We start from the raw sequence: 55943 nt of genomic DNA, 5'->3' as shown, positions 1-55943 counted from the left end.
GTGAAAAGGACGAGGTAAAAGGGAGCAAGCACAAAGGAGCAGCAGTAAGGTGGAGATAACACGGGGGTGGGGGGGGGGAGAGAGACACTTTGACACAGAATTTCTGGCCCGCAAATCAAGTTGGGTGTCACTTTCACTGCACGAATTTCAGCCGCAGTTCCTATCACACACACAATGAGCGCCGCCTGCCGAATGAGCTTGAATCGAAAGTGGATTGACCTCAGCTTGGCCGCATTAGCTTCACATCAACTGTGATTACGGGCAGTGTGCCCATAACGCATGGTTCAAGTGTAGAGTGAATTCATATAGCTACAGCAGCACAGAATGGGAGTGCGTTGGCTCATTTACCTCCCCCCCCCCGGTGTTTTAAAATTCTGTTCAGTAACCGCCACATGAGAGGACACGCGGCGTGGACAAAGGCAGACGGATGGACGCTTGACATTGAGATGTTATTAGCTATGGAGAAAATTGAATGTAGACTTGACATTACAGAGGAGGAGTAATGACAGCGAGAGCCAAGACAGAGATAGGGAGGACGTTGATAAGCAGGGGAGGAGCAACAGAAGCAGCAATCACCACAACAGAAAGCCTCTTCATGTACTTCCTGCATTGAGTTTGGGAGGAGATTTATGACTCGCCCCCCCCCCCCCCCTTTTGTTCCTGCATGTTGTCCCCCTCCCCACAGCTCCCCTCACCTCCCCTCCCCGCGCTGGGTTGCAGGGGCGCAGCGAGATGATTGGGAGATACCGCCTTTTCCCCCCAGCCTCCCCGACCAGCCGGGGAGCCAATGACAGCGGATTATGGGAACATCAAGAAGTGAGGCTGCAATAACGAGGAGCTTGGGATTTGGCTCAGGGATACGAGCTCTGGGCCACGCTCACACCAGCTCCCGGGGTAGAAGTGCTAATCTTGGCAGTGATCACGAAGAGCCGGTGTCCTTAATTGTAAAAATTTCAGGTCCGTTGGCGAGTGCGCCACATGGACCCTGTGTGTGGATCAGCCCCTGTTGGCTGTTCACATCCAGGGCATGTGTAATTATTCCCCTCTCCTGAGGTTCCACCGTTATTGATCAAAGCCGAGCCCCCTCCCACCTCGGCTGTTCACACCGTGGAGAAAAGCGTTCTGTTGACTGTTCCACCGCACATTAATCACGCGCCACACGTTAATAAACATCTTGGGCACATTCACTACAACAAATGCTCAGGGGAAACTTTTTAATGGTAAAGATCCGTTTGGACAATGTAAGGGAGGGTGAGTAGCACAACGTAATAGGCTCTTCATTGGTCCTTTAATGGACGCTTCATAGCAATTCATCGAACTGTGGATTATCCTGCAATACGAAGACGCCCGATACAAATAATGAAGCGTTATGTATATTCTGAGCCTGATTTGATATTCATCAATGCAGAGATTTACATATGAAATAAACTGAGCTCTATCTGCCATGTACACTGTGGGTATGTGCTATTCTTGGCATTCTTTCTGTGGCACGTAAACTATGGCAAGAAATAGTAGAGACAGTGCGAAGGGAAACACATGATGTAAATAACTTATACACACATTCTTCTGAAACAGTTCCGATGGGATAACAGTACCAGTGGGTCGGTGTTGACCCTAATGTCATCTCAATTGTTTCTGCAAACCACAGATATGCTGGAATTTCATACCTTGGTGCAACTTTACGTTTCTTTGGGATCGCTTTTAGATTCAATGTCTTGCCAACGCTGTGCTTACACTCCCATTATGTTTTGGAACAAGAAGCACTTGGTTAGGGTAAGGAAAAGATCAGGTTCTGCTTGGAATACTGTTGTGCTTGCCAGAAACACAGTGGGAAATTGCCCCTAGGTCTCCTTAAAGGGTTGAAAAATTGTCTTGAACTGCAGCTACTAGCTGTACTAGCTCCACTGGATACCTGTCGGTTGCGTTCCAGCTCTGGTGCGGTTTTGCGCCGTCGTCTAGCAACCCCCACCGGCTGCGTTTCGAGTGTGTGTAGTTACAGGTATGTGTTATAAACACAACAACACAAAGTTGTGTTCCAACTGAAGGGTTAGAAGAAGAGCTTGTATTTGTCTCTTGAGATTGAGATTCCTGTGCTGCCATCAACTCTGAGTGTTTTATTTTGAAAATTAACCAGATGTCATATTCTTGTTTCGAGGTGTAACTTCCTGTCTGCTCTGCTGTGAATTGGGCTGAAATGCTGCAGATCTGCTACAGAGTAGTTACGCAACGCAGCAGAGCCAGTGGAAGTTAACACTAGAGTGAAACCTAACAAACCCACTCCGTCAGGGCTCCGCCACCGCAGTGTAGCTGGCTTCACTGCGTATCGGACCGGACACATAGCTGGTGGAATCTAGCCATTACTGCCTGTAACTCCACCACTATCACTTATGAAAGTAAAGTCATAAAGTTGCAGTGGTACATAGCCTATTACACATACGATGGTGAACGAATCAGAAATGCAGAAATCTTGACTGCCGATATTTTATCTCTTATATCGGTTCTATCTCTAATAGCTAACCCCAATCCTATCACAGTGTGTTTTCACATTCACATTTGTTTAAGTTTTTGCAAACAATGGATATGTTAAGGTACACAACACCGTTGTCAAGCCAGATGTCACTGTTCAATTCTGTGTTTCAGCATTTGTAAGAGGGAAAAAAAACACATTCTTGACAAGACATCAAGTCGATTTACAGTCATTTTAGTGGCAACAGAAGTAGGTAAACTAAAACATGCTCTTTGCCTCAGCCTAACCAAGTGATCTTTGTACTTGAATCTAACCAGACCATAAGCACAGCACTGTTACAACATACAATTAAGAATTGAACCTAAAGAAATCTGAAGTTGCAGTATATCCATGTTTCATAAAGATACAAAATTGCAAGAATGTAGTCTGGCGATTGGGTTGCCCCACACAGGTCATGGTGTGTGTCAGGCCATGGTCATCAGGTGAAGAAATGATCATTTCAGAGGTCACAGCTGAGGAATGAGGAATTAGTTCTTCCTTCAAGGGGTGAGGAGGTGTGGAGGAAGTGTCATTTTTCTCAATCCTCTCTTTGCTCCCTTGGCTCTCATACTCTTTTTCTTCCAGCAACCCCCTGCATCCCCCCATTCCCTACTGCCCATTCGTGCTCAGCCATTCACTCCCCTATTGGCTCCATCCCTCCTCGCTTTCTCTCACCTCCTCCCAGGCTTCATTAGCTCTGATTGATCCTCTTGTCAGAGCTTATTGCACGGCGATGAACTGCATTGTTACTAGACGCCAGGAACAAGAAGGAGTGGGAATGGAAATCAGAGGACAACCACAGCAAACATATCACTGCAAGGGCATAATAGAGAAAGTTTGGTGCCGCTCGTGTGTGAGTGTGTGCTTTGAGATGCTCCCTACAAAACAGGACAAACGTGTCACATTGTTATTTTCAGTGCTGACCGGTTGGGCAGAAATGCTTTCTGGTGCATTGCTGTATGGTAATATCTAAAATATTTAACAGCTCAACCGAGCGCATGTTAACAGTTGGTGTGACACAGAGCAGAACTGGAGGCCAGCATTTAATAGTATGCAGAACTGGTAAATGCATACTGAGGCAAGGTATGTTTGCAATGGAAAATGTTTAAATTATTAAATTGTCCGAGCAAGCTGGAACAGCTTTATCTTATACACATTCATCAGTGTCAACATGCGACTCCAACACATTGTTACATATTGAAAAACAACACGAGGATTCAGCAGCACAGCAGCAAACATTATGTACTCCTTATTTTTTCGCAGTTACGCTGCTTCGTTTGAAGGGAAAGCTCGACTTTAGTGGATGAGTACATCTATTAGTGTTTAAATTATGAATTATGTGAGTGGGCACTGCGCTGCACTGTGCTTGTTATATGTGAATACATAATTTAGAAATAGTATAGCATGTTTGTATTTTGTGCAGCGAGTGTTCAAGTGTCCATGGTGCGGAGTAAAGCAGATCTGTGCAGGCATGGTATGGGACTTGTATGTAAACACTTTCTAAACATGAAACACATTTGAATGGATTCACTTAGCTTTAAAGTGAACATAAATACTGTATGAATCAAAGTATGTGTATCAACTTCAAAGCTTGGACTATATTCTCATGTTCTCATTGGTTCATCGGAAAAAGTGTTAATTTGCAACCTAATAGTCAGAGATGTGTTTATATATGTTTATAATATGTTGCTGTCACTTCATTGCGACGCACAATCTGATATTGCCATGTTGCCACTGTTCCTGGAACATTCAAATTAATGTTGCTCCTGTCATTGAAACAAACCAATAATGTTTTTGTCAGCTTAGCGACACCGTGGGAAAAGAACGGAAAAATACGCACATGGGAGAAGTTCTACTTAATATGAGGTTAACTTTGTGAAAGGGTCTAGATAAAAACAAACTTTCCGAAACCTTACCAATTAGTTTTGTTGCTGAAACGTAACCAAACAGGGAAAGACAACTGTGAGAAAATAGTAAGTGAAAAGTACAATGACATGTTCCAAACGATATCCAATCCCCAGTTTTATGAGTAAGACTCCCGTGAGTAACCTACTCGACCCCAGCAGCTTGCTCAGGATGCAGTTGCCAATGTTCTTTCACTTAATTTAACTTGAAATGATGGTTCTGGAACAACATTAAAGAAGATCACCCCATAATACTAAACAAACAATCTGTGGAGTACAAACATGGGTACAATAATCCATCATTTCTGTGTATGTAAATGTGTATAGTAAAGTATATCCTTTTTTGTAACAAAGGAATTTCACCGGTGGGGGGATCAATATAGTTTTATCTTATCTTGAGTTACCATAATTATTGTGAATTAGTTCTCAAAAGATGAGAGACGTTTCACAGATACAGGCATCTCTCTATCTGACATGATCTGGAAGTCCATTTTCTGCATGCATGAACCACAGTGGACAGACATTTGGACGCCATTTTTAACCATTTAAGCTACCACATCCCGACCACCATGCAGCGGATCCCCAAAGCCCCATCCACAATTCCAGTTGATATGTTGTTTTTGTATCTCTTTGTCATTTTGAGTTATGACAGTATACATTCAAAATGGCGGAGGAAGGAGATACACCAAATACCTCCAGAATAACGGTTAAATACTCTTTTTCTTAGAAGTCCAGACTGGTAATAAAAACAACAACAACAACAAAAAAAACAACATGATCTACACAATGTGTTTGAGATACTTACATCCAGAATTTGATAAAAGATTTTCTTGAAAATGTTTTACTGTGACTGAATGTCCACTCCAATGGATGTTATGTACCAAATGGTGTATTACACCTATTTAGATTCAGTCTTATTTTGTGGATTTTATTTGAAATTGTGATATAGTTTACACTTGAATAGTTCTATTAAACAGCAACTACAGTGGACATCTACATAACTCCTTTAAAAGAACATATATTGAGAACACTAAATGTATTGTATGGTTTTTAATTTGTTAATGGGGACAAAACATCCACACATTAAAGGGTTAAAGAATCAAGCATACATGATCGGCTTTTATTTCATATTTTGAACTGGGTGAAGAAAACATAACTGATCCCTTCCTGGACACCAGTACACGGTCCAGACACAGTGACACTGTGTGGATAAAAGAGGTACAGCAGTCAGTGATTAAACATCATCATTAACTGGTGCTGCATGCTTGGAAGAAATGTTCTGCCTTGGGGGCATCTTTAGATCTCTACTAATCTGGAATCACGAGTAAACTCCCGTTCCTAGATTTTAGAACTTGTGGAAATCGTCACAATTGTGCACAAGATGTAATAATGAAACAGCCGATTGCTTCTTTTTATCGGTTACAATCCATCAGTTGCAGACAGTGTGAAGCAGCATCTCTCCGCTGGCCTCCTCCTGTAAGAGCTATACCTGTAGTTAAGCGGCTGATACAATTTGGTGACTGCTGACAAAGTCGAGTCGATTTTCAGCCTGATCCTTTTTACTCAAACCAAGGGCTCAAACTTTAAAGCTATAATTGAATTCCTCTTGCCTTGTTTGTCTTAGTCATCTTTTGCAAAATGCACAGCATACTCCCAAGTCATGCGGGAAATTTTGGGCATCGCAGTGGGTTTGATGTGCCCTGCTCGGTGTGGAGCAGACTGACATCGGTGATATTAAATTGATAAATCACAGAGTTTTTAATGGTCAGATGAGAATAAAAGAGATGTTTATTTCATTGGGGGATGTTTATAGTGAGCGAATGTTTATTTGAGTGTAACGCGGAGCCATTTACTGCATGTGTGACTCTGCAAATAGCTTCAGGCCCCAGGGAGTCATAAATATTTGATCTAATTTACTTTTTTTTTCAGAAACAATTCGGGGAAACACCAGACACATATATAGCTTTTGGAAGCCCATTTATACTTTTTCAGTTGGTAGCCCACTGGCCCATTCGTTCCTGTCTATGCTACACTTCAATCAATGTCAAAAAAGCTTTGACATCCATGCCTTGGACTAGAGCAACCTCCTCCTCTAATGACTATGTGTTAAAAATAAAGTCTGAAGGGAACAGCTGTCAGGCTGAGTTCTTACTGAGAGACAAAGTCGTGTACAGTCTGAGAATCCCTGCAGCCCCTAAGAATTTTGAGATCTCTACCTTCCAGCTCAAAGACATGTGAAGGGTTTAATATGCAACTTTAGAGACACTTCTCTTCTAACAGCGCTCTATTTCAATACGCAGGGAAAAGTGCTGTCAGGCCATCCTTAACCACTGCAACGCGGAGATTAGTCTTTGTAACACAGGGATCCATTCTTGTTCCCAGTTGGAGTACCTTTGAGTTACCATGAGTAGCCATAGAAAAGGGGCATGAAAGTTGATATAGTGGCTGTATCCACAACTGAGAAAAATATAATCCTTCGAGTGGAACAATAGGCCAGTGTTCTCTTGTGGATTTTGTCACCAGGTGTCACTTTACATCGTTTATAATTGAATTCGCCCTCATTCCACACATGCCGCTGTGGCTGGGTGAGAAAAAGAGGCGAGTGAGAGAAGGGATTCTAAGCTTCTGAGAGGGGTTTCATATTTTCTTCCCCTTACACTGAGTGACTCACTCGAGCCATGTGGATGACAAGGTCTAAGACAAGGTTAAAGAGAGCTCGAGGTAGTAAGTTGTGGACAAACAAATACATGTGAGCTGTGACCCTCCACATGGGGTTCACACATCTTTAGAGTTACTTACTATCATGTGAAGTCATGCCGTACATTAAAGAAATAATATGTAGCAATTCTGCATTAGAAATGTCAACTGTCAACAACTGAAACTTTGTTATGTAGTTGGTTGAGTTGTGTATTTACGTGATCCCAATCATCTCAAGACCGGAAGAGTCACCTAGGAAACCTAATGCTTGCACAAAAAACTGCATTGTGTTAGGTGGATGGTAAAAAATGGAAATGGGCTGTTTCAGCTATGCAGGGTTTGTTTGTTACAAAATTCCCACAAATAAAATTCACCTCTGCACTTCTGGGGGTATGTGTATATATATATATACATATATATATATATATATATATATATATATATATATATATGTATATATATATATATATATATATATATATATATCTTAAACACCTGGATCGCCTCAGTATAGATTGCCGCTGCAGTCAGGTTGATTAGCATGAGTGAAGAAAAATGCACATTGTAATGCCAGAAGTTAAAAAGTATTTTCTGAGGCTCTCCTCCTGTCGTTAAACAGTTCCGGATCAGAGCAGAATCCAAAATGACTCCAGGTGTTTATTCTCCGGAGGGTTTGGCTCTACTCCAGCCGACCCTAAGCAGCTGAGCAGTCCTGCTTCGTCCAGCCCAGCAGTAAAACTCTCGGCAAACCGCTTTTTTTTTTTTTTTGTTACAGACCCCCCTAATGACCGAAGTTACATATTGTACATCTAAAATGAACTCAAATCGACAACATACACATAAAAGGTGTATTACTTATTTGCTCAATAAAATAAGATTCAGAGCAGCATAAAGAAGATTATATTATATTGTCTTCCCAGTTTTGGAATCTCAAGCTAACCACTCACCTTAACTCTACACAGGGCAAATGGAATAACAATCCGCTCTTCAAGAAACAATACAGACAACTCAAATGCTTTGTCCTGCAGCCCTGCATAACACATCTAACTACTGCTACTGCTATAATTTAAATGTTTATGACACTTTACATCTTACACTTCGTTGCCTGTATGTACTGCCTCACATCCATACCATCTGCTTGTGAAGCTGAAATAGGTTATGCATGTCTCAGAGAACAAATATGGTTATGAGGGGAAGAAGTATGGCATATGATTTCATTAGTTTTGATGGGTCCAATAGATAGTGGGCGAGCAATCAAAGTGTAAGTCCTGCAGTGGAAAATCCCCACAAACCCTGTCGGCCTGGCTTCACGTCTCTTTCGTCCTTCAGGCCAGACAGCCGGAGTCCTCATCTGAGGGTCTCTATTGATATGTACATTACACCCAAAGGCTCTAAAGATCATTATAATCACAACAGCTTTCTTGTTTTCTGCATGTCACAGAAAACGATGGTTTTGCACAAATGCAAGCTGACAATAAGGAAGCAAAGTGCACAGGCATCTTCTGAGAAATGCTTCGCAGCCTATGTTTGTATTATCACAAGGGGCAAATGCTTTACAAGCACATTGCACAGCTTGGGATTTCAATGCTTGGCATTTAGCACTTTGCCATTTTTGCTCTCAGAATGATGGATACGGAATATGAATGCTCAGTGACATGATGACCCAGCAAAATAGCTGTCACCAGTGTACAGCCCCCTCACCCTCCTTTCCGCTCACACACACACATGCACACACACACACACACACACAGACACACACACACAACCATCATCCCCAAAGTATAGACCTATTCAGTTCAACTCAAGCAGATCATAGAATATGAAACCACATGGTGAATGTTAAAACTATGCATTGCCAAGCACGCCTGAATCACAAATCAAAAAGGAGAGAAATTAAGAAAACAAAGCCTTCATTTCTATTCACACCAGAATTAATTAAAAGGTTTCAGTCCAATGCTCAAGGCTACATTTCATGTTTCATTTTGACAGCAATTATTTATTTATTTATTTTTTTCTATGTATTTTTTGTTTTTGTTAAAGAGCCAGATGCGGTTTGCAACTCAACATTCTTTAAAAGAAAAAAAAATGAAAAAGAAGTGAATCAATGGCCCTGAAAGCAGCAGCGAGAACAATGGGTTTCTAGAAACTTGCAAAAAAGAAAAATGAGAAACTTATAATGACTTATAATCAGGGAAGACTTTTCTAATCCTCAGCAGAATCAGTGTTGTTTATAGATAGTGGTGCACTGTTTGAAGTTCATGCATGCTTCCTCTGACCAAATCTTTCTCACCTAATTTTCCCTTACTGAGAAAGTGCAGTCATCTTTGGTCTTGAGCCTCGACTGAAAAAACAACCAACAAGGCCTTGCCTGAGGATCTAAGGCTGTGTTCAGGCTCATAAGGAGTTATGAGGTCACCGATTTCTGTGCTTTAAGATTAAGTAATACGATCTCAAAATCAATTCAAAATCTTATTGGTAGCCAGTGCAAAACACTTGGTTTGCCTTGAAGCTGACCCTTGAAATTGATTTTTCACTAAGACAGGTACAGAAAGAGTTGCACTCGTCTTGCTAAGACGAATTAAAAGCATGAATTACCTTCTCTAAGTAAGCACGAGACAGAAATTACTTTATTTATTTTTTGCTCCTCAAAGGTCAGGGCACTGTCAAAATTCACACCTACTTTTCCTACCACAGGCATATGGTAGATGACAAGTCATTTGAATGCTGTAAGAGAAGATTTAAGCTTTGGTCTCATTTAACTGAAGAAAGTTTTCTGACATCGAACATTTAATTTCGAGAGACTTGAAAAAACTGGGATTGTTAAACTCCAAATGAATGATAATGTTGCTCCATATCTTCTTGATGTGCGATTGAGCAACTATCAGCTATCAAGCGCGCTAACTTTAAAAGCTAGAAAACATATGTCAGTGTTTTTCAGAGCTTGGGTCTGCCGAGTTCATGTTAACTATGATATAAAGAATTTGGTAGAGATATATAAACAACAGCACATATTGTGTAAATCTGGGGCTAAAGAGCTTGTGACTGTGATAGTCACTCCTGTCTGTTTTTAATTCACCTTACCATAACATTTGTTCAACAGTACAAGGGAATGTCATCGCAGTTGTCTGTTTGACACGCAAACACACAATGTAATCTTACGTAAATGTGATCAGCAACATGTAGAGACACGTCTCCTTTGTTGCTTTGCACCTCGTCGGTAGTGAAGGTTAGCAGATATCACTGATTACTGGCGGCTGGCAACCCCCTGGTCGTGAAGTCCATTGACTGAAACTGATACAGAAACCGGTTTTATTCCTTTGGGAGCTGCTACTGGGTGAAACTGCTATTGTTCGCTATCACTTTGGGACATCTGAATATCAATGGTACTTAAGGGTTGATCGCATAACCATGTGTTTCTTATCAGTGAACCCGTCACCAGAGCTTTAATGAGTCAAAACAGGTCTTACCAATGCTCAGTATGGTCTTTGATATCCTTGACGCAGTACAATTCCAATTCTTAATGCCATTATATGTTTTTTTTTAAAGGTGCACTATGTAGTTTTGGAGAAGACATTTTAATCAGAAGATGATATTTTTTTATGCCTAAAAAAACTAAATAAACAAACTGTCTTCCTTTTCTTGACTGAATAAACCGCCTGACCTTAGAGGACAACACACTTTTACTTTGTTTCTATTTGGCAGCCCTGCCACCTTTCTAGTCACAAAAATATTGTCCTGTGAACCTTATCTTCCTCTGAGAACACCTTATTCAGTTATGGAAAAAAATGAATATTTCTGAGTTTGTATTATTTAAAATAAAATTCAGAGTTTGAATGAGTTCTACATAGTGCCCCTTTAGATTAAGAGTTTGACTAATTGGAGCAATTTGACACCATAGATGACATGATTGACAAATAGACAAATAGATTACTTTTGCATATGCTTGTCACGTTCACAGGTACTTAATTAAACAAACAAACCCAAATCCCGTCTTGATTTAAAGCAATTTAATCACAAATTCCTTGTATTAACTGCACTTTATAGTCAACAGGTTCACTTAATTTCAATCTGTGCAATTTGATTAAAAGGTGCTCTTGTAGGTTCTTCATGACCAGTTCTGTTAATAACATTTCTACTCTTAAAGTATGAAAACAGTGTCATCGTATCTGCTGGACTTATCTGGGGTTGTTGTGTCATTGTTATTCAGTAATAGTCTCAGATTGCATTGCTATCAATCAAATGTAGCCTCCATGGCTCTTAAGTTGCTAAACCAGCCCGACAATCAGTGCAGTTATTTGGACTGGTGGCTGCTTGCCGGCAGGATATAAAAGGGATTAAAAAATGAGGGAGCCCGTCAAACAAACCAAATCACCCCTTGAATAAATACAAAACCTTGTTATCCTTATACAATAGCATGTATTTATAAGAAAACAGGCGAGCCTAATCTTGTTGTGTGTCAACAGTAATGTATTGTGGCTGTCAATAGAATACACATTCTGAGGCATGAAAGGTAATACAGCGGCCTTTTCCGTCACTTCTGCGCTGAACAATGGAGCTGAAAAACGACTCCCATCCTGATTCACAACTTTTCTCCCCTCTGCATTCACAACACCTTCCACTCATGAACTGATTTGGTTCGTGGAAGGCCCTGGAGAGAGCTATCTGTTCGGATCTGGAGCATCTTCTTTTTCATCTCTGCGGCCTCTGATGTCTCACTCCATCACCTATTTATGTTCTCTGTCCCCATATTCCATTACAGCGCAGCTTTGTGGTTGGAGAGGAGAAAGTGTTTGTTGCTCGGAGGAAGACGACTGTGAAACACTGATGTTTGATTCAGAGTGACAAGGCAGTGCCTGGGATGTGTTTAACACATTTTTTATGGTCATAATTCTCAGAGAGGTGGAGGAATACATGCATAAACAAATGTGAGTTGGGTACTTATTTTTATTTTTTTTTATCCCACGAGCACACAGTTTTGCTCACATTGTGAGCAAAACATGTTAACTGTGAAAGTCTTGTTATTCCCTCCTATTTGATTCTAGTCATCCTTGCAGCCCACATCTTCAGACTTCCACTCCTGCACCTGCCAAATGCTAACAAGAACTGAAAGTGATTTCCTTGTAACACGCCAATAAAATTGTGTGTGTGCGTGTGTGTATGTCTACAGTAAATAGTAAGTAACAGCCTGTTCGTCATAGAGAAGCAGACAACCAGAACCATAAGCAGATGCAGTCCTGCAGGTTTTGCCACCAAACTGTCCACATTCACTTAATTTCTAGAGTGAGTGCGGTTGTTCAAAGCTCAAATTCAGATTTGACAAATTAGAAACAACCAGCAGTAAATCCAGAGCCTGCAGTGGGCTGGGAGTGTGCCGAGTGCAGAGGATAGAGGTCAGCTTGGCCCTTGGTGCCAGGTGTCTGTGGGGTAAACAACTTATCAGAGCAGGGGGAAGGGTATGCATGTGTGTGTCTGTGTGTGTCTGTGTGTGTGTGTGTGTGTGTGTGTGTGTGTGTTTCTGGGCGGAGGGGTGCTTGATTTGTCTGTGGGCGTAAACATCACCTGTCTGATTCCAGCACACCGAGACAGGACAGTATAAATGCACACAGGTGTCGGTGGACGGGCGTGAGAGTAGGACACACCTAAACGGCCTCAATCAATTGTGACTGAGAGAGACAGACGGAGAGGAGAGAAAAGTGGGGCTTGTCAGTCGTTAACCTCTGGATTTGCATCAAACTACCTTCACTACAAGTCATAGAGGTGAGTGCACTTTAAGGAAAGGTTCACCTTAATGTTTACGTATTTGATTTTCAGCCGGACCACATTATAGCAAGAATATAGTGACCATAATCTCTTAGTGTTAGCAGTTAGAATAGTCATTTCATAGGATATACAGTTGTCGCTATGACTGTTTCGAGTAAACGAGTGAATAAATAAAACAAGCTGGCTGCAAATACATGGATCAATGTTTACATGTCTTCTGTTACCGTATGAATTACCTCATTTAGCTGGTTCGTACCACACCGACAAAAGAAAGCATTTACCACAAATAAGCCATTAAGGCTCATTAGAGACTTATTCCACTAATCTCCCTTTTAAATCAAAAGTATTTGCAAAGTCCCTGCTGCATGTAGCATTATGTAACAGTCACAAGCCACTTCATTGATGCAAATAACAAAAGTAGATATCCATTTTCCTTGTATAAGAATGGGCAGTAAATACGGCAGTCGCAGCATCATGATGAATAGAAAGAAATAGGTAGTCTGAAATAGTAATGTAATGGAAATATGATAAATAAAAGGCAGCACTATCCTTTAATAGACTCTTTTTTTTGTTTTTGTTTCTACTATAATAGATTTTCTTTTAAAAATCAGTTTGCGATAAGAAGACGGGAAAAAACTCAAACGCGTTCAAGGTGAATCTAAATCCGTTAGAGACAGAAGAGCCTCAAACATTAAACCTCACGCTGAAATACATTTATTGTAATGGCTCAGGGCCGGTGCTCTTACTCTGCCATACCTTTATTATAGCAAAAAATTTCTCATTACAGGCAGTCAGTGATTACCAGTGAGGTATAATCAAAATGTCTGCGTAAAGGCAAAACACCAAAAATAAGTCGAGTACAACTCAACAAGTGTATTATCCTCACAAGGACCCTTTGCATGCACAGCAATTGCTGGTCTTTGGTTGAATGATTTATTATATTTTGACTGTGACTCCTCAACAGTTGACGTTTGTCGCATTGGTACATTTCCCTGCATAAAGGTAGTTATTTTCTCATGCAAAGCAATAATTTAGAGTAACTTCTCATACATACAATTAAAATACAAAATACCTGAAATTATGCCAGCGCGTATCTTGTTACGGGATGAAAACACGCTGACCTAATGATTAGGTGTGGTTTGCTTCCAAAAAGATGAAAGCCTGCAAACAAGCTTCACAGTGTGATTATCAGATTTATTTTGGCAAAATGACTGGATGTGAGCTTTGAGGGTTGAAAAACAGAAACATAAACTGTCTGCACTGATCGTTTTGTACTACTTCACACTCACTAACAAGCACGCCATGATCCAAATGGTTACTTTGCATGACTTGGCAAGAACAGAGGCCATACTTATTTGGAAACCTCTGCATAGCCAATACTGCCAGTTACCATCCATCAAGCGCCAATATTATGAGAAGCTAGAGCTTGAATAAAGTCAAAGATTGTTATGCTTGTGAGGCAGCTGGCCCTCTGGCAGGGTTGCGTAAATTATTTTAATGCCACGTTTATTTTTGCAGCATTGAAACCTCGCAAACAAAGCTGATCCTTGTGTTGAGACACTTGCACGGGACCAAAGATCCCAAATTATTTGGTTTATTTAGAGCACTTATGTGCTACACTTCAGTCGAAACTTGTTTCTCATTAACCTCAGGTCTTTACTGTGGTGCTGCATCCACCCAGGATTATAGCCTTTCAGTGAGGATTAAACCTGCAGCGGGACAGAGCTGCATGGAATATGTAAGACTGTACATGAGCAGTCCACAGTGAGGAGCAGCTATGTTGGAAGAGCAGTGGAGCATTCACATTTACATTATCTCTGACATGTTACTGTATGTGGCAGCATATCCTCCTTTTGACATCTCCCTCTCAGCTCCAGACAGGCCGTGCTTCTTGACATTTCGCTGTTTGATCGTGGTGAATTACAGTGTTTAAGGATGATTGACACTTTGAGAGGGCCTGCGACTGGCTGGCTGGTTAAATGACCCGGGCTGTGGTGTAAAACCCTGTCAAGTATAGAACCTTAATGCACATTCATATAAAGACATTATCTGCCATTGTTGGGGCTGTAAAAGCCTACTGGAGTCCACAGTGCAGCGCCTGGCCAAGTTAGTCACCAGAGTTTGTATTCATTATGTTGTTTATGTCTAGGATCATTGATGGGATTCATTATACCTGTTTATACACACAACTGCTGGACGGCTGGTTACCTACAAAGTACTAACACACAGTGTATCTTCTTATTTGATTGTCTTACAGGTCGTGGGCTTGTAGAAAATGTTTGGATTTTTGAACAAACGTATCGAGGAATGTTTGGCGGAGCGAAAAAGCCGCAGGACCAGACTAGTGACCAAAGATGGCCGCTGCAACATCGAATACGGGAACATCAAGTACAGCACACACTTTGCATTCCTGGCTGATTTCTGGACCACCTTTGTGGAGATCCGCTGGCGTTTTGTCCTCCTCCTCTTCATCGCCTCTTTCACCCTCAGCTGGTTCATTTTCGGCCTGCTGTGGTACTGGATCGCCCGCAGCAATGGAGACCTAACCTGGCAAGACCCCCCATCAGACCACACACCATGCGTTGATAATGTTGTAGGACTTACTACAGCGTTCCTCTACTCCCTTGAAACCCAGACAACGATTGGGTACGGTGGCCGAGCACTCACCCCGGTCTGTCCTGGTGCTGTGGCCCTTCTCGTCATCCAGTCTCTCCTCGGAGCCATTATCAACTGCTTCATGTGTGGAGTCATCCTGTCCAAGATCTCTTTGCCCAAAAAGAGAGCTAAAACCATCACATTCAGTGATATGGCTGTCATCAGTCCCAAAAATGGCTCACTTTGCCTGTCGATCAGAGTGGGAAACCTACGCAAGACCCTGATGATCGGAAGCCAGATCTATGGTAAGCTGCTGAGGACAACCAACACACCAGACGGGGAGACAATCATCATGGACCAGGTGAACATTGACTTTGTGGTAGATGCTGGGAAAGACAACCTCTTCTTCATATGTCCTCTCACTCTCTACCACGTCATCGACAAGAACAGCCCCTTCTTTGAGATGGCGGTGGACACGCTCCACAAACAGGACTTTGAGCTGGTCGTCTTCCTCGACGGCACCGCGGAGTCCACCAGCTCCTCCTGCCAAGTCCGGACCTCCTTTATTCCCCAGGAGGTCATGTGGGGCTACAACTTCTTGCCCATCATTTCTAGAAGCAAGGAGGGCAAGTACAGAGTCGATTTCTCCAACTTCTCCAAGGTGGTGCCCGTGGCCACTGCACACTGCGCCTACTGTTTCCACAACATCAAGGGTCACCATCTCCACTCCAGAGAGGGACATGACAATGAGGGCTTTGAGGTGATTGATATCCACGATCCTCCAAATGTCACTAAGATGTGAGAGGATGGATTCATTGCAATGAACATTAGAATCTAAGACTGCTAGAGACAGGTCCTGGAGAAAGGTGGGGTTCACTAATGGCAGCAGCACATTGTGTAGCATTTAAATATAAAGTAAACCTTACTTATTTGTTATTCTATTGTGTTGAACACAGATAAGAAAGCCATCTGTGGGTCAGGTCAGTTATTGTGAACCATTTGTATGTAAAACCACACCTGTCACTGTATGCTGACTAGAAACCTGTTTTCAAATGTCAGGCCAGGTCATGCAAGAAGGCGAAGCTCCAATTCAAGAGCAGAAAAAGAGAGATTTCCCCAGTTACGAACACATGGATTACAAACATGAGCCCTTGCTTCAAATGAAGACAAGGGCTTCTAATTTACCTCCGGCCCTGCACATTTGGGTTCACTGTGTATGGAGAGGCAGAAAAACAAGGCAACATGTATTAAACTGTGTGTATAAATCTACTTGAAGTATTGTCGGGGCATGCTATTGTCATGGGTGAGAAAAAAGATAAAGTGGTTGCTGAATAATTCATGCTACTGTAAGCTGCTGTACACAAAGAGACACTTGGACTTGAACCATTAGGCTATTCGAACACTGAAGCACTAGCAGGAGGTTGGACTCAGGGGCCACTATTTTCAAACAGTGGGTGATGTAGTTATGGTTTTATCTCTGTGAGCTAAGACATTGTGAGAGAACAAAGTTCTCAGGAAACACTTATAACATGGCTGCATACCATACAGCCCTGACTATAGTATAAAAATACAGTCTGTTTGTATGGTCTTTTTTGTATTTGATCTCAGGGGAAAAATACACTGAAATAAAGGCTATTTTTGCATTCAAAAAACGTCTGTGTCATCGTGTTCTCTGCCTAACTGCACCGCATATATGGACGGTGAGTAAAAAGGTCAAAGTGATGTAAAGACAGGTGCCATCCCCTATCGCGGCTTTTCATCTGCAAACAAAGTGAAGTTGTGACAGCAAACAGGGACCCTAACACAACAGAGTGGAAGCGTTTGGGAGATAAGAGCTGTTGCTTATTGCCCACTGATTTGCCTGCAGGTTCTCGACATGACACCCTAACTCTCCATTTACAGAAATAACAGTACACGCTGTGCTAGAATGAAGCTTCAACAGGTGTTGTTTAGATGGACGCGCCACTTTGACCTCTCTAACGAAATGCATATCCTCAGAGTCTAACGTGTGTGTCGGCACCTAGAGATGTTAATCAAGGCTGGGTTAAAGGATTATAAATATTATGGACAAATATGTAAAATCACTCGGCGGCATAAACATGACGCATGCTGCACGAGCATATTTGAATAAAACAAACAAGCCCACAACTGCCCGTCGTCTGTGACACATATTTTTGTCTGCATGGCTCATGCGGACTAACGGAGCACTTTGGAGGCTGTAGCCGTCATTTCACACAGACACCATGCGTGCACACTGGTTGTAAACTCGCCAGCAATGAACATCGGAAGCTGTGTCCGGAGAGGGAATTAAATGATGGAAAAAAATACGCTGAGAGAGCTTTCAAATTGAAGCACTGTCCACCAGCCTAAAGGGTTTTTACACCTACAATTCCCTTGCTTCCACAGCTTCTGTCCGCGTGCGATCTCCCCATTCGCAAGCTGAAATAACTGTAAAGGGTTGCTTGTCAGTGTTTCCGCGATGTCAAAATGTAACTGAAGATGTCACGGTAGAAAGAAAGCCTGTAAAGATGGAGCACTCTCCTCACCCTACCATTAATTCCACCCGTGCTGTACGTCTTTCCCCTGGGAATGATTAATGCTTAAATTAAACACTCAGCTGCTAATTTATCAGGTACAGCCAGCAAGCACTAACACAGTCTAATGTTTATTCTAACATAATTTATATCCTGCGATTAGAGTGGACAAAAAAAATTAAAATGGAGGCACTTCAAAGTAGAATGCCATACAATTCAGCAGCACCGTGAACATCGCACCCTTAATGGAGGTAAGACTCATTGCATTGAGCGTTGTATCGGCCTCAATTAGGTGTACCTTATCATGGTTAGTTTGTGCATGAATTTCATTACATTGCAATCAGATGGCAAGCTTTTCGTTGATGATCGAGATTACGTTGCCTTTATACAGACTGTAACGGCAACGTTATCTCTCTGTGAAACACATGAACATGTGAATGAGATATTAACTGTCAGAATTCTTTTTCGAGTATTGATGCATGCTTTGTTTGAATATACTGCATTGATGCAGATGCAGACATGGCTGGCTTGATAGTTCCCCCAAAAGATTGAAATTCAGTCATTATATACTGAACCCTATGCCGATGGAAAGTCAGGTGAAGTTTCTTAGTGCACAAAACCTTTTCTGGAGCTTCACAGCGAAAGAGCGTTGAAGCATGCTGCTAAACAACTGAGGGAGATGGGGACTAATTCTAAAACATCATGTCTCTAGGTGTCCGGAAGCCCCAAGATCCCAAATCGATTTGAAAATAAGTTATTTACACAATCTTCACTGTAGCTGCTGAGCTGAAAGCTTCCCTGTCTGAAGTGGGTGAAAAAGCCCAGCTGGGTTTTGAAGGTATAACTAACATGTTTTCAAATCCGTTTGGTATACAGAGAATTGAATAATGCCGGACAAGCTGTCTTATGATACCCTTACCAGTTTTTTTTTCACGCTTCAAAACAAGTCACCATCCACTTCAGAAATGTTAAGGCGACTACGAAACATCACCAGACTTTCCATCAACATGGGGATGAGCCGATAATTACTGAAGTTTCATTGTTTGGCAAACTGTTCCTTTACAGGAACAAATAGGAATATCACACAATGATATGTAATGCGTAAGCAGGAAAGTCACAAAATAATAAAAAAAATGTCTTTGCCTAGACATGTATTGTGCAAAAGGGTAAGTGGATATCAACAATGTACTACTTTTGTAGATCTTTAGGAAAAAAAAATGTACTGATGAAAAAACACAGCGACTGTGTTTTCATACATCTAGTCGCTCTAGTGAAGCTACAGACAGGCAATGGAAGAGAGGTAAAAACATTTATTTTGTCACATTTTCCTATACAAAAGCCCTTTTTCAAAAGGTATTACTTCATACATTGCAGGAATGACAATAATAATAATACATTGGTTAATTGTAAAATCATACACATATATATATATATATATATATATTTAATATCCAAAATACATTGCATATACGAAGTAGCACAGATCCCTTTTCATTGATAATGCATGTGAAACATGGAAGTAAAGGGTACATTAGAATAGTTTCTTTATGCTACAAATTACATGTTCCCTTTTTTTTATTTGGTCTTTAAAGCTATAATTTTTCAGGAGAAGCTGGTTGTGGATATGAATACTGTTTGTATGATTTTGCATAAAATACCTGAAATTCTTTAATGCAAAGGGAAAAGCCACCAACTCCAGGGCCGTTTGGTATTATGCATCATAATCACATGTTGCACACAGAGTAAAGGATTCCCTGGCGACTGGATTATGATTCAAGCAGGCATTTGTGGTTTGGGGAATACAAGGAAACACCTTGAGTGCATAAAGGCACTTAGGAAGTTACAACTGAATCTCAGAAATAATAACACTTACAAGAAAACAAAAAAATGTTAAAATGTATTGCCCAAATGTACAGATATAAAAAAAACAAAAAAAAAACGCTTAAAATGCTGAACAAACTACTTAGCAGAAATGGACTTTAAAGGTTTGCATTTTTGACCGAGGTCAACTCGTATTAATTCTCTTGACTTTTTATACTGTCACATATGAAAATAACTCTGCATAATTTATACAGTAAGTTGCTTTAATGCCTAGTTGTCTGATGCTTATAAAATAATAAAAAATAGGTCTGACAAACGCACAGCGCTTGCGAATCTGAGGATTTCTTTGTTTCATCTCGTCATACTTTATTGGTTTTGTTCTCTGATAAACTACTCAGTCCCAAGTAATTTATTTTCTAAAAAAGGAAATACGTTTGCAATTAACAGCTTTGAACACCTGAAGATGGATATGTTTTGACATGACATTAACTACACGAAGATGAAATCCAACTTGAGATTCATGTGCATTTTTGCTGGGCTTGAGATCAGTGAGACACTAAGATTCAAACACACATGCTGCTCTCAAACTAGGATCCAGCCCTGGTAAAAAAAATGCAACTTAACTGTCTATTAACGTGACTTACTCGCCAAGCCACTTCTCTGTGCTGACCTATACGGTCCTGACTGGCCTACAAAGAGGAAGGAGACAGTGTGGCAGCTGTTAACGTCACTTCAAAATCAAAAGCTGTCAGATTTCTGAGTGAAACACGGATTATGTATCTCGCTATGCATCTTAAGATGTAATGCTGTTTCGTCTATAATGAACAGAAAATATATGGTATAAAACAGCAGTTCAGGCACGTTGAGGGTTAGGTTTCTCGTTGTGCCATACACTAAAACTGGATGCAATCATGGCACTGGAAGGGATAACGGTCTTACTCTGCCAAAAACAAAGGCACTTTTGTGGTTTAGATTCAGATATGTGCAGCAAACATGGTGTTACAAATCAAGGAATGATTTTTTCGTTTTTTTTTCTTCGTCAAACAAAATGAAAAACACCTGACAAATTTTGATTTTCGCGGCAGGGCATCCCCCCCCCCTCCCTTTTTTTTTTTTTTTACACGCGTTTCACAAACCAGAAGACATTCACATTAATACTGACATGGTCGAGCAACAAAACATCTGGAAATGGCATGGCTGAAAGGCAACAACATGGCAAACATTTAATAGCCTGGTGTGTGGGCCCCCCTGAAAACATCTGACCTGGGTTGAATTATTGTTGCAAATTACTCCAATTACATGTTGACTCAGCTTCCCCGGCACAGTCGAGTCGACTGTACACATCGGCCATCTTGAACTCCACACACAGAAAGCATTTTCAGTAACTGAGTTGACCCAGGTCGGCAAAACATACAGCGCTTCCTTCTCCAGCATTTAACTCTTCTCTAGCCTTCCAGTTTGGAGGATAAATTAAAATCGTGGATGGCATATTCCAGTTGCCAAATTTCATTCAGTGCTGAGAAAAGTCCATCTCTTTGAGAGCTCCTCCTTGTCCAGCGAATTCCAGGAGACTCTCCACACACGTAAAAGAGTTGCAGATGGACAGACGAGCAGACAGTGGAAACAGAAGGCTAGATGTGGTGGGAATGAGAGACCCCGACGCAGATGCTTTAAAGCATAATGTACATAATGTACTGTGGAGGATGTAGATTGAGACCCATGAATAATAGGCCCATGTCTGGCACTTTAGCGTGGCGATGAGGCAGACAGACGCACTTTGTTCTCCCTGTCCTCAGGCTTTGGTTTGGCAAGGTTTTGAAAGAAGACACCCATAGGTGACGCTTTTTGGGAGGATGGGAAAGTGAAAGGCACAGGAAAAACTCAGACGCACGTCCAAAAAAACATAATCAAACAGTTGCTAGTCTTGTAAAAGGTAAGTAGTATTCCATTTTGGACCATAGCATCCAGTTATTTATAGATTCTTACAAATAAACAAACAAACAAAAAAAATCTCCTTCAAATTGATCATCCTTCATTCAGGAGCAAAATTCTTCTTCCTCTATCAACTCAGTCTTCATTGTTTTGGCATCATTGGGAGTGCAGGTCAACAATTGTGGACTTAGTTGTGGGTTTTAGATGGTGGTGGATAGTCGGAGTAGGGTTGTCTAATAGTAACTACCAAGGTGGGATGGCACATGGGTGTTAGGGTGGCGGGGAACGTTTGGGTTGGGGTAGATGCCTGCAGTGGGCGAGCTCCAGTACGGAGCGGTGGGTCCAAAGAAATTGGAGGAGGTGACGGGCATGGATGGAGGGTGTGGGGATACAAAGTTGACCTTCTGCTGGTGGGCGTGGTAGGAAGGCACATAGGCTAGGTCCGAGGGGTACTTATACATGGAGGACTCGGTGGGGTGCGGCTGCAGCGCCTGAGCGATGCCATGGAAGTCGAACTTGTAGGCGTAACGCTTGCCGTGCACCTTGGTCATGATGTTTTTGTCATAGTAGTAGCGCAGCGCGCGGCTCAGCTTGTCGTAGTTCATGTTGGGCTTGCTCTTACGCTCGCCCCAGCGCCGCGCCACCTCGTCCGGATCCGTCATCTTGAACTCGCCATTGGTGCCCTCCCAGGTGATGCAGCCGGCGTTGGCGCTGTCAGACAGGAGCTCCAGGAGGAACTGCCACAGTTGGATCTGACCTGAACCTGATGGTGGACACAAACAGCGGTCACATACACAGCCCCATCAAACTAAGAGCTTATCATCCTCATTGGCACTAAATTGTCTCCTGTTTGTTGTACTGTTGTTCTTATGTGCAGTGTCCTTGAGTGCTTTGAAAGGCGCCTTTGAATAAAATGCATTATTATTATTATTATTATTATTATTATTATTATTATTCACTGTTAAAAAATCAATTGTCTGTGCAGTGTGGCCTGCAGAAAATAATATTGTTGAGAAATCTTCACAACAGCTGGCTATTGACAGATAGAGATGCATTAAAGATGAGTATGCGCAAACGCTTACCTGGGTTGGCAAGGCGACTACTGGTGGGACCCAGAATCTGGTAAGGATCTGTGGACAAAAGGAGAGCTTCTGGTGATCTACAATCTAATTACTGTGGCGATATAATGGTATGTTACCCATACTAATGAGAGGAGAGTAAAACGTTAATGAAACCGAGGGGCACTGTCCTACACTGTCACTGTAGATCATGGAGGTTTACAGTTATAGTTTTCTTAAAAAACATGTGAGGTGTCCAGCAATCTTACAGTGAGACTGCCAAGCCAGTAAATCATCGTAAAACAAATGAGTATAAACATTAATTAGTATGGAAGATTGAAGACAAAATAAACATGTCACTGAGCAACGGCTGATGGTATTAATTTCTATTATGATAATTTTAGAAAACCTCTTTATTGCTTTTGCTCCTAATATGATTTTTCAGGTTGAGTAAATAAACATGTTAACATGTGAAACACTGACATAACGAGAGAGCACTGTGTGGTAGTCTTTGTGTGTTTGGATTGCTGTGCTCTGCACGCCCTCTACATAATGAGCTGACCAGGAAAACCAATTACACATGCTAATAGGTATGTGGCTGGGAGGTAAGAAAAAAAAAGTACAAACACTAGTACACACTCGAAGCTTGTTGGTAGACTTCCAAACGCTCCATTATTGAATTGCTGATGAACCACTTGTAAACAACTGGGACCATTTCACTCTTGATCTGTGCTTACCTGTGTTATAAACATCACCAATTTTTCACAATGCGCCTGCAAAATAAGCTTCACTGCAATCGATTAGGCGGCCAAGCAGACAGGGCAGATACTGGGAGCTTAGAAAATATAATTATCTGATTAATGTCGAACAATCGGGCTTGAGGGAGGCCTATATCCATGCTAACAGACTAGCTTTAAGCTATCTTCGTAAAAGATGTGTGCTGATAGCACAGAGATCAGGAGATACACTGCGGATCATTACCTGGCTGAGCTCTGGGCTGCTCAGTGGATTTGGTCACATTCTGAGTCACCACCGGTGAGCCTGCAGAGAGAGAGAGAGAGAGAGAGCGAGGCAATCAGTTGAGGAGGAGAGCAAGAGGGAGACTGAGAGAAACTTAGATAAAAAGAAGGTTTAGAGACAACATCAGCAGGGTGGCTACAGATAACTAGGCTACACAAGTTGAAGGCACGTCAGCAGAGGTCCAAAGTAAATAAGGCAGTAGTTGGTGGCTGGATGGACTGTCTCTTCATGTTCTGACAACAGAGGCTGTAATCTGTAGGAGTCGGCCCGACACGTCTAGACTCTGTGGATGTTGGAACTGCCTCTAGTTTGATGTGGACTAAATAGCGCTTGCAAATAATCTGCTGCACAGAATACACAAATGATAAAGGTTCACCGAAATCAAAGCAGCTTATTACGTTTCTTGTCAGGCTGCTGACCTATAGTCTGTAGAAATCATTACAGCGGCAAAGGAGGAAGTGGGGAGAAGTGGTGTAAAGAGCGACGAGTCCGTATAGGGAGGAGGTCAGGGATAGACGGCCAGGTTAAACAAGCACAAAACTTTCGTTCAGGATGCTGCTGTTCTGTGGCCTTTTTTAACCGAAGTTACTGAGATAACGTAGTGATCCTAAGCAAAACCACAAGGTTTTTCTAAACCTAACTGAGTAGTTTCAGTGGCTAAAAAATAGCAGAGTAGTTTTAGTGCCTATGGATTAAACAGGTACATTTAAAGGCTAAAACGTGCCAAAACCAAACTATGACAACAAGATGAAGGTTGTACATACGTCCTTGTGATATATGTCCTTTTGGAAGATGCGGACAATCGACCTAATCAGTTTTTTAGAGGATGTGTTGTTACAGCCATGCTATCTTTATGTCCTTACCTTTGCCACTGTGCATGTTGTTTGACCATCCTGTCCGCCGTACAGCATCATATGAAGGGTCTGAAAAGAGAGAGAAGAGACGGGTAGACAAGCGTGATTAAAAAGAATTCCAGTTGCTTTGTTCAAAAAGGCTGGAAATCTAGTACAGTTGAGTCCAATCTCTAAACTCGCCTGTGCATGTGACTACATTCAGTGTCTCATTTCATTGTGTAGCCACAGCAAAAACTCAGCGAGACCAGGGCCAACCGGCATCAATAAATCTATCAAAACATGGTTTAAGATGCCCTTCACAGGATGTCTGGACACGGTAATGTGGTTTGGTTTGGCACGTTGTGATGGTTTTAATATAGATGGCACAATCTTTGACAGAGGACAGTTGGTTGAGTAGCTTGCAACACTCAGACCACAAACAAAGGGACTGGTGCAAATTAGCGTACAGCAGGACAACAGGGACGCACAGACAGACAATGCATGCACATGATATTCACCCTCATCCCTCTTCCCACACAAGCAGCTTTTATGAGACCTTGACAACCAGCCAAACTGGCCCCCGTCTGCATGGGTTCTACCTGCTGCGGTCCAAACCTGACTGAGTGTGAGGCTGGACCGCTTCCAGCAACAATCAATCACCCTGACACGAGCAGATAAAACAGAGGATGTATCCTTCCCCTGGCAACGTCTCCAAAACACCCCGGTGTGCTCACAGTGCACCTGGCCAGAACCCGTGATTGTCTGGATTATTGTGGGCTAAAACAGTTCAAACAGTTGCCAGAACACAGGGACATGTGATGCGCATTGTAGCCGGATAGGCTTTTCACTCTGTTGTGTGCAACATGCTATTTAGAGTGTTATCATGATCTGCAAATCTTTTTGTCAGCAGTGTTTCTCCCAGAGGGCGGCAGATAGAGACAGCGTAATGGTGATGACAGAGGTTGTTGCTGGGATAAGCAAGCCGTTAGAAGGTCAAGAGGCAATCCCGTTTCCCATCAGCGTAGGCGGAATATCCTAGAAGGGGGCTTATTAACAATCAAAGTTGGAGGTTTGAATCCCCAGATTTTGAAAAGGGCAAGACCCGACTCTGCCGCATCCACTTGGACGCCGCACTTTTTGTAGAATCGAGTGTAAAAACTGTGCAAACACGAAGCATGGAGTGACTAATAAACAGCATGATGTGCTCGTCGGATACACCGTATCTCACAGCATTGTGTTTTTGCGCAATATGCATGATTAATTACCTCAATAGATCATCGTCATGATGTGTTGACGTTACAGAAGTGAGGGAGTGTGTTGGTCCCGGACATTAAATGCATTCTCTGTGTGTATCTGTGTGTAGGTGTTTGTTTACCCAACATTAATATTTATGTGTTTTTTTTTTTTTTTTTTGCAAATTATCCTCCACCAAGTTCTAACCGGTGCATTCAAGTAAACTTGTGTGCTTGCGAGCAATAAATCATTGCAAAATACTTGCATATTCACCGTGCGGATATCTTGAACGTTCGTCTAAGCTTTGTATATCTTGTGTATTTTAATTCATGTAACAAAAAAAAAAAAAGAAAGAAGTCAATTAATTTGTTATGTAAAAACACTTTAAAGATGACTCGTTGCAAGAGTGGTGTTCTCTCCGGTGCTGCGTACAAATGAAGGTGGCCGTCTTCATTCCAGCGATACGTTTGGACACCCGGTGACTTAAGATGCACCATCATCTGCAGCCATCTCTAAACACTGTGCAACACTGCCCTCCTGTGGATCGGGACATGATGACACCTCAGCCTGTCTGAAATGAACCCCAACAAATATTCAAATACACGGAACAAAACGTTAACCTTATTTTTAACCTGAACTCTAGATTAAGCTCTCTGAAACAAAGTCCACCTGGTAATCTGCCAAACAAGCTCTGTTGCATTGTTTTGCTTATTTCATAATCCACTCATGAAAGTGTAAAAAAAAACACACTTCAAATCCAATTATGCGTCTTGTGTTACTTTCAAAGGATGTTTTGTTGCCCTCTTTTCCCTTTCCCTTACTAGCAGAATACCCACCGATGGGAAAACTTCCCGCTGCTCAGGGACCTCTTGATCTTTTCACTAATTTCGAACTTTTTCAACTCTTCACCCCTGACGTTTCAGCAATGGGCCCGTTCCTGTCTGCGGGCTGCGAAGTTCTCCGTGGCTGAAAGGGGGCCGGTGTTCGAAAAAACGCGCGAGTTACATAAAACTCATGGTAAAGTAAAATGAAGCATATGAGCCCCGCGACAAAGCGTAAGAGAAGTGAATAAATTAGAGCATGATCAAAAGGAAAAGAAAGAAATCGAGCGTAATGGAGAGAGAGACACAAAGAGGGAAAGGAGGGACAAATAACAAGCGGGCTGCCGTGCCTCAGCGGGGCTGTCAGGTTCAATCTGGTGTGGGCCGGCAGGATAGCCAAGGAGCAGTGACTGGGGGAGAGTCCTGGGAGACTTGCGTTTCCTGCCTGCCTCGCCTGCAGACAACCTCTCTTTGTTTTACTGGCCCTTTTTTCCCCTCTGCTCACCGCCAGCCCCCACCCCGTCCACGCACCCACCCACCCACCTCTATCCACCCTCCACCACCACCCCGAAAAGAACACAACGGGGCTACCTCCATACGTGCAGCGAGCAGGCTGCAAGGATGGAGGGGGAGGGGGAAGGGAGAACGAAGGCGAGATGAGAGGGTAGGTGAAGGAGCCGAGGTAAGAGAGAGAGAGGGGGGGATTGCTGAGAAGAAGACAGAAGAGGATGGAGACAGTGACGAAGCGTGTGAAAAAAAAGGGGGCCTTGAAAGAGAAAGAGGAGATGAAGAAACTTAGGACCGAGAGGAGGAGAAAAAAAAACAAGACCAAAAAAAAAAAAAAAAAAACAGAGTCAGACGAAAACACAACTTTGGAATTTGAAAAGAAAACAATGGCAGCAAACTCTGCTACCGTCTGCAGGATGCCAAGTAATATGGGCTCATCCTCATTTCGAGATACCCCTCGGGGTAGTTATTGGCAGCACATTACATTAACCTCCTAAACTATTTTCCCTTTACCGGCGCGCAAGCGGGAGCAGGCACGCTTCCAGGCTTCCACCGGTGTATTCGCTGCGTTAAGGCGACTAACTTGACTGAGCGAAAGGCGGGGAAAGTGGAAGGAAGAAGCCGCAGAGGTAGAAAACGAACAAAGCCCAAGTGGTCGGGGGGTGGGGGGCGCACTCGGGGCGAGCCAGGCCACGCAAACACAGACACAGACCCTGAAATGTGCACACACAGAGCCGCCTCTTCCCAAACCCCCCCCCCCCCCCCCCCCCCCCCCAGCTCCTTCATTTTTCCAGGCCTCGCTCTGACTGCGACTTGAGCCAGTTTCCACTCTGGTCTGGGGTGTGGTGCACGCTCCTGGGAGACTTTGACTGCAGGACCAGTTAGTCAAAACAAGGCCCGAGCGCTAGACAGAGAGAGAGAGACAGAGAGAGAGAGAGAGAGAGAGAGAGAGAGACAGACAGGGAGACGTGGAGAGCAACGGCGAGGGAGAGAGAAAAAAAACAACCGAGCAGAGGGGAAGAGACAGACAGAGAAGTTGAGAGTCGAGCCGTGGACTGTTTTTAACCCAGAGTCTGAGCCAAGGAGAGAGAGAGAGAGAGACCCAGACAGGGTAAACTTTTTTTTTAATACCCGTAATACAGGTGCTTTAAAAGCCATCTGTGTGAGGACGGAGCCATAGGAGGAGGAGACTGATGGCAAAGTACAGGAGTTTAGACACGGTGAGGAGACAGTGGGTGCACCAGAACACAGGAGCGCATAAAACACACTCATGCAAGGGATATGCGAGGGCAGGGGTTATTTACCAGTTGACCTCTTTCATAGGTTTCAATTCTGAAGACAACATTTGCACCTCTCTTTAACATTTTTTTTTTCCCGAAAGAGGAGCGATGCGTAAACTGAAAGTCATGAGCGCAAGAAAGCTTGACGCACAGCGACGCACTTCGGGCGGCGCTGCCACCAGTAAATACATTCGCAGAGGTGAATCATCATCGTCTCTGCTCGTCCGCTGAGAGAGCAGCGGAGAATATGAGTGTCCTCGCTGATTTCATAGCAGCGCCGCAAACAGAAGCTGAAAAATTGAAAGAGGTACAAAAGGGAGGATAAAAAAAAAGCTATATAATAAAAAAAAAACATTAACACCACTTACTACTTATATCTACAACATACACACAATCAAAGGCAGCTTCAACACGTTCTGTAACACATGCTGCACCAAGACATACAGGAACCCACCCACACACACACACACACACACACACACTCACACATGCCTACCCACAGGCGAGTAGTAGACACAGACTTTCGATACACACACATACACACACCCTTTCATAGCTGCTGCATTCCGTGTTTTATATGCTCTCTTTTATTCATAACATTGCATTTTACACCGCAGAGTCTGGAGCAGATTAAGGGTTGTCTCCTGCTGCATGCTCGTGCTTACTCTACCCCAAAGAGCCTGAATGGTATTCGACTGTTCTCAAAAAGGCAATATATGAACCTGAACATCTGGCAACGCTGATCTGAGAAAATGTTGATAAAGGGCTCCTCCCGAAAAGCAAGGGCCACTCTCACTGTCGAGTCACAGCGTCCCAAACTCAGATTTCTAGCTGGCGTCACCTTTTTTGCTGAACTATCACTGACAGTGACGTTTTGGCATATTGATTGTTGTTATTAAGGACTGGTGGAAATTAACCGAGTACATTCACTCAGCTTACACTGTCCACTTCACTTAACCTGTACTTGAGTATTTCCATCTCCATCCACTATATCTTAGAGGCAAACATTGCACCGTGTTTCTGTATGTTACTAATTACTTTTCGGATCCACTGCTTCGTCTCGTTCCTGCCCGGTGAAAACAATTTGTCTGATGAACCCGAAGGATGACTGGTCACTTCATGTCGGGAGAAAATTCCCCTGCCTCTACTGGTAAATAAACTATTTATAACCCTTCTTGAATAAGCTGGAAAACGCATCGTCACAAAGCTAAAAACCACCTGTTCTCCGTCGACTTTTCTGAGTTTCGTGGCTCTCGCAGGAGAGAGAGAGACGTTACAAACATGTGATGATCTGAAAGGATATTATGTACTGCTGTAGATTAAACTACAAAATAGCAGATACAGTAGCTCAAATGTTCTCAACCCTGAACACTACAGCAGTAAACTGTACCCTATACATTAACTCAGCAGTAATTTTAATCAGATATGATAGGAAAACACTGACAGGGAACATTTGACTTCACAATGAGTGCTTTGACTTTTCGATACTTCAAGCTTCTATTTAACATCATACTTCTATTTAAGTGAGGTTCAGAATTCATGAGAATTTCCACAGTGTGCTATTGTCGCAAATAAGTAAAGAAATACCTAATAAATAACTTGCATCATTTTATGGTGTATACAAAAGAGCAGTTCCAAGCAACGTGATTAATGTTAAATTGTGTGGGTATCTCACTGATAACTCCCAATTCTTGAAAAAGTCACCCTGTTGGAGACGTTCCTCAGCTGTACATTAACCCGGGATCACGGGACACGGCCAGAGGCGCAGCCGGCGTTACAGGAGCTCATAATAGAAGTCACCTCTTGTGAGAGGGGAAATGCTGTTGAAGGGAGTGACCCTCTATTCCTGCCAGTCCAAATACCTGCCGCTGAGAACCAGGAAGAGCGGGGTCGGGGGGTGACCGAGCAGAATCTTATCTGGCCTGCCCATTGGTCTATTGGTATTGAAGCTAGGCGAGAACAAGCACGCGGCCTGCTAACGCTCACTACTGGGGCAGATAGAGCGAGGCCGAGGGCATTCTCGGACACTTATCAGACCCACTGTTTCCTCTCCTCCTGCCTTGATAGGGCCCCTCATCCTGTGAGCGAGGCTATCACTGTTATTGCAGTCCTTTCTCCCGTCTCTGGTGGTGACACTCTATAGCCGATGTAAAGGATGTGTAGCCTTTTTTTTTTTTTTTCCTTCTCGTACAGATACGCAGCGCAGCCTTCGCCCGGTTCTGGTTGTGTCAGCACAAAGTAATGTTTGTAGAGTGAAAAGGTATCCAGAGGAAAGAGACAATCACTCTGAGCCGCTGTGGGCGTTGTTCTGAGAGACTCAGCTTGGCTTTTGCAAGGATTTGACGAGTGAGACATTGCAACAGGTCTCGTTTGACTGCTGCTTCTTCACTTTACTACATATCTGTAGTCAGCAAAGACACCGAGCGGCTCCCGCAGTAAAAAACACCAAGAAAAAAGCCATAGTAGCATATATTTTATGCTTTAATTCACCCCTAAAATCCTATTCATTCTTCCTCTAATGTGCCTTTCAAGAAAAAATATGTCATGACAAAAGAACAATAAAACTAACAATTGACAACTATGCATTGAATTAGATTATTAAAGATCCCCTCTACAGATGTATTAAGGCATACATGACAACTCTCTAACGCGTGTCTGGAGTTGTTTTTGTAGAAAAAAGTATTATAACCCCACTGGAATCCTCATTTCACACGTTTAACTGCTGTGCATGTTGAAAACGGGTTCAAGGCTTCCTAACTATTTGTGATGTCACAAATCATGCTCGTAGGCCCCGCCTCTTAAAAAGAGATTTTCACTTCCAAACATTCCGGTTGAAGCAACGAACATGAAAAACAGCCTTCTAGTGTCAAACGGTGCACATCTTCGAGGACAAGATTAAAAAACACATTCTGACTGGAGGGGGACTTCAAGTGCATCTGATTCATGTTCAAGTGAATTACTGCTAGAAATCAAACTGAGTATGCAGTACATTCAATCATGTATTAAGATGGATATTTCTGCAGGCAAGCATTCGCTCTGCCGCAAGTTTGAATTTGATGACCTATGTGTATCATACATAGCCAGAGACAGCGACAGTAATCTCATAAAAACTCGCCCGGCGTACACTCTACAGTTTCTCATCATTTCACCTCCTGCCATTAATTCACCCACACCCGCAGCAGAGACCAGCTCACAGAACTCATACACTCTTGTCTGGTCTGAAGCGGCCAATCAGGCTCCTCTGCCGCTCACATTGTTGCTTCAGCACCTGTCTCTCCAGCACACAGCCTCATTCACGTGCCTCACGTCCCGCTTCTTCCCCCCAACAATCGTCACATTCACCGCCTGCTCTCGCCCCTGCTGCTGTGGACAGAACTCATCAGCACGCCGCTTTTGTCTTCCTGCTAATACGCCTCCGCGCCGAAGCCGCCCCTCCTGAGCTAACCGCGTGTTGTCACAGCGTTCAGGTAGCGGCCCTGAATAGCAGCCGCTTGGCTCGTATTATTTTTAACGACACAAAGGGTGCACCTGCGCAGAGCTTTGTCGCTGGCAATCAGTGCTCTGGATTTGTGTGAGCGGTCTGTGTTCTCAAGTGTGTGTGTGTGTGTGTGTGTGTGTGTGTTTGTGCGCTCTCCGTGTATCCGAAGCTGACAGACGCTGTGTTTGCGTCTTCCATTCCTCTTTTCATCTCAGGTAGTCTAACCACTCAACTCGCAGTTACATCAACTTAAACATACGTGCACAGATGGCATATATAGTATGTAAAACATGAATAATTCAAAAAGTGTGTCCCTACCCTCTTTGGCAGCCAGGCGTGGGGATGGGTCTGTGTGAGATGGTGTGTTGTAGGATAATGATGAGCTACCTGTAGTCAATGAGATAAAAAAAAAAAAAAAAAAGCGTATAGTAAGACAAAACAGTGTACCATCCATGAGTCCTGTAAAGCATAGAGACAAATACATCACATCTCAAACTAGCATGTGAAAAACAGGATAAGAGATAAGCTTGTTTTCATCATTACATATGAGCATCTATGGGTTAACTGCACACATTACACACTTATTGGACTTCCCGTATAAGTTCAATAGCACAGAATTCAGAAAGCAGTATTCACTCAGAAGTTTGTTAGAGTAGGCAACTGAAAATGAAAGAACTGAAACGAACAGTAGCCGGTGAAACTACAAAGCGTGCATTTCATGTCACATTCAGGGGCCGCACAAAATGTTTATGAGGGCCAAATTTGGCCGTGGTTTAGAACTAGATCTTGGTGAACATATACAGATGCCAATGTGTATATTAACAATGATTAGAGCTTCCCTGTATGGCAAAATATAATCATAGTGCCACTATTTTGACCGTGATCCGTGGATATGTTCATTTCTGCATCCACATTTTCATTTTTTACTGAAACAATCTCATTAAGTCATGATGATGTGACATTTGTTGGGCTCTGAACCAAACAAACATGTTTTTCTCACATCTGGCGAACAAGCTTCGTAGGCCCCAGCATCCCTGCAGCACTACAGTATTTCATTATCATAATGCTGTTTTGTCACACATTTTACCTTTTAATAAAATTCAGCGTCTATGATTTGGATATCGCACTTGGCCGCACTGGGATTTTGATTATATTTTGATTTGTTGTCCAGCTCTTATAAGTCTTTAGGGAAAATGCATCTCGGAGTAACCTGAATGCAGCACCATCCTGAAGTCTGTGACAAAAGGCTCACAGGGCATTACAATAGCCAGCAGGTGGCAGTAGAAGGTTCAGCTCAGTCACTGTAACGCACCTCGACAGAGCCCTTTTTCATTTCTTGAATTGTGTTCCTGTTTTGTCTTGAAAAATTATCTCAGAAGAAAAAATAATCCTTGACACATAAATCTTGTCCCAAATAAAAGCAAATCCAGCACAGACTCAGTTCGTGAAATGTAGTAAAAAAAAAAATACAAAAAAAACAGCCTGTCAGCGTTTTAACTGCAAACCCTGCTCCTGAATAATAAAGTCAGAGAGGCAAGACTCTGCATATGGCTGCCTATTCATTTCACCTTATGGAGCAGAACTGTGCGCTGCATTCCTCCACTTACACAGGCACCCTGGGCGGCACCAAAATGCTCTCTTAATTTTAGCTGCCCCCAGGCATAAATCAGCGAGTGGAAAAACAGACCCAAAAATGCACAGAGAAAACACAAGAGCAGCTACTACACGGGGAGCGCTGCGATTTAGCGCTGAGATCGCTACGGAGAGCTTCTCAGAGGGGAGGATGCCTTTTCTGAATGGAGCAAACGAAAAAAAAAAAAAAATACTTGAAGGCAAAATGGAATTTGTGATGTGCCTTTTCTCGGGATTTGACGCAGGATGCTTACCTAACTTGCTGTGCTGCTGCTGCTGTCGGGGGTTGGTGGGGGTGAAGGGGCCCATGGTGGCAGACTAGGGGTCTGTTTTTTTAGGGGGTGGATGTGGGGGTCTTGGGGGGGGGGGTTGGAGGGGGAGTCGGGTGCTCCGCGAATGAATTCTAACCTCCCAACAGCCCACCCCTCCCATTTCTACCTACTCCACGGCACCCCCAAGGCTCTGGGTCTAGTTTAGAAACCTGGGGGCCTCAGAACAGGGGAGCCTTTGTATGAGGCCGGGTCCCTGCACAGCAATCAAACGCAGCTCCCCGTACAAAAATAATTCCACACGCAGAGTGTAAGCGCGCGGGGGCGAGCCACCAAAACATCATCTTTTGGTATGGGGGAGAAAGTGTACCAGAAAGATGAACAGACAGACAGACAGAAAAAAAAAGACGGTGAGGAGGAGGAGGAGGAGGAGGAGGAGGAAGGGGCTGTTAACCCTTTTCCTACTGTGTGCCACATATGTGGGCTGACCCAGACAGGCAAACAGGCAGCATTGCTGAGAAAACCTCAAACCGTCCCACAGAGAAATTCAGGCCTGCTGTACGAGAGCGGGCGGGCGAGGGACGGAGAGAGAGAGAGAGAGACACCACAGCTGACAGTTCAGTTCGGCGGAGGGAGTCTTGGCTGTGCTGCCTATTTATTTGGACGGCTTCTTCCTCTCTCAGAAAACAAACACGTCCCGGTAATCTGACAGCACAGTGGGAGGACTGGCTAGTGTTCAGCCTTGAAGACCCTTACTCTCTCTCTCTCTCTCTCTCATTGTCTAACCCTCCCCAGCCACATCTGCTCGCAGTCTGCTCGATTACATAACATCCACAAACAATTTTCTTTTCTCTTCTTTCGATAACTGATGGCTCTTTCAAAAGGGCCCTGTCCTCCAGTTTGGCACGCCCCACAATATTGACAGAGATCTTAAAGGGCTTGCTGAGCATTGTGACTGTCTTCCATCGGGGCCCGGCTGTTTATTCTGTAGAGCTATATGATACCATGGCCTCAGACATGTGGTCTGAGCTTTGTCAACAAATTGAGGGTCCCAGTCACCCAGTTTCTTAGGCAATGTGCCACTTGAAGGGTGCCAAACGGGCTCCAGCCAGAGGTAAGTCATCCTTTCAGCTCTATAGGACAGAGCTGCACTGGGGAAGGCAGTCTTCAGCCTTGGATAGCGCACAAGAGAATTTCCAACAGGTCCTCCAAACCAAAAGGGATTACTTGTCATAAAAATCACCAGAAAACGCCAAGGCACTGTTGTCTCAGAGCCTTTGTCAGGGGGTCAAACCCAAACTCTGTGTTGAAGGCTTGATGATGGAATGCCTCATAGCTGTTTTAAAGTTCTAACAAGGCCATGTGGTGACAACAAAGGAATTTCAATTATTCAAAAAGAGAATGCGTTGGAGTTTTCTTGTGATTTTCATGTCTACATGCGTCCCTATCCAAAGAGTGCCTCGAAAAAACTCAGCTGACTCCAGAAAGTGCTCCTACCCTCATGTTAAAGATCATTTGTCACTGCCTTTCAGAATGACCCAAAGGACATTGTTTGTTTGCAGTTACTTCGGCCTATTGCTCATTTCAAAAGTATTTCCATCACTTTGCTGATTACTCATCCGAGACTGTCTTTGTACATGCGAATCCAACATTTAAATCCAGTATTTACACAGACTGTGTACAGCTTTTCAGCAACAGCACTACAAATGAGGCCCTGCTGTTTTCTTCTTCACTGTACGAGCCGTGAGCCTCGTCCTCAGGCGCAATCCGTGGAAATACTGGATTTAAACATTGGTTTTCACAACAGGAAACTGTGTTCTCACATCTCTCAACACTTGCGAGGTCACCGAAAACACCTTTAAACCGCTGCCAGATAACAGATAAAAAAAGATTTGTATTTTCTCCCTAAAGTTTTAAGGTCCATGTGACTGGGTCACAGAGTAATGTACACAGCAGCAAGGTTACCAATGGTGTTGCGTCCAGGCCCAAACAAAAGCTGGGGATTCTTGAATGACTCACCACTGGCTAACATTAGCAGGTTGTCAATGACAGCACAACATTTTCTAAATGAGACCACATTGGAGTGACCTGTGGTCACATCACTCCTCTCCTCCTCCTTTCCTCGCAGCGCTAAGCTAACATGTGCCGCGCCAGTCTGTCACTGAGGGGAGACCAAACTGAGATCAGTCTTTCAGTAAGATGCTGGACAAATGGATCGGACAGTGCTGTATTTACTGACTTTGTTATTTCTTACTCTATTCAGTATTGTAAAAAGCTATCTCATTACTCTAACTCTTCGCTGAGTAATGCATCACTGCCGATTACTGTTTGTCAGTAACTTTATTCTGATCTGCTACCAGGAAGGGTTTGGTTCAGTTTAGGCACAAAAAGGTGGTTATGGTTGGAGAACAACCGTGGTTTGGGTTCTAAAAAAGCAAACATTAATTCCTGGTCTGTGACTGGGTATGAACTCACATATGAAATTCAAATGCACCGCACACCCGTCCCACACCACGACCTCCACCTCGCTTGTCCGCCTTGCTACATAAAGGGCACACCACTTCCTGCATTGGCAGCGAGTGTTGGCACTGGACGTTAATCTTGTGGTGTGGAATTGTCCAAAATGAACATAATTTCTAGGCGGATATTCAAGACTGTCCTCACCAGAGAATGATGTAATGGGTTGTAAGCTTCAATTCCTAAAATGACCAAAAAAATGCAGCATGATGTAGTATGATGTTTTTGTACGGTAGCTCAACAAAACCACTTAGTAAGGAGGCCATGGTTGAGGGGTGGTCCAGCAAACTGTTTCATCTCGACACGGAGACACGTTTGCCTGACCTTGAAGACCTTAGTTTGCCTGAAGACTGCCGCAACTAATTGTTTGAGGAAGTACATAAAAATCAAATCTTTGATCAATCACTTGTGAATTTCTGAATGTCAGATATGAAAAAGTTTCAGAAATCCCCCCCAAAAAAAGTCTGTTCAGGCACAGTTCAACCATCTGGCACGCACCTCTGTTGGAGTATACTGGCACCATTACAAAACTCTAACCGTAGCTCATTTGCCATCGCCACAATTTAGTAGAGCAGTATAGATGTCTTGCTTTTCGTAAATATAATGGTATGAGAAATCACTCGGCTTGTGGTTCCACAAAAAAACATTTCAAAGACTCAACAGCAAAGCCTCTTTCAAGAAAATCATGACCCTGTTACTCAAGATAATCCACAGACCTTGGCATTTAAGTAGAAACTATTAACTTTACGATGCACATTGCCCAATAGGAAGTGCGCATCTACTCATGGATGTAACAAGCAAGAGCCTCTCACGAGTGGCATCTACCTCCATTGCTGAAGGAAGACTTCTCTGTGGCCCGTATCTTCAAAATCTGGCAATCTAGATTGATAAACAGCTCAAAGGGTAAGACGAATGGTATGACTAAATTGTATGTTTCATTTTGGGAAAGGACTGTCCCTTTAAAAACATCACTGACTGAAATCCAAGGTTTTACAGAATAGCCCCATATCAACATACTTAACTGGCAATTGGGCTGAAAGTAGCTCCAATTATAATGGTCCTCTAAGCAGCGAGCTTAAATTACAGCTGAGCTCATCACAGTGTTTACATGAATAGCAACTGCTTATTATCCACCTCCACTTATGCTAATGTGATATGTACATACATTCCTCTAAGTGTCTGGACCCGGGCAGTCGACTGAGCAGCCACGAAAAACTGCTCTGTAATGGTGGCTAACGGCAGACAGCTAACAGTACAGGGCGCGGAGCCAAGCAGTTGAGCCCCTCTGCACCAGTGATAATCTGCCAATAGAAAGAACTAATGCATGGGGAGCTCAATAAAAATGTTGTGAGGGGAGAAAGGGGAGAGAGAGAGAGAGAAAGAGAGAGGGAGAGAGAGAGAGAGAGCTCTCCAGACCTCCTTTTTCCCTACTCAGCCTTCGAGCCCAGATGTTTATGGTCTGTATAAACTATTGAGGGCTCGAGAATGTCCCCCACTCTGGAGCGAGCAGCAGCAGCAGCAGTGCAGAAGCCCAGACTTATCACTCTCCCTCTCTTGCTCGCTCTCTCTTTCTCCCTCTCTCCGTCTTGACTCCCTCGCTGTAAATCCATCCAGACACACAAGCGGCGGCGACAGCTGGGAAACAGAACTATTGCTATTCTCCAACGGCACTCAATCATGACCACCTCGGACCGTTTCCACGCACTTCTTAAAAAATAGTTCAACCCCCCCGCAAGTTCTTTCTTTCTTTTTTTTTTTTTTCTCGATCTCACACCCGCTTTCTATAACTGTTTCTCTTGCTCACAATCTCCTGCCCTTGTCCTCAAATAACTACTGTAAAATCTATCTGTCGGAGATATATTTCTTCATCCTGTTGCTATGTTTCCTCAGATCCACAGTAGGTTCGCTCTCAACGCTCTCGTCTCGTTATTACCCCTCCTCACTGTCTCATTGCTGTCTCTCTCTCTCTCTCTCTGCTCGTGCATCTCCGTGTGTCCGAGGATACAGTCCTTCGTTGTCTGAGGTTTTCTTTGCTCGGCTCCCTTTCCAGCACATGTGGTATCAAACCGACCTACATGGGTGCGATAAAGCAAACAGTCCGCGGTCCCTCCCTGACAGACTAATTTGAACAAATTCTCAAATTGCACCCCAAATTGAAAGCACATTGGGGTGCGGGCGGCCATCACTTATAAAAATCTGGATAAGTGACCAACAATGAGGCCAAAATGATGCATGGGCAACTACCCTTGTTACTGCAAGCAGCTGGGTAGCCAGACAGATGTTCAGATTGTGCCAGCGGTTGCACCAGTGTGGGTGTCTGGGCGATATTTCCGCGCATGACGTGGCAGGAATGTTTTGTTATGGTATGGCTGTAGGGTGGGGAAGTGTGTCCTTGCCCCGTGCCGAGTGTACACACAGGGCTTAATGACTCTGAGGAATGTTGATCAGAGGTTCAATAAACAGAACCAAAGGCAGACATGATGCACACAGATGTGCATAAAATGATTGCGGTACCCCCTTGAATCATCCATTCTTCAGAGGATGATGGGGGGTAAATGTGGGGCAGAGTGGTGAATGGGGTTGGAGGAAGACATCACGTGACCTGTTATCACTAATACTTCCAGGGCTTGGCTCAGTCTTCCCCTCGCTTTCTCTTTTTCTGTATTCTGGAAGCTCGGCCAAGCTCCAGCTCTCGTGAGTGAAGCCAGAGGTCTATTTTCTGGACGGGGTTACTCCTCGTCTGTGATTGTGTTTGTTTGTGCTGCAGGGGGAAAAGAGAGAACGGCTTTGGTTTCCAAATCATCAGCCCTGCAGGGTCTGCGTAAAGCCTCGACTCTCCTCCTCTTCCTCCTGCTTCTCCTCCTCCTTCTCGGCCTTCCTTAGATGTTCACTTACTAACATGGTCCCTCTTGCCCTTAGGCTCCCAGTGTCAATAACACGCGCTGCTCACTTCCCAGAGAAGCTGCCCCAAAAACAGGTCAGGCAGTCCAGGCACGGGACGGGAGCATTCATCTTTTTGATTGTCGGGAACATATCCAAAGCAATTTCAGCTGGCAAGTGGAGAGGATTCCCGAGACATCTCTTCTGTCTCCAAAACACACAAGGTCTAAATCAAAAAAAGGGCAGCGATGGGCAGAGTCGCGGCGCAGCACGCCTAAGCCGTGGCTAAGTCCCGCAGCCAGTGGCCATAATGAAAACTGCTCTGCGGAGCGTGCCCAGTGGCGGTCAGACAGATCCACCCGCTGCAGCGCTGCACAATGAGGCTGTTATACTCATGACAAGCATCTCTCTCTGCCCAGACGCTGTGCATAGAGAAAACTGTTGACACCCACAAAATACAGTTCCCATTACATCACGCCGAGGCCCATCGCAATTTCTTGGGAGCAATGTTAAATTTAGTCGAGCCATCAGCCACTCCACCCAACGTGGTGTCATGATATTCTGCAGCCGCAGCAGAGGCAGCTCTCTCTATTTTAAAGCACAGAATGCAAAGAATTCAAAGATGGGACAAACTGTTCTCTGTACGTCCAACAATCACTTCACTCATGATCTGCCTCTTTTTACAATAAACAGGGGACGTACCTACCCTCTGAAGCAGACATCGCTGTGTATTCAAACCAACAGCCGTGCCAGATGTTACTTCTTATATTAAAACGTAATTTGCATACTGCCTCAGAAAATTCCCCGCCGAAACATATGAAGCGGGATTGCGCCGTGGAACTCTTCAAAGGTAAGAGGCTCAAATTTAGTTGCCTCCATTTCAAATTGCAGATCAACTTTCTTTGCCGTGCTCAACACACAGGCCAGGCACGATTCCTGAGGCAATTCACCTGGGCTTCATCTTGCCGGACCATGTGGAGTAAGGCGCTGTGAAGTCAAGTGGGGGATGTAGTCGATGGTTATCTCGAGACGGGAAAGAAACCCTTTTGGTTTCCACAACTCTGCTTATTACTGGGTAGCCATTATGGAGAAATGAGTTTCCAGTAAAAGCAATTTCATTGTTTATTGATGGTAATGTGAGAATAGTGCGGTGACATAAAAAAAAAAAAAACAAAGTGTTATGTTGTTTGCCCGGGTTTGGCGTTTTCTTCACTCTCACTTCTCATCCAAAAATCGGAAACAGTATATGAAAAGAGGCTTGTGTGTTGACTGAGGGTTGATTTTGACTTTCATTCTTTGGCAAAGATGGATGCCAGCGCAGACTTCAACTTGAGCGCAAACAGCAGGATGTACAGCAGGGACACCGAGTGCGCAGTTCTCACCAAATTTAATGTCCTTTTACTTCAAAAACCTGATTATCTTCAGTGTTCTGATTATTTGTCGATTGACTTTCTTATCAATTGATTCTCCAACAACTTTTCATCCACGTACCACATACCATAACATTAAGTAAATCTTGATTGCATGATGTAAAGGCTATAGAATAATGAAACCATTGGCATTTAGATTGGTTCCTTACAAACCTCGCTTTCGGTTTGTAATTTTGTCTGCCACGAAATCACGGAAAGTGAAGGCTGACTGGCAATCCAGCCAAGCACCATTTCTATCTGCTTTTCATGACTCCATTATACGCTCGATGAATGAATAGACTCACAGTTGATGCTGTGTTGTTGGTAGTTGCTACTCTAAGGAAAATGGAAACGATCCAGTTGTCTTCACGACAGCAGCACCAACAATAACACCGCTTGGAAACACTAGGAGGGGAGTTGTCTGTTTCCACTTTTAAAGTTGCACAAAGTGTACTCACTTTCCCTGAGGTAATTGAGATGAGAGAGAAGCACTTCGGCGTTGTACATGCTGGTGAGCCGGAGGAAGTCGTCCTTGCCCATCTTGCAGAGCTCTTTGCCGTCTGTGTTCTGAAACATGGACGTGTCGATCTCTAATAGGCCGTACTCCTTGATGGCCCACTCGAGCCACTGGCGCACATGGTCCTGGGACCACAACGACGGGTCTGCAGGAAGACAGAAGAAGAAGAAGAGAGGAAGTTAATTGACCTCGAAACAATCGTTTCTGGACAGACGCCGGGGAAGACAGTTGGGAGAGCCTCATATTTAACTAAGGTAAAGAGAGGGAGAGACAGGAACAAATTGGAAACAGAATTTTGTATCAGAAGCAGACCTTGTTCAGATACTTGTAAAAACTTGATCTTATTTTAACCACATGGGATAGGGTTTGCCTTCGTGGGATGACTCATATCAGGTTTCAGGTAAATAGTCTTTCACAGTAGTTTTCACTCTGAAATCCCTTCCTGTGATTGTTCAGAATCTGTGGTATGAGTTGCATCGTCCCAAACCTTAACCCTAACCCATATGGCAAGAAAGCAATATAAAACAGAAGCAGTACTTCTAGACCAAGTCTGATACACTGCACATCCAATGTGGAATCCAAACCCCAAACTTACCACTAGTGGTTAAGGAGTGGCCACCATGTGGATCTCCTATTAGGTTAATAGACGAGTGGCCGCTTGCATCAGTTAAGCACTAACACTTCAGCAGCCCTTAAAAACGGAAAACTGAGCAAGGCTCCATTCGATTTTAATCAAATGAATCACATATGCTCATTTTAGGGAGAATACAGTCATTCTCTTTGGCTCTCCGGCTCAAACCTAACAACCCAATTAACATTAATATCACTTCTCTGCAGGCTATAAACCTGAAACTCCACTTGTTACCACCCCAACCGTGTTATGTTACACACCGAAGGATCACATTTGTGAGACCAGTGAGGGAATATATAGGTCTGGCAGACAAACAGACACCTCTACCTGCTCCCACGAGTGACGTAAAACACTGGAACAATGATTTGCCCCGTGAACCAGCTAAATAGAAATGGGACTCATTAAACATTTACAGTGTTGGCAAACGTTGACCAAAGCAGAGGAGTGATTCCGTCTGTAATCACAGCAGCAAGACAGGAAAAACATAACAATTTGCACCTGCATAAATATGCAGTGAATAAACAGAACGTATCCAGCTCTGCACTGTCAAAAAGCTGTCCTCACCTGCAGGTACGATGACTCTCCTCTCATTGGTGGTCATGTTGGGGGGAGGGGCATTCTTCTCATCCATGTAGTTTCCATAGCTCATCTGAGATGTGTCGTTACCCCCCACCAGCTTATTACATTTACCCACACTGCAGTCCACTGGAGACTCCCTGCTACACAGACACACACAGACAAGAAAGTTGTAACAATATTATCAGCAGACAAATTGGGTGTTGTTGTTTTTTCTTTTCCAGCCGTTGACTTTGGCATGGGGTATTTAAGCCCTACAATGGCCAAGGCCAAGTACACCGAAGATTAGAAGCAAAGAGCTGTGGTAAAGAAATTGCCTGTTGAGTGACAAATGTCAATGTTTATCAGCTGCAGTGACGGACACCAAAAGTCTAATAAGTCTAATGATGATCGATGTTAGGCACGGGAAGTGGATGTCGTGCAAATACCTGGATCCATTCATGTGCTCATATTCTCTCTTGACGTTGACCCGCACTGGCTGGTTGATCCACTCCTGCTGTGGGGGTAAGGGGTTGATTTTGTGGGTCTGGCCGTAGTCCTGTGCGCCAGATGCAGTCATGTCTGTCTTGGGGAGAGGGGCAGCAGTAGCGTATGGAGGCTCAAATAAGGACTGGTCTTCACTCACCACTGATAGCGCCTCCTGTGGATGGAAGAAACAAATGCTTGGTATGTCGAACTCAAGATACAAAGCCAACATTAAACTTTAAATAATTACTTTGATATTTTGGGGTCAATTGCCTTCTTGCAGACATTCAGATGTGAATATCAGCACCACTCTTAAGGTTGTCAATTTCATACAAAATGTTCAAGCTAGCAGTTATCTAGCTTAGCATAGCATTAAACCTGTGCACAGGGGGAAATGGCTAGCCTGGCTTTAATCCAATTGTTTAAAAAAAAAAACGACCCTAAACATTTATAAAGCTCATTAATTAACGCGTTATAGTGCTTTTCTTTACGGACACTGACATTTTAGTTTTTTTCCTGGAGTCTGGGGTACAATTTTTTGTACATAATAAAGAAATATGATATAAGATTTGTGCTGCCAGGTGATTGATTTTACTTTTGAACAGCCTGTTTCCTCCCCTGCCTTTTTTTATGCTATAACTCTCCTAGTTGTAGTTTCACATTTAAAGGTGCAGTGTGAGTGATTTAGTGGCATCTAGAGACATGGTTGCAAATTACAACCAACTGAACACCCCTCATCTCATCCTTCTCTACAATGGTTACTAAAAACGAGCCCTCTGTATAGTCAGTGTTTGGTTTGTCCCCTCTGAGCTACAGTAGATACATGGCAGTGCTACATAGCAGACTTTGTGGAAGAGGACTCGCTCCCTCTGTAGACATAAAAGGCTCATTCTCAGGCCAGAAAAAAAACACAACACGTATTGGTTTCAGGTGATTATACACAAAAGAAAACATAATTATGAATATTATATTTCATCTCTGCCCCCACATATTACACACTGGACACTTTAAGAGCTTTGAGGGTGGTATCAATCTCCTCATTTAATTCAAGAGAGCGAAGAGGCACATGTATCCCAAAATGTCAAACTGTTTCAAGTAGGAAGACGTAGTCCTGTAATGAGACAGATAAGAACGCACTCACGCACACAAGCAGATTCAACTCTCTCAGTTGACACAACCCAGAAACTTGTGATGTCAAGTTTTCAATCTCTTGTGTATTTTTGTTTACAGCAATTATGTGCAGTTATTGGTCATATCGCAGTCTGGCATCCAAAGTCGTTTGTGTTTACAGCCCACGTAGCAACTGCAGCTTCCTGTTGATGTTAGGACAACTTCAATCATGCCCAAAGTGGATTGAGACAGTGATGTACGCCTAGGTGCTGCGCTGGTGTACTGACATCAGCCAATCAGTACGTACATACAAGCTGTCCAACCACTATTTGATTCATGGTTTAAAAACAAAAATCTGCTCAAATTCTCACATTTACTGCATGAACTGGCAATTTTAAAATATCTCAACAGAACTTTCCAGTCATGTGGTTGTGTAATCGTTTTTGCTCGCACATTGTCAGCATCTTAACTTTCTCTGGAACCAAAAATCCCCTGTCATGCCCTGATGTGTCTGTCTTGTCTGAGTGCCGAGGCCTCCCTCCACAGCTGAAGACTCAACAGAAGCAGGGGGGGTCACAGCAACACTGACCCCTCTGCTGTGGCTCAGCTGGAGCAATGTAAGTTTATTAAAGAAAACAAACGCAGAAACTCGGGGCCAGCCAAGATATTACGTGGTTTCAAACACGCTCCTTGTGTAATGTCTTGGAAGAAAAGTATGTATTATGTACATGTTAATGTACAGATGTCACCGCTCGGTGTTTGACTGCCGACAGAGTCGGCAGTGTCCCCATCTGAGACCTGTGTCGGGCAACTCTCAGCTGGCGCTTTATGCCGCTGAACAATAATTATATGAGTCAGCTGTTGTTATAATTGCTCAAAACATCAGCCAATCTTTAAAACAATCAAACAAGCACAAACAAAAAAAAAGCTATAAGTCAAAATATCAAATGAAATCATTACAGTCATATGCTTCTGCTCAGGATTAAGCTCGGGTCTGATGCACATCTGGATCTGATAGGATCTGATGGCAGACTGAGACATGTCTAATTCCCCACGACTGAATTATTTCATTCCAAAATGCCACATATGTGCCTCAGGGGGAAAATGCTACTTGATATTCATTGATCAATATTTCCAGCGTGTAGCCGTTTGCATTCTCTAAAATGTTACTTTTATTAAAGCGAAATCCTCGTGATCTCGCTGAACTTAAATGTCATTCCATTCTAAGACGTTTCATGCAAGTCGAACGTTTTCACTTATCCCTGCTTTGATGATAAATGTCTCCTTTCGGAGCAAACTTTTTCATTACATCCAGAGGCTGGCTTAAACGATAATACTGTGTGTATGCGGTGTGTATATATTCACCAAAAAGCGACACTATAACTGGGATACTATCTCACCATCTCTATCCTGACTCTACTGCTTTGTAAACAACAATTTATAACTGAAACACAAAGAAAATGACTACGATTTTACTTTGCACATACAGTTCTTATGAGTTCTCAAACCAGGAGCTTTAGTGAGATTAAATCATTACGGAAATGATCGTATTTGATTGTCAAACAGATCATTGCTTTACTTGATCAAATATTTGGACAATATAATTTGATAATGACTAGCAGCCATCAGTGCTCCTCCAATTTCTAAAGTTCCAGTCATTTTGATAAACATGTGAAACCATCTCAGGCACTTGAGAACTGATCTAATAAACTGAAGGGGCAGGTGAAGCCCTTACTATGTACGGTTTGTTATCACAAGATATGGAAACCTTTGCAAAATGGTTTACAGTTGTAACTGCACTATAGTGCCCTCTGTTGTAATGCCACAGACCCACAGCTGGTTGCTTTGACACAGGTAAAAAATAAAGTTTTTACCATCTTTAGTAAACACCTTGGCGTAAAAGCTATACCGGCACTCCCTTCTAACAAAGTGCTGACGTGGATTAACAAGACGAACTTCTCTTCGAAACAAAAACTTTCCTTCGCTCACAGATAAGACAGACCTCGGCCTACGCCACACATAAAATTACAACAACGACAACAACAAAAAAAACGACTTCTGGATATACTACTGCTTTAGTAAAATATTACTCCTCGGGGTGAAGGGTGGATAAAAAAGCTGAACCTCTCCAGAGTATTTAACCATATCGCCAGAATTAGATTTTCCAGTGATTTCATCAGTGGATCCATCATAGTCTGAACCCTGGCAGCCGAACTCGCTATCTGAGCAGAGCACACCAGCTAGTCTGCGGATGATAAAGCGTAGAAGAGTGAGGGAATGTCTCATTACGGCCCCGATAAGGACTCGGACTCGGCCCACCATTGTTGACTGTTGCACGTTATATTTACAGTGACATATCAGCCCGCACAATTAAGACCATGATTGGCAAGTGGTGTGTGGGTCTATCAAGATTGCCGAGCCGGGTTTTAAATATAGGAGCACGGCACTGTGGTGAGGGGAAGCTGAAAAGGGTGACAGACCAGTGCCTGTGTGTTCCTTCCAGTATCTCTGAGGAACACACACACGCGCACACACACGCACACACACACACACACACACACACAAGCTGCCAAGGAGAGCTGCAGGCGGTTAAGCTCAGTTTTCTGTCAGCCTCACACTGTCCACAGACACTCTTAAACATTTTGAGTTTGATTCCCAAGGAGGATCATATCTGAACATACACACTCTGTACACAGGCTCTGAGTCTGCCCCCCTTCCAAAAAAAAAAAGAAAAGAAAACATAAATAACATCTGAACCTTATTTTTGCAATATATCTTTCAGCGGCTCCGCACACAAAGGAGAGAGAGAAGAAAAACATCAAATAAATCATGGCTCAGCTGTTAAACTGCAGGCCCCATTAGGAGCATTGTGTGAGTGTGACACCTGCTGGGAGCCACCTCTGCTCTGTTTACATCAGCCAAAGTCCATCTCCCCAAGTGCGTCACGACGCGTCTGGAGCCCGACTGGATGTGTATGCAAGAAGCGCCCGCATCCAGACTCGCACGTGTGATTGTTTGGCGTTCACACACAGCCATCTAGCAGGAGCCACCCGGGATGGGGGGGGGGGGCATTCCTGCCTTTTGTTTAAGGAGGAAGAGGAAACCTGTCAGGAAAAGATTGTGTAGAACAGGAAGCTCTCATGGCTAGAGAGCCCTTCCTTTCTTTTAGCGGGCATGAATGCAGCTTGCAAAAACCGGTCAATTACACCCGAGGATTTCAATTATGATTACATTAGTTGTCACAGCTTTCTTGATTTTGTCGCAAACATCCAGGCTGAGGCGTTCGCGTCCCGCTGCCAATACGCTCACGATAAAAACAAAACAAAACAAAACAAAACAAAACAAAAAACAATCACAGCGCTGTGAGCAGTGAATGACGGGATTTAAGTGACTATATGCAGCCTGACATTTTTCGGTCTAGCCGACGTTTACACTCTTCCAAAACTCACACCACACCCAGCCGCCGCAAAACCCGCTACTTTAAATGTCCAAAAGAAAGTAGAAGAAGAAAAAAAAACAAAAAACAAGTGGCGCTACTTTTCAGGAACAACAACACAGAATCGCTGCATCCTCCCGAGCTTACACTCGTTAACCGGAGGACACAGACTGAACGCGTCGCAGGGTGAAACTAAGCGGGACATTGCCATTCAACATCTGGTGGCCGCAGCCATAATGCATCTGGAATCTGACCGTCGGGGAGGGCCAAGTAGCCGGTGTTAACGCAGACCAACAGCTCCTGACGACCAACGTACCGTTTCAAAATAGCTGGGTAACGACATAAGGGACAAGCCGAGGTACCATTGTGAAGCGCTGCGGTTTGAAAGTGTTGCAAACGGAGCGGTTGCCGCACGCAGTTACCAAATGACAGCGTCCCTCACGCTTTGACAAAACTCTGTGCGGCCGGCGGAGGAAAAAGGGACAGAAACTACAAATAAACAGCTGAGACAGATAGATGATTTCATGTTTAAATACCAAATGGGCACAGTTTTTGTTTCACCCACGACAGGCTCTTCGGACCGAGCCGGGCGATGTGCCACACCGCTGTTGCGCAGCTCGACACATCGCATCCAGCGGTACATCCAGTCATGGCTATTGCTCAATCCCCGGCAGCCCAGACTAAACCAACCCGTCGGACTCGTGGATAACGTATACATAAACGAAAGAACGGTGTACCGCGCGTGTTGCCTGAAACAAATAGCCACTCCTTTCTGCCTTTCCCAGACGTGCGTAATTGTGCGCTCGGTCCCCAAAAAATCCAAAGCGCGATTCTGATTTTCGCCCTTGAATCCACACCGTAGCGTATCCTCACGAGCGGTCAGCTTATTGAAAAGGGGAAAAAAGTGGAAAGTTTTCCAAAGAAAAGGAGAAGTGTGGGGGGGAAAAAAAGAAGGAAATCTGGTTACCGCTTTCAAACCGAGAGAAAAAAGCCGCTCATCGTCGTCAGATTGGAGGTCCCAGCTCACAGACCGACACACAGGAGCATTTCAGCCCATTGCTTTAAAAAAAGGAGGCGCAACTCCGAAAAAGCAGTCTCCCACAAACTCATACACCCCGTTCTCCACCCTTACCTTAATAGTTCCGTCCATTTTGCGCAATTTTCAGCGGACCCCGACAATATCCCAAACATGACACGCTCCTGAATTAATTCCAGCCCCCGGTATGTGGCGGAGAGAAAGAGACACTTTTTACCGGATTGAGTTTTTTCTTTCCTCTAAATTTGGGAAGTGAAGTCACCACTGTTGAGAAGGTTGAGAAGGAAGCTGTGTGTCACCGAAAAGCCCTGCCTTCAAAAAAGCAGGATACTGTCCCAGAGAGATAAGCAGGCAAAACAATTGAGTGTTCGCTCCGCTGTTATGTTTTTCTGCTCGGAAATATTTACAGGATGACTGCCTGCGTTGTGCACAGCCATAGCTTGTGTAGCCCGCTGTAGAATGGGGCTGTTTTTTTTTTTTTTTCGTTTTTTTTCCTTCTCTCTCTTTTCTTTCCCAGTCCTGTCACGGATGGCGTGGAGGGGTTTACTATTTGTCCGACTTATGAATTATTTTCTGCACACATTTAACCTTGAGGTCCGGGTGGGATGATTTTTTTTTTGACGCTCTTTAAAAGTTACGCGATCTCGTGTTTTAGAGCGCTTTTTTTTTTTTTTTTTTTTTTTTTTTTGGTTCACGCCTACGCTTCAAGACATCGCATCCATCTGGCCATGCCTCCATCCCCATCTGTAAATCAGCCTATGCTCTGTTTTAATCCTATATTTCACAGTGAAAAGCGATACGCCGAATAAAGTTTGTCTTTGGATGTGGACAGATGTTTTTTTTTTCTTTTTCTTTTTTTTTCTCCCAGACTCGTCGCCGATGGAGCTCTAAATCATAATAAATAAATACAAAAAAACGAAAAAGAATATGGGAAAGAAACCTGAACACCTATGTCAGGAGCTGTTGCAGACCTTCTCCCTCTCTTTCTCTCTCTCTCTCCCTCTCTCTCTCTCCGTGAAGCGTCTGTGAAGTTTTCCTGAGACACCATTAATAAAAATCCGAGCATTCAGCTCCTAACCGCACTATAATCTGAGGGGTCTGCTCTACACGTGTGCGTCTGCTGCGGAGCACAGGACTGAATGGAGGTGAAACGCAGCCTGGTTCAACAAAAGCGCACAAGAAAAAAGGGGCAACATGTAGATTATTATCATTTTCACTGTTTTTTTATCATTTACACGCCAGAGGTTTTTTTCTTCTTCTTTTAAGAAAGAAAGAAAGAAAGAAAGAAAGAAACCCCCATTATCCCCCACACAGGTATTTGTTTCTTCTCCTTTTCGTCTGCCCTCATCAATTCAAGCGTAATTTCAGTGCACATGCTGGACGAATAAAAAAAGGTCACTTTTTTTCACACATTCGCCGCCACATTCGGCAGCCAGCGGTATTCTGTTTCGACACAAATGAAACATGTCAAACTAAAAACCGCTTAGATTTGAAGACTCGGTCCACTTGAACCCCGAAAATTGTTTCATGGATTTTCTTTAAAAAAATTAATAAATAAACAAAAACAAGCTTGGAAAAAAAAAATAAAAAATGTTTCACGGATGTGAAGAGAGTCACGTTTGAGAAATAAAACAACTTTATTTGGGACAAAGGTCAGATTTGTATAATGTTATAGCTGAAGTGATGATGATGATGATGACGATGATGATGATGAATATTTCTCGCAGGGTTGGGGTTCTGCCTCGGGGAGCGGCCTCAGAGTGGCCAAACAGAGACCGCGCCGCCGCAGCCACTGACAGCAGGGCCGGCCTGTCTGCTCTCGACTTGGGGGTCTGGTGGGGCTGAGGGCCCCCACCCTTGGGACCACCACATCTGGATCCTGCTAAGGGTCAAGGCTTCTCCTGCCTGAGGCCAGTTCAGACTCGTGTAATTAAGGGAGACACCTTGTTTAACTCTTCAGTGACTGGTTTGGTTTCTTTTTTCCTTTTCTTCTTCTTCTCCTATACATTCCAGTGTGTGATGTTTTAATATATGCGTTTTATCATATGGGGGGGGGCTGTTGATAAAGTGTGACTTCACCTCTCTTAAAATACCCAGTTGTTTTGTTTTTACGCAGTGATGCACGTCTTTGGATTTCTAACATCAGTTTCCATTAATAGAAAGAGGCGAGTTTACACTCTGCTCCACCGTGGAGTCCAAAATAAGTTTACATTGTGTAAATAATTGAAATGCAGCGCTGGGGAAGCGAGCAGGAAGCTTTCTCAAGTGACAGAAAACCCCCTCAGAAGTCTGACTTTCTTAATCTAACCACATCTCACCAGCAGTTTGACAGGATCAGCCCCCCCCCTTCTCCGCGTTAAAATACCTGCCATCGCAGTCACGCGGCTTATTAGGAGGACTGGGGGTCCGGGACCTACCAAGACCATAATGAATACAGCGGTAACAAACATTTTGGAAGGCCAATAAACAGATGCAAGTTGGTTTACACAGTGAACCACAGAACATCTGGCTTGACGCTGGAACTAGACAGCCAGACATTTCTTCCTTGCACCACGAGCCAGTAGCTCCTCTGTCTCTCCGCCGGGGCAGCCAGCCAGAGGGGGCGGACACTGCGCACACTTTGTGTTTTTTAAGCAGTTTTTTCGATTGTGGGGCACATCCTTTCTTTTTTCTTTTTTTTTTTTTTCCAAAGCTTGTGTGAAGATCAGTGAGGTTTCTGGGGAGAATTTGGTTACAGTCTGTCATGAGAGAGAGTGAGGACCGAGACAAGTGAAGGCATGGAGTAAAGGCAGAGAGGCTGCTTTAATCAGGAAGGTTTCTGTCAGCAGTGCCCTTTTGTATAAAACAATATTTTTCAGAGTGTGAGTTGAGGAATTTCATACATGGGGATTTGAAGGGGAAGCTGCTGTTGTCGGCGGAGCGTTATTTCAAAAAAAGAAATAGTCCCAGCCGCACTAGCCTGCCTTTTATCAGCTGTTTGTCAGCCTTTATATTCAGATCATTCCTCCTGTCGTGCCTAAAAGACAGTCCGAGTCAGAACACCGAGGGCAAAAAAAACAAAAAAAAACAAAAACGTGGAGTCTGCACTGCAGCACATATAAGCACGAACTGTCTGGCCCCTCGCTCTAGGCCATAATTAATTTGAGATTTATTTTTATTGGAGAGTTCCAGTCTCGCCCGGCCTTAACCAAACAAAACCAAATGCTGGGCCGTGGATTCGCTTGAATGAGGAATATTTCTTTAAAAAATTCGTGTCGAGGCGTGCCACAGTCTGACCAATATCTCCCTGGATGTGAGGGAGCGAGGAAGGGAGGGAGGGAGTGGAGCAGTTGCACGTTAAAAAAAAGAACAACAACAACAACAACAAAAAAACAATAAGAAAGAAGAATTACAGGCAATCTCCGATTCCAGGCAGGACAAAACAAATAACACGACTGGAATCAGAAGAGACAGAAACAATGTTGCACTGTAAAACTACCAGCTCTCTCTCTCTCTCTCTCCCTCCCTCACACACACACACACACACACACACACACACACACACACACACACACACACTTACACTTAGGCTACATTACCTGCTTTTTAAAGGAGAGAGAGGGCATATTTAAAAGCATCTCTAACTCACAGCTCTATTCAACTCTCACACAACACATGAGGAATTGTTTCTGGGCCCTGAGACGCCGGCTCTCTCTGCAGTGGCACAAACGCTGTGGCTGCCATGAAAAGAGCCCTTATTCAGAAAGGAGGGGGGATAAGTCTTCAAAACATGACCAAAGTCGGCCTTGGAAAAATACCTTGATTATGAAGATATTACCACAGCTCTCCTCCCCGCACAATGGAGCGGTTTTTTTTTGTGTTTTGTTTTTTTAAGAATGGGGCACAATCCTCCGCAGGATCGCTGCGATGGATGTGAGCGAGCGCCACGCAATGAACTGACAGCCTGACGTGCTTTTTTTTTTTCTTTTTTTCTTTTTTTTAATGTATAGAAATAGAAATATTTGCCTCGCATGTGAAGCGGTTTGCAGGTACTCACGCTGCGCCACGCGAGACGCAGCTTCCAATGCGAAAGCCAGATGTGCGCTGTTTGCTTTATTTACATTCTCGACACACACGCACACACACACACACACACACACACACACACACACACAGATGACGTCAAACTCGATAATGAGCCACAACGGCAGCCTTTTTGACGACATAATGTAAAGTTACAGGTGTGGAACTCGCATTATAACGCCGCATAAATCTTTTCAATAAGACTTTTTTTCATTATTCTACTCAGAAAATGCACTGTGAACAATGACTTCTCTCTAATGCAAATTGATGGAAGCTCCTCGTTTCCGGTTTACTGATTGTTTTAAACACTCGATATAAGGGTAAAAAATGGGGGACATGTAACGAGATGTGTTGGAAGATCACAGCACGACTAAAAGCAAAAAAAAAAAAAAAAAAAAAGAGAGGAAAGGAAAGGAAAAGAAAGGACCCCAGTTCATCCCTCCAACATTACCTGAGCGAAGAGGCGGTGGTGTCTTACCTTGACGTAAGACGACGTGTCAGGGACAGTTTGAAACATGTCTACTTGGCAGACAGGCCCAAGGGTGCTCAGTGTCCAATGGGCCCTGAGAGAGAGAGAGAGAGAGAGCGAGAGAGAGAGAAAAGATTGACAAAGAAACATTTATTATTATTTGTTTCATTACTAAAACATGATTTCGTTTTAATCTTGTGACCACGAGACAAATGTTACAATTCAAGCCCCCCGTGTTGTCGCCAAGACACTCATATACACTTGACATGACAGCTACGTGCTGTACAGCAAACATCCATCCCGCACAGGCCGACCACGGGGTTACCACTTCCACCAAAATAAAGGGAAAGTCAAATTTGCTTAATTCCCCCCTCTCCTCTCCTCTCCTCTCCTCTCCTCTCCTCTCCTGTATGTCTGACTGCACACACAATCCTTTGATTCATTCACAGCGGGCTCATTTCTCTCCGGAGCGGTCAGAAATCTTCGGTACGGGCAGGTTTTAATCACCGCCGTCCTTTACATTAACAACACCGGCAGATGGAAACGACACCACACTAACCCACTGCGTGCATGGATGAATTGCTCCAAGTCGCCCAATAGAAGCTGCATGGCAGCTAGAAGAAGAAGAAAAAAAAAAGAAGAGGGCCCCATGCATTCCCAACCCCCATCACGTTTTCCCCCTAAAGCTTACCACATATTGAAACACTTTTCGCTTTAATAAGTGCAGCTTACAAAGTCTCGGGTGAAAGGGCACTTAGAGGACGGTGTCTTTAGCCCTTCCCTCCCCTGCGCAATTATGAGGAAGGGGCAGTGGCACACATACCGCCACAGATGGCGGTTATATAGACTGTGCGATAAAGCAAATTAACGTATATGGACCTCTATATTGGCATCCAGGACGCGCCGTTAACATGTCCTAACAGGGCCACGGGGACGCGAGGCCGAGCCGTTCAGTAGCACTGCGTGCTCTGACCCCGTCAGGATTATAAATACACAATCAGGGAGCCTTTTAAAACGAGCCTGCTATTTTTTTTTTTTTCTTCTTTTCTTTTTGGCGTAATTAGTGTTGGATGCAGATCAACACCCCCCGAACCCCCCCCCCCCCCCTTTGTGATCTTTAGCCAGTACCTAACGGACACAATTCAGACCGAAGAAAAGAAAAAATGAAACAATAATAAGAAAAATAACACAAGGAAACTTTTACCTCCCTTCTCTCTCTCTCTCTCTCTCTCTCTCTCTCTCATTTCTTTAAAAAAAAAATAGAGCAATTTTTCTAGAGAATTTCTGCTCCATGATACATTAACCAAGGGAGGAGGGCTTATATATGAACATGGCACGGTTTAAATACTTGTAGGGGACCAATGTTTCTCTCTCTCTCTCTCTCTCCCTCTCTCTCTCTCTTGCTCTTTTTCTTAAGGTCTTCTCGGCTCCTGCAGGCAAACGCAGGGCTCGCCTCATAAAGTTCCCCAAATGCATCCAATTTCTGCGCGGTAAAAAAAAAAAAAAAAAAAAAAAAGGAGCATAGGATACGGCATCTGCAGCCAATTAGGCGGAGGAGGACTGGTGAATAACGGCGTGAACCTCCCTCCGAGACAGCCCCGTGGGCCGGGACCCCTCTAGTGTTACATTTTAAGCATCTTACCTTCGCTGTTATCCATCATAAACGAGAGCCGAGTGATTTTCAGCGAAGGCGCATTCCACTTTTTTAAAATTCATTTATTCTTTTTTTTTTTCAACCTCAAGTGTAGACTTTCCCCAAAGTAAGAGTGACGACAAAAAAAAATAAAGAATAAAAAATCATTGTATCTCGATTGCAGAACTCACATTAGACCAAAACTTCAGCAAACAAGACGCATCAACACAAAGACTGACAGAGACGCGCTGTCATGGCACACACCTCCTCTCTCCTTTATGATCGATTAACGTGCAATTCACTGGGTTTTTTTTTAAATGATTTTTTTTTAAGTGTGACTGAGCATCAATAAAAAGCAATAAAACAAGTGGGAACGACTCCCTCTCCCTGCTTTACGCACACCTTCGCTGCAGACGCTTGTGCCCGAGCAGGACTTTCAGCGAACTCGGCAGCCGACTTCGTGTGTATGATTTTCTCCACACTCACCTGTCGTTTTTCCCTGTCGCTCGTCTTGATCCTTTTCTTTTTCTTTAGTGTCGGTGGTTTTCCTCTCGATCCTTAATCACTCCCTCCGTCTATTTTAAATAATTAGTCCGCGTCCAGGCAAAGCCGTTTCCCGAAGATGATGACAGTGAGTTATTTTGGAAAAAAAAAGGGGGCTGAAAAGGAGCGCCCGGTGTATGAATGGAAATGTTGCTGAGACGGGAGAGCCGCGACCAATGAGCAGCGAGAGAAAACCTCCCCTCGCCTGCCGTGTGAGGCCACTGAACCATGAAATAAGGGAAAGGCAGAGAGAGAAAGAGCGTCGTAAATCTGCTTTACGCAGCCGTTCGCTGCAGAAAAGTGTGAGGGAGAATGCAAAATATACATGTGTTGTTTGATAACCAGCTGTTGGTGTTTATTCGAGATTAATTTCACACGCAGCACTGTTGGATGTCGGATGAACGGTGGTTCGTGCGGGAAAACTGCCGCGCGCACTTCAAACGCACCACGAACATCACTGAAAAAAAACAAAAACATTGGCTTTTCGAGAAAACTGCCATTGCGCGCCTCTCACCTGAAAACTACCATTCTCCAAGATCAATGGGTGGACAAGGTGTTTCCATAGACGCATTCCGGCGTCATTAAAACTAAGGAAACCATTTTAATTGACACTTTTTACGCAAAGGAAAGAAAAAGAAAAATTAAGAACATCTCGGCGAAGGAATAAACCGCCATTCACATGGATCAAGCAGCATTTAGATGGAGTACCTTTTAATGAAATTCACACCTCATTTCTGCAAAACAACTCGTCACACTGGGTGCAAAAAAAAAATAATCAT

General features: G+C 43.6%; 2 protein-coding genes across 8 annotated transcripts; one reads left to right on the top strand and one right to left on the bottom strand.

The window, feature by feature from the left end:
* Positions 1-12712: 12712 nt before the first annotated feature.
* On the top strand, positions 12713-17086 carry kcnj1a.1 (potassium inwardly rectifying channel subfamily J member 1a, tandem duplicate 1). Its single transcript, XM_030440847.1, has 2 exons — positions 12713-12864; positions 15125-17086. Exon 2 carries the CDS (start codon positions 15143-15145, stop codon positions 16262-16264), a length of 1122 nt encoding a protein of 373 aa, XP_030296707.1. The 5' UTR covers positions 12713-12864; positions 15125-15142; the 3' UTR covers positions 16265-17086.
* Positions 17087-19288: 2202 nt separating this feature from the next.
* fli1 (Fli-1 proto-oncogene, ETS transcription factor) lies at positions 19289-55342 on the bottom strand. 7 transcript variants are annotated; one of them, XM_030398659.1, is made up of 10 exons: positions 55108-55342; positions 52971-53082; positions 42839-43050; positions 42399-42550; positions 41145-41348; positions 32298-32366; positions 24691-24750; positions 23789-23848; positions 22832-22879; positions 19289-22512 (listed from the first exon to the last, which is right to left on the bottom strand). In XM_030398659.1, the coding sequence occupies exons 2-10, from the start codon at positions 53034-53036 to the stop codon at positions 21983-21985; spliced, it is 1401 nt and encodes a 466-aa protein (XP_030254519.1). In that variant the 5' UTR covers positions 53037-53082; positions 55108-55342; the 3' UTR covers positions 19289-21982. The 7 variants fall into 7 exon arrangements, with proteins under 7 accessions (XP_030254519.1, XP_030254537.1, XP_030254509.1 ...); XM_030398677.1 differs by having other exon boundaries at positions 52998-53082; positions 55108-55341; XM_030398649.1 differs by having other exon boundaries at positions 42399-42553; positions 55108-55338.
* Between the last annotated feature and the right edge of the window lie 601 nt (positions 55343-55943).

Source organism: Sparus aurata, chromosome 2 (genome assembly GCF_900880675.1).
Source record: "Sparus aurata chromosome 2, fSpaAur1.1, whole genome shotgun sequence".
NCBI lineage: Eukaryota > Metazoa > Chordata > Actinopteri > Spariformes > Sparidae > Sparus > Sparus aurata.
The sequence above is the reverse complement of the archived record's forward strand: the minus strand, read 5'-3'. Positions and strand labels throughout refer to the sequence as shown.

Excerpts from the sequence above, each read along its gene's own strand:
- kcnj1a.1 (XM_030440847.1), top strand. The coding sequence starts at position 15,143 with ATGTTTGGATTTTTGAACAAACGTATCGAGGAATGTTTGGCGGAGCGA.
- fli1 (XM_030398649.1), bottom strand. The coding sequence starts at position 53,036 with ATGTTTCAAACTGTCCCTGACACGTCGTCTTACGTCAAGGTAAGACAC. Across the intron at positions 22,880-23,788 it reads GCAGCCCAGAGCTCAGCCAG|ATCCTTACCAGATTCTGGGT; the intron begins GTAATGATCCGC and ends TTTTGTCCACAG. Across the intron at positions 22,513-22,831 it reads TAGTCGCCTTGCCAACCCAG|GTTCAGGTCAGATCCAACTG; the intron begins GTAAGCGTTTGC and ends GTCCACCATCAG.